Source organism: Hyperoodon ampullatus (genome assembly GCF_949752795.1).
Source record: "Hyperoodon ampullatus genome assembly, chromosome: 5".
Lineage (NCBI taxonomy): Eukaryota > Metazoa > Chordata > Mammalia > Artiodactyla > Ziphiidae > Hyperoodon > Hyperoodon ampullatus.
Window position 1 is genome coordinate 132,177,510 of NC_136918.1, and position 72,089 is coordinate 132,249,598.

General features: G+C 34.9%; 2 protein-coding genes across 2 annotated transcripts; both read right to left on the reverse strand.

The window, feature by feature from the left end:
* Positions 1-19,631: 19,631 nt before the first annotated feature.
* Positions 19,632-19,823, reverse strand: LOC307054056 (keratin-associated protein 19-7-like; the record flags this gene model as incomplete). Its single annotated transcript, XM_079705569.1, has 1 exon — positions 19,632-19,823. One exon carries the CDS (start codon positions 19,821-19,823, stop codon positions 19,632-19,634), a length of 192 nt encoding a protein of 63 aa, XP_079561695.1.
* Positions 19,824-34,631: 14,808 nt separating this feature from the next.
* LOC307053828 (uncharacterized protein) lies at positions 34,632-44,603 on the reverse strand (the record flags this gene model as incomplete). Its single annotated transcript, XM_079705288.1, has 3 exons — positions 34,632-34,878; positions 39,255-39,306; positions 44,459-44,603. 3 exons carry the CDS (start codon positions 44,601-44,603, stop codon positions 34,632-34,634), a joined length of 444 nt encoding a protein of 147 aa, XP_079561414.1.
* Positions 44,604-72,089: the final 27,486 nt, after the last annotated feature.

A 72,089-nucleotide genomic window follows, 5' to 3' on the forward strand; every position in this document is an offset into this window, starting at 1 on the left:
ATATATTGTTTCTGAAAGACTAAGTTGTTAATGATTTAATTAAATAAATGAATTTTCAGTAATTAGAAGCTAAGGGGGAAAGCAACATTTATATGAATTTTCTCTAGTTGTATACAGCTGCAATGAGCTTGACCTTACTTGATGACAATTATTCCCAACAAATTTTCAAAAAATATGGCAAGATAGTGAGGGCAGGACTCTTCATAAAATGATAAGACCAGTGAAAAATCTGTGTTAGTTAAAGTGACCAAAATGACAAATTATATAACAATGTTTTCTTAGCATAGTACTGGAGTCTGCAGTTCTGTGTAATTTATAGAAAGGAAGGAGAAATTATGAAGATCTAAGCCACAGTAGTGAAAGTCAAGGAAAGTAACTAAATTCAAGTTTTAAGGCATTTTCCAAGCCACATACCTAAAATTAGAATACCTGTCAAGGGTGTGAGGAGCACAAGCTCTCTTTCAAGAAAGTGTCTCAGCTAACTTATTCTGAGAACAACTTCTAAAGAATTCTTCCTAAGAAAATTAATCCTGGAGGAAAAGTAATTGCTCAATATGAAAATATGTTGCTTAGATATGCCAAAACTTACATAAAACATGTTCATCTTAATGCATGGACAAGAAACCAAATTTGCAATGGTAACAAAATAAGCTTATAGGAAATATGATCAGGATTATTATCATAAATAAGGAAGTTAGTACCATGTTAATGAGCCACAATAATGAGAGAAATCAGTCCTTTATATGGAAGCTATTTCCAAGGTAAGTGTTTTTTTGTTGAGTTTTTACCTTTTGTGGCCAAACGTGGGCTCCAAATAAAGTAGTTAAAATTAAATAATTCCAAAATGAAAATAACATTGAAAAGATTGAAGAACTCAGTAGAATAAATAATATTGTGCTAATGAAATAAAAGATCTGATCTTCTTAATATAAGCTTTTCAGCAGAATAGAAAGAAAAAAAATCTTTCAAAAAAAGAGGAACAGTGGAAGATGAAGCCATATCCACGATGGCCATCAATCCATAGTTAGGGGCAGAGACAGGGAGAGACAGGGCTCAGGCTATCATAGTAGATTTATAGAAGCTCATAATTCCACCATCTACAATGGTGTTTTTTATATTCTCTCATGAGTGGGAGTGGCCAACCCCATATCCAGAAATTCTTATTGAATTGGAATCAGGTCAAAGCATCAATATTTTTAAAAGCTCCCAGAAGATTCTAGAATGTAACAAGAGTTGAGAACTAACAACTTAGTGACATGACAGGATCCCAATTGGATTCCATCAGTTGTCCAATAATTATTTATTTAGAGCTCCCTTTATGCCAATGTTCTATGTTCAAAGGCAAAGCTTAAAAATAAATGTCTGTCCTCATTAGTATTACATTCCAGGGAGAAGGCAAAAAGTTACATTATGTAATAGAGATAATGTGTATAAAGAAAGTAATTATATACAGAGTGGCAGCATAGGTGGAAATGCCACTAACATAAGATGATCAAGAAAAGTCCCTTTGAAGAGATATTTGAACACAAAGATGAATTAAAGGAGATACATTTGTTAAGTGTATAAGTCAAAGAATAAGCTACGCAGAAGGAAATTTCCATCTAAATGTTCTAAGGTGGGAATTATTTTTGCATAATGAAGCAGTGAGAAAGTTATTGTGGCTAGATTACAGTTAATAAAGGAGAGAGTGTGGGGAGATAAAGTCAGAAAGTTAGGCAGGAGTTAGATTATCCAGGGTGTTCTGGGGCTTGATAATGATTTTTAATGGAATTGTAGGTGTAATGGAAAGCTATCGAAGATGTTTAATTAAGAGAAGAAGGTGATCTGATTGACATCTTGCTACTTACTGTGTGGTGCATGAATTGTAAGAGCTCAAGAGTAGAAGAGTCCAAGGTATTGCAGTAATTCAGGAAAGAGATAGTAGTGGACTCTATAAGGGCTTGCTGGTGGGTAGGATTTAGATGATGAGTAGAAATAAAAATGGAATAAAGGGTAACATTCTTGGTTTGAGACAAGAATTTGTTGAATGTCTGTGACATTATATTTAAAGGGAAGCCTAGATGGGGGCAGAATGTTAAAATATCAAGAGTTATGATGTGCATGCATGAGATGTCTTTAAAATGTTGAATAGATAGTAGGATATGTAACATCAAGCTACAAGGAAGAGGTTAGGAACGAAGATATAAACTGGAGAGACAATTATTAAAACGGTGTTTACAGCATGATACTGCATGGGATAATTGGAGAGAGAGTAGTTAAGAGTTCAGCCCTGGGGACTTACAGCATGTAAAGGTAGGAAACAGAAAAAGAATCCAGCAAAGGAGCCTTGGTATCCACTGCACAAGTGGAAGAATAGCTTTTAGACAGGTTAAGATTGTCCACGCACTGTAATATATAGAAGGTAGATTATATGTTGAGAAATGATTGTAGTGGAAAGAATTCTAAAGACATACCATAAGCATTTTCTCTCTACTGGTTATTTAATTGAAGATGAATCTATGTACTGCTGTGAAAGGACTTTGCAGATATAATTTTTGGGTTTTTGTTGTTTTTTTTTTTTGCCATACCGTGGCTTGTAGCATCTTAGTTCCCTGACCAGGGGTCAAACCCTGGCCCCGGCAGTGGAAGCGGAATCCTAACTACTGTATCACCAGGGAATTCCCTTTGCAGATATAATTAGTTATTATTCAGCTGACCTTAGAATACGGATATTATGCTGGATTATCTGGGTGAGCCCAAAGTAAACACATGAACTATTTTTTTTATGGAAACAAATATTTTTCAGCACTGAGACAGTATTTTTTTAATTGAAGTATAGTTGATTTATAATACTGTGTTAGTTTCAGATGTCACAGCAGAGTAATTCAGATTATTTTACCTTACAGGTTATTACAAAGTATTGAGTATAGTTCCCTGTGCTATACAGTGGGTCTTTGCTGGTTATCTATTTTATATAAAGTAGAGTGTATATGTTAATCCCAACCTCCTAATTTATCCCTCGTCAACCCTTTCTCCTTCTGTACCCATAAGTTTCTTTTTGATGTCTGTGAGTCTGTTTCTCTTTTGTAAATAAGTTCATTTGTATCATTTTTTTTTAGATTCCACATATGTGATATCATATGATATTTGTTTTTCTCTGTCTGGCTTACTTCACTTAGTATGATAATCTCTAGGTCCATCCATGTTGCTACAAATGGCATTATTTCATTCTTTGTTATGGCTGAGCAATACCCCAAGGTTCATTGCAGCACTATTTACAATAGCCAGGACATGGAAACAACATAAATGTCTATCAACAGATGAATGGATAAAGAAGGTGTGGTATATATATACAATGGAATATTACTCTGCCACATGAACTTTTAAAAGCAGGAGAGAAAGGCAGAGAAATCAGAGAGATATGTCAAAAGAGAAAGGCAGAAGAGGCAGGTCAGAAATGGAACTCAAGTATTAGACTTCTGAAGAGGATTCGATCTGCCATTTCTAGTTTTGCAGATGGAGGAATGGAATCTGTGAGCTAAGGAATACCTGCAGCTTCTAGAGGCTGAGAAATGAAATGGGGATTTAAACCCTATAACCACAGGGAACTGAATTCTGCCAACAACCAGGAGTTTTGAAGCAAATTTATCCTCAGAATTTCCAAAAATGAATGCATTTCTGCCTTGTAAGACTCTATACAGATAGACACCTGAGCTACTCTGTACATGTACCTTTGACTTACAGAAACTACAAGATAATAATTTGCATTGTTTTAAACCACTAAATTTGTGAGAATCTGTTACAGCCGAAATAAGAAACAAATGCAATGATGATGGATGGATGTTTAATTCTCTATTGTTCCTAATTTTTGTGACATTTGAAACAAACCATAATTGGATGAGGAGTAAGGCAGATTTTGTCAGAAGTTTGATAAAAAGATAAGGAATGAAATAATTATTTTAGAGAGTGGGAGAGTGAATTTAATAGGAAAATAGGGAAGAATTTCTGGGGAAGGCAGAATGCTTAAATAAGATTTAATATAATCAATTTAACATAAGACAATTCAACAAGGATGTATTTCTCTAGCCCAAATCCCCTGTATATGAGCAAGCAGAGTAGGCAAAGAGTTGGATTTCAGCAAGGGTTGTAGTTTCAAAAAACTGATACCACTGGGAAAGTAAGGCAAGGAATATAAGGATATAGGTAAGTGGATACTCTTGTGGTAAAGGTAGAAGAGAGAACAAGGATGATGTACAGTAGAAATTTGATGTGGTTCATAGTTTACGGTTGTAATAGGGAAAAAGAATTGTTTAAAAAATGAGGATAGCTACATAAATCCCTAAAGCGGGAAGTAGAAAACAAAAGCAATTGAAAGTTGAATATAGGGACCAGAGCATATCAGAAATCTGTCAAGGATATATTAAGAGGTAAATACCAGGGGTAAAAAATAAACAGAAAATTGATTCAGCATCTAAATCCAAATGTATGAATAAGAAAAAGTTTCAATAAAGACAAAATGCTCTCTACTTATTGTAGTGGCATAGAAATGGGACCTTAGGCAGGGTTCAACAAGTGAAACTACCTTCAACTCCTAGAAAGATGAATACCACTCAAAACCACAGAACACAAAGAAGATGTCTCCCTTTAGGAGATGTAGGTAAGTCAAGGAGAAAATGTTTCACAAAGGAAGACCCCTCTCCTATATAGCAATGAAGATTAATAGTCATACTATATTTATACTAAGACTGGGGAATGATAAATTAAACTTTATAGTTGTGGGATGAGAGGGCAAAATTTCAGAGGATATGAGGAATATTTGTTTGTTGATTCTCTTGGATGTCAAATCAGATAGAGAGCATCCTTCTGAGCAAGATATTATAGAATACATGTTCATTTTAAACACTTCTGTGAGCATAACTTTTAGAGAAGTATTAATAATAAAAATAATCATATCTATAGACATAAATATTAACATATAAATGTATGTTTCAGAAAATTATACTTAGGTTTTGCAAAGAAAACCCCATACTTGGGTGTATATAAAAATCTTTAACAGAAGCAAATAAAAATGAAAACAACATTGTAATGCCAATGAAGAAACTTTATTAGGAAACAGGCATAGAGCTGTCACACGGGGATCAATGAAGTAGCAACAGTTTCAAAGTGCAGCCATTCTGAAAGGAAATCCAGTTTCTTTGATGACATTCTTCTAAGAGGAGTGTCTTTTTGCTCTGCTTTCTTCAAATGGCCTTCTGTAAAGGTGTGTGACATTAGTAGCCTTTGCAGTTAATAAGGTTAAAAATGTGCCTGACTTTGAAGACAGGAAGAAAAAAAAAGAAGTTCCCCAGTTAGAGTGATAGAAAGTTTCTAATGTTTTAGTGATTGAAAGATTTTTTAGTGGACCCCAGAGGGCAAATATATTCTCTAAAAAGAGGGACCATAGCACTAGCTGAATCTACCATAGTCAATACAGCCAGAGTCATTGCCACAGCTACATCACAGGCTTCCAAAGACATTAAGGCTATATAGCCAAGGCCACCAGGGTAATTGACATGGCAGCTCATTGGTAATATGAACTTCAAATTAAATTTGTTTGTGTTTGTTTTTGTGTTTGTTGTTTTCCATGAGGTCCAGAAGCTTTTGGACAGAGTCTTGTATTACTCTGAGGTCCTCGGGGAATCTGGGGTTATTCTTTACTCTTACCTTGGGACATAATATCCTGCTCTTTTTGTACTTTTGCTGCTGTTGTACCATGCTGGCACAAGACTCTTCTCTATTGGAAATAGTAGAAAGTGAAGTAGCTAGTCCCCTACACTTCAATTGCCCTCACCTCACCTTCAAAATTTAGCCAATTAGAAAAAGGTAAGACAGTGGATCCATTTTCGTAGAGCCACTAAAGTATAAGCTCAGGCCACATCTCTAAAAATTTTCCTCATTCCTAGTTTAAGGTAGTTTATGAGTTAAGTAGATTTTTTGTTTTTTGGGTTTTTTTTTTAACAAATGCACTTCTTTGTATGTTAGTATCTTTTTAATTGGATGTACTGCACAATTGATGAAAAAGATCTGGGGAAATATGATATTTAATTTATTTATACGATAACTTATTTATAGTATAACTTGATTCTTTTATTTATTTGCTCATGTTTAACCATTGCAATTTATATGATCTTTCTACACTCGTTGAAATCTATGTGATCTTTCTACACTCACTTATTAATTCTGAAGTTGTTTTGTAGATACTTTAGGATTTTCAACATACACAATTATGAAATATATGAACAGTGACAGTTTTATTACTTTTTTCTAACACATATGACTTTTATTTCATCTGCCATATTTTACTGACTAAGTCTTCCTGTTTGATATCAAATATGGGTACTGAAACTGGACTTTTTTCCTTGTTCTTAATCTTAGGAAGAAAACATTCAGTCTTTCACCATCAAGTATGATTTTTTTTGTGTGTGTGTGTGTGGTACACAGGCCTCTCACTGTTGTGGCCTCTCCCGTCGCGGAGCACAGGCTCCGGATGCGCAGGCTCAGCGGCCATGGCTCACGGGCCCAGCCGCTCCACGGCATGTGGGATCTTCCCAGACCAGGGCACAAACCCGTGTCCCCTGCATCGGCAGGCAGACTCTCAACCACTGCACCACCAGGGAAGCCCTCAAGTATGATTTTAATCAGGATTTTTATAGATACATTTTTCAAGGTGAAACTGTCTCCTTCCTAATTCACTGAGTCTTTTTTATTAATGTATGCAGAATTTTGTCAAAATATTTTCTGTATCAATAAAAATGATCATGAGGGGTTTTCCCCCTTCTCTTGCCTGCTAATATTGCTTTCATTAACTTACAAATATTGAACTAGCTTTGCATTCCTGGGATTTGTCATGGGATATTATTATTATTTTTTTTTATTTTTAGTAATTTATTTATTTATTTTTGCTGTGTTGGGTCTTCGTTTCTGTGAGAAGGCTTTCTCTAGTTGTAACAAGCGGGGGCCACTCTTCATCGCGGTACATGGGCGTCTCACTCTCGCGGCCTCTCTTGTTGCAGAGCACAGGCTCCAGACGTGCAGGCTCAGTAGTTGTGGCTCACGTGCCTAGTTGCTCCGTGGCACGTGGGATCCTCCCAGACCAGGGCTCGAACCTGTGTCCCCTGCATTAGCAGGCAGATTCTCCACCACTGTGCCGCCAGGGAAGCCCCGGGATATTATTATTTTTATAGACTGATGGATTGCTAAAATTTGTTGAGGATTTTTTCATCTAGTTTCATGAGGTGAATTGTTATTTAGTTTTTTTGTATTGTACTCTCTCTTCAGTTTTGACATCAGGGAAATGTTGGCCTTATAAAATGAGTTGGAATGTGCTCTGTCCTCCTTCCCTTTTAATATCTGTGAGATCAGTAGTGATTTCTTATCTTTCATTTCTCATTTTTGTATTTGTGTCTTCTCCCTCTTTCTCCTCCCTTGTTTAGCATGCCTAGATATTCATCAGTTTACTTTATGTTTTCTGTGTACCAGATTTTTGTTTCATTGATTTTCTCTATTGTATTTCTGTTTTCAATTTCACTGATTCCTGCTCAGATTTTTATCACTTCCTTCCTTCTGCCTGTTTGGGGTAAATTTCCCATTTTTCTATAGTTTCCTAAAGTGAAAACTTGATTTCTCATTTTAGAGCTTTCTTCATTGGTAAAATATTCATTTAATGGTAAAAAATGCCCTCTAAGTATTATAATTGCTGTGTTCCAAAATTTTGGTATATTGTATTTCCACTATTGTTTATTTCAAAATATGTTTAATTTACTTTGAGACTTCCTCTCTAACCCATGGGTTATTTAGAAATGTGTTGTTTAATTTAAAAGTATTTGTTGGGCTTCCCTGGTGGCGCAGTGGTTGAGAGTCCGCCTGCTGATGCAGGGGACATGGGTTCGTTCCCCGGTCTGGGAAGATCCCATGTGCCGTGGAGCAGCTGGGTCCATGAGCCATGGCCACTGAGCCTGTGCATCTGGAGCCTGTGCTCTGCAACAGAAGAGGCCACAGCAGTGAGAGGCCTGCATACCGCAAAAGAAAAAAAAAGTATTTGTTGATTTTCTAGTTATTTCTTTGTTATTGGTTTCTACTTGATTCTGTTAGGGTTTGAGAACATATTTTATATGATTTATATTCTTTTAAATGTCTTAAGGTTTGTTTCATGGCCTAACACATATTTTTGTTGGTGAACATACCATGCACCCGTGAAGAAACTGGGTATAGTGCTATATAAATATTAGGTCAAGGTGGTTGGTAGTGGATATCTCTATATCCTTACTGATTTTCTGCTTATGTGATCTGTCAATTATGCAGACAGGAATGTTGAGGCCTCCACCTAAAATTATGCATTTGTCTGTTTCTAATTTTGAAGTGACCCATTCTTCATTATGTAATGTTCTTCTTCATATCTGATAAATTTGCTGTGATTTCTCCAAAACTTTATTTTTAACTTATGTAATTCTCCATATTTAAATTAGGCTCTTTGTTCTTGTAAGATCTTGCTTTTTTCATCTACTGTGACAATCTCTGTTTGTAAACTGGTATGATTAGACAATTCTTATTTAAAGAACTTTTAATATAGTTTGATCTCAATCTGCCAATTTTTTACCTATTTTATGGTGATTGCATTTTTTTTCTTTGTTACCTATTTCCTCTTATTCTATTCTCTCTGGGTTTTATTGAGTATTATTTTTGAGTACATTTTATCTCATCTATTGATTTGTAATTTGTGCTTTTTGAAAAGTCTACTTATTAATCTTTCTAGAGTTTACATTATTCATGTTTAAGTAATCTGAATCCACATTCAAATAATATATACTGCCTCACATATAATGTATAAGTCCCTACAACAGATACTCCCAATTCCTCCCTTCCATCTTCATGTCATTGTCATATATCTTACTTTTACAAAAGGTATATATATACAATGTATTGTTATCATCTTTGCTTTAGTCAGTTATCTTTAATAGAAAATAAAAATAAGAAAAAATATTTAAATATTTTTTTACCTTTATTTTTTACATTTTTTCACTGTTAGTTTTTTTGTGTGTGGATCCAAGTTTCTCACCTAACTCATATTCCTTCTGCATGGAAATCTTCTTTGAAAAATTCTTGACTTTCCTCAGTTTGTTTTTGTTGTTGTTGTTGTTTACATTTGTTTTTATTTGTCTTATTTTTAGAATGTCTTTATTTCTCCTTCATTTTTAAAGTATATTTTTGCTAGACATAAATTTCTGGATTGATAGTTTTATTTTACTTTCAACATTTTAAATATTTCAATCAATTTTCTTGCTTGTGTGGTTACTGATGAGAAATAAGCTGTAATTCTTATCCTATTGCTGTGTAAATAACCACCCCTCTACCGTGGTGCTTTCAAGGTATAGTCTGTCTCTCTTTCTGTCTCTGTCTCTGTCTCTCTCTTTCTCTCTCTACTTTTCATCTGTTTGAGTATGCTATGCCTTGATACACTGGGAGTTTTGTTTGGTTTAGTTTTTTTAGTATTTATTCTGCTTGGCATTCTATTCTCTAAGCATCTTGGATCTGAGGTTCGGAGTCTGTCACTAACTTTGAAAATGTCTCATACATTATTTTATCAAATATTTCTTCTGCCTCATTCCCTCTTCTTCTGGGTTTCCAGTTATGTGCACGTTACACAATTTAATATTTTCCCAAAGGTCTTAGAGGCTCTATTCTTTTTTCTTTTTTACCTTTTTTCTATTTGCAGTTCAGTATTTTTAGATTTGGTTACATTCTCTTCTAGCTCATTGTTTCTTTCCTCAGCTGTGTTGAGTCTGCTAACAAGTATGTCAAAGGTAATCTTCATTTCTGTTGTATATTTTTTATTTCTAGCATTTCCATTTGATTCTTATATTTTCTATTTCCATACTGAAAGTACCTATGTGATCTTGCATTTTGTCCACCTTTTCCATTACTGCCTTTTACATATTAATCATTACTTTATATTTCCTCTCTGATCATTTCAACACCTGTGTGATAACTGTGTCTTGTTCTGATGATTGATTTCTCTTTCAAGATTGTAATTTTTCTTTCCTTTTGGTATGCCTAGTAGCTTTTTACCAAAAGCTGGACATATTGCACAGATTGAAGATACTGTGGTAAATGTAGGATTTTCTTGGAGGTAAGATTGTTTCCTTTAAGGCCTTTAATGTGTAGATTTGTGTTAATATAGGCCGGTTTAGACCTGTGTTTGAACATATTTTTTTGTTGCTCTAGTAACCAGAGTGAAAATTTGTTATTGATAATGGCACCAGAGACTTCAAATTTCTCCTATTTGTGCCAATATTTGGACTTGTGTCTTACATTTGTGCTAGTCTTTAGAGTATCGGTTTCTTTCATTTCTTTCAGCTGTATTCCACTGTTATTTGTACTCAAGTTTCGTTAGTGTGGCTGTGGGAGTGATGAAAAAGAGTGAGACTGATGTTTTAATTACTGACAGATTTTGGAGTCTGGGTCTCAGGAGTGTGGCCTTCAGAAGAGCCTTACCCTTCTTTAGATGTGAAGCTTCTCTTTTTTTAATTGTTTCCATTCTTTTCTCCTGCATGCAGTGGTTATCCACCAATGTCCTTTAGCTATGGGTTTGAAGCACATCCCCTTGCAGATTGAGGGTTTTCTCTTTTACCTAGGGGTGATTAAAAAAAAAAGTTTTGTGGTAGGATTTTGTGATGTCTTCATGTTCTTCTGGTTACAATGATGTTCCACTAGTGTGCTCAGAGTATAAACCACCTTGTTCTTCTTCCTACAGGTTAAGCCTTTTATTCATCTGCTATTCCCCCTTCCCCAGGCAACACCATGGGGAGGGGGCAGGGGAGGGTTAGGGGGAGGAGGAAGGGAGAATCCTTTCTATGGATTCTCCAGAGTTCTCTGTAATTATCATGAAATTCCTGAAAGAAAAACAAGCAACATTGTTTGAACTCCCTATGAATGTGACATCCCAAACTTCATACCCTTAAACTAGCCCACACTTGGCCTTAGTCAAAACATCTGATTTAATCTTCTACTGACTTAAATGCATCTTGTGGCATCTTCCCAAGGGAAGAAAATGCTTGGAGCTTGTTTCTCTCCAAAGGCACCTATCTCCAAATTTCAGGATGGTCATTTGACTTACAACTTTAGTCTCTAATAGGGCAAGAAAATTTTGGTTTTCATAGTTTCCCACTTTCTAACCTTCTACATCTCTAAACTAAAATCAGGAGCCTAAAAAATTACTTATTTTTAATTTAATTTTCATTAAATTATCATATATTAAAAGTATTTTGTTTTATTTTGGTGTGTAGATCTGTGTTTCTGTACATGTACATATTTGTATAACCACAACCACAATAAAGATACAGAACAGCTCCATCACTCCCAAAACTCCCTTGTAGTATAGCTTTTTAGTGACATCATCTTCCTGACCATATTCCTTGTCAACAACTACTCTGTTTATTATCACTATAGCTTTTAGTTTTTGGGGATCTCAAATAAGAGGACTAATATGCTATGCAATTTCTTAAGATTGGCTTTTCTCATCCAAAATTATGACTTTGAGGCTTGTGCAATTTATTGAATTTATTGAATCTTTTCTTTTTACTGTAAGTAGAATTCCATTGTATGTATGTGTCACTGTTTATTCACCATTTGAAGGATATTTAGCTTGTTCCAGCATTGGGCAACCAAAAATAAAGCTGCTATGAATATTTGTGTACCTAAGTTACTTGTAAATATTTTTAAACACCAAATTTACCCTCACTAGAAAAACATAGCTTCATCACTGAAAGCATTCCAAAATTGTAGAAAAATTATGATTACAGAAAAAAATCAAACACACTAGCTACATATCTATTTAGTACCTCAAAGGAAAAACTTATGCAGAAGTATATAGATCAGTATGTATTTATAAAGCCACTATTAATATGACATTAGAGTCTAATATTGCATGCCAAATGGTACTCTTGGCTGCAACAAAAAAATGGTTCCACGTTGGTTCCATCAATGAGTTCTTACTTGGATTTTGTAAATTAAACATGTATTTTTTTCCTGATGGTTTCCAGTATTACTGCCTGATGCCAAAGTAGCCTCCTTTCCTTTAGTCCCATTACCAGAGGAGCCAGACTAAAATCAGGAGTCTCTTACCCATTAGAGTTAGTCCACAGATAAGAGTCAGACCTTTATCTATTGTGCACATAACTGAAGAAAAATAATATAGTGCATTATGAGTGGTTTTTAAATCCTGCTCATTCAAGTAAGGGAGAGAGAATACCCTATTTCTCTTCTGGAAGCGGACTCATAGGACACTAATATATTTCTTCCAAAATAAATAATCTGGGGCTTCCCTAGTGGTGTAGTGGTTAAGAATCCACCTGCCAATGCAGGGGACACAGGTTCGATCTTTGGTCTGGGAAGATCCCACATGCCAGAGATCAACTAAGCCCGTGCTCCACAACCACTGTACCTGCACTCTAGAGCCTGCAAGCCACAACTACTGAGCCCACGTGCCACAACTACTGAAGTCCACACGCCTAGAGCCCGTGCTCTGCAGCAAGAGAAGCCACCACAGTGAGAAAGCCTGCACACCGCAGTGAAGAGTAACCCCCTCTCACTGCAACTAGAGAAAGCCCGTGAGCAGCATCAAAGACCCAATCCAGCCAAAAATATATAAATTAAATAAATAAATTTATTAAAAATAAAAAAACAATCTTTGCAAAATTCACACTTTCAAACCATCTGTCTCTATTTTTTGTTGAGCCATTTGACTGATTCTTGGACACTAACTGAAGTTACTGATACTCACTTAAAATATCACATTTATTATATGGTAGTCCTTCAATAGAAGCTTTTAACCTAACAATTCTATCTTACAAGGTTGACAGCAGCAGTTATAGTCACAGTCACCCAGAGCTATAGCTGTAGCCAACACAGGAATGGTCCAGGTCTCTAAGCTTTCATATCCACAGCCATAGCCCAAGAGACCAGCAAAATTGCTCTTAGTAGCTCATTTTGGCAGGAGTAAAAAAAATGAAAATAATCTGTTGAAATAAATGAATGGAAGCAAAAGCCATGTTTCCTTACAATTTTTTAAAACTAAGTGCCTTTCTGATTAAAGAAATGAAACATAATGATCATTTATTGTTAAGTCCTATAAACGTCACATTTTTATTTAAAATAAAATAAACAACTCAGTTAAACATCACAATTCCATGATTAGGAGCCACCTCTAGTTAACTGTCAAAACCATATGAGACAGGCACTGAACACAATTTGCAGAGGGGAAAATGAAAGTATATAGAGATTAACTTGCTCAAGTTCACAGAGTTAGGGAGTAGTGGGCCAAAATTTGAATCTATCAGGCTAATGGTGACCTTGTAGTCTGCAGTTTACTTTGTCAAGTCCACTTCTGGTAAGCAGTTATCAGATAATCACGACAGTAATTCTGTAGAAGCCAGAGAACAAACAACAAATTGTATGATAGCCACCATACACAGAGGCACATCCATATACCAGTCTACGGAAGCTACCGCATCCATCTCTACACTCATAACCCAGAACTCCTTAGTAATTTCTATTGTAGCTCATGATGTTAGGAGCTAAGGATTTAGTTTGATAGGGCTGTCTACATAGGGTTGGTGAAGAAAGATGTAGAGAAAATCATACATAACCTAAAAAAAAGCTGAAATCTTTTTGGCAATGAAAATTTGGGGAAAGATCTTGATTTATATCATTAATTTGAACAACTAGTGAAAAATCACAAACCTGTTCTCTGAAATCAATTATAAGCTGCCTTGGGCTAATACCTCTGCTTTTGCCGATGAGGCTGTTTCACTGTTCATATTTATGAGAGGTTATAAATTAAATCACAAGCTTTCTTATGGGCAGTTATAAATGGCTGTCTAATTGTCAGTTTAAACACACTCTATTCTAAATCAAAGTCATCATTTTCTCTTCTTAAATCTAGGAAGAGATGCTTAGAATTGTGGAAAGAATTTTAAGACTGAAATCAAAAGTCTTATGTTGAATTACCTCTTTCTATTCAATCACCTATTAATTACATGATCTAAATAAAGTAATGTTAAACATAGAATATTGATCACTATTCTTGGTTAAACTTTGCCCCCCCAAAGATATATTCAAGATGTAACCTACCCCTTCATACCTGTGGATGTGACTTTATTTGAAGATTGGGTCTTTTGCAGACTTAACCATCTTGAGATGAAGTCAAGATCATTAGGGTGGGCCCTAATTCAATGCTATTATTTAATGACTATTGTCCCAATAAGAAGGGGAAATTTGGACACAGAGACAGACATTTATAGAAGAAGATGTAGAAACACAGAGGGAGAACAACATATGATGATACAGGGAGAGATTGGAGCTATACAGCTGCAAACAAGGGACGCCAACAGCTACCAGCACATCACCAGAAACTAGGAAGAGGCAAGAAATGATTCTCCTGCAGGTTTCAGAGAGAGTGTGGTCTGGCTGACACCTTGATTTTGGATTTCTAGCCTCCAAAACTGTGAAAAAATAATTTTCTCTTGTTTTAAGGCACCCAAGCACTGGTACTTTTTTACAGCAGTCCTAGGAAATTAATACAATCACCTACTGTGTCTTATGCACCATAATATACAAATTTGCTTGCATGCATGTGTGTGTAGTGTAGGGTAGGTTTATTTTAAAACAGTGTTTTAAAATAAAAATCGTTATCAGATTTGATTAATTAAAATATATCAAAAAGTTAAGAAACTTACCTTATATCATACAATTAGTCAGTAATAAAGAGAGGGTATAAATCCAAGTCTCTTTGCTCACAGACCCGTATTTTTCCCAATATTCTAACTACTTTTTAGAGCTGCTTGAAGATTTTTTATACTTTTAAAAAGAAACTTTTTATACTTCACTCCCTATGTTTTGAAGTATTATTAAAATCAAACAATAAAAAATATATAAAACACCTTGCAAAATATCTCACACATAGTAGGTCAGAAATTTTAATTACCTTCCCCTTTCTCACTAATCAGTTCTTTTATGCAACAGATATTTATCAAGCTCATGTTATGGTTCAGAGCATCTTAATCTCAAAAGCACCTGCAAAGGGCTTCCCTTCAGTCTTTGGTTTTCCTTTAGTTCAATCATCTTTCAACTAATTCTATATAAATCTTCAGGTAAATAAAGACCAATAATCTCTCTCACCGTTATCCTATTATGGCTTATGAGAAAGAAAAATAAAACACAGTCACATATTATAAACTGTCTAGGAAAATCTTTGTCAAATCAGTGTTCTCCCTTCTTGCTGAACTCTGAGTTACCTCAGGTGGTCAGAGCAGCATCTGAATTTTGATGGAAATAGAAAGACTTGAAAGAAGAACAAACAGTAGGGTTGTATTAGGATTCTAAATTCCCAAAGCACCGGTCTTTTTTCTTTTTCAATAGAAGCCAGAGAATTGATATCCTTCATAGCACAAGGGGTGGCAACAGCTGTATCTATAGCCTCCCTAACTAGAACCATAGTCATAGTCTCCAAGGCCATATCCTAAGCTCTAAACCTCTAAAGCCACCACAGGCACAGCCATAGCTCAGGCCACCATAGTAGTTGCTAGGGTGGGGGATATATATAGATAGATAGATAGATATAGATATGTAATATGAATGTTGCTTTTCAGGTATGAATTTTATTATCTGCCCAGACACTCTTCTATACCTCAGAAAAGGGTATGACAACAAAAAAAGACTTGCATAATTCTCATTCCATGGGTCAATGACATGAATAAAATCTCATTAATCTTTTGTCTTCTAAATTTAGGACTGTCGACACAGATTCCAATGAAATGCTCTGTGTCTATGCTGACAATGAATGTGGTATCATCAAAGACTACACATAAGATGACTGACATCTATAAAAACCTCTAGCCAAGTATCATATCTCATTGTTATTCAAAATAATGGGTACACTCTTCACTGAATGAAGTCAATATCATAGGAAACTATAGCAAATTTTCCAGTTTTTAAGATTGAAAAAATGTTGGTGATGCTTGTTCAAATCCCCAAGTATGCCACTTTTCCACTTCACTCTACTCCATTAAGAGTTTGAACAATTTATTTTTTTCCTACTAAAATTGAGTTGCTTAAAAGTTCGACCATAATCAAGTTTTTCCTCTTTTTATAAAAGAAACTGTGGTACTATTTTTGACAATACACTTAATAGCATTTTCCCAAAGCCCTGACAGTGAATTTTGCATTGGATGTCCATTCAATTTACTTGATTTGTTGGGGTCATATGAGAATTCATCACAAGTTCTTTGTTTTTTTACTTTATTTTTTTTAACATCTTCATCACAATTTCTTTTTTAACACTTGTTCTTCAGTTTACAGAATCATCAGCAAAGGAAACATGACAAAAAAAAATCATCCTAACACAACCCTCTTGTTTACATACTTTAGGAAAATGGAAATGGAATGGTGTGTCCATTTACCTTTATATGGTATTTGTCTGGGACTTGTTAGATATGTTTGTGTCAAAGGAAACACAAATCAGTGAAAAAAATCAGTGTCATTAAGGATAATTAGGTTTCCTCTGATAGTTGTCTACTTATTGGACCACAGCTCCAAATTTCATTTTATAATAAAAGCATCAAGGAGACAAGGATTTGAATTATTTAGTGGATATTAATTATTAGTACTAGAAAGTTAATACAAAACAACAGTTTTATTGCTGATGGGTCAACAGGAAACATTTTTATATTCAAATTACAAAATGTGAATTTAAATTATGCATCAGTTATTTCACAAATGAAATGAATGTCCTTTTTTCCTTAAATGGTAGACGTGTCAACATTATAAAGTTTCATCTATCTAAGACATCTGTAAGTAAGCCCTCAAATCTTTTACCTTTTGATTCTCTAATGTGAAATGTCCTAAAAAGACACAAATTATATCACTTCCTCCAGGAACTCTCAGACACAGGATTAACCCAATGTGAAACACATATGATAAAGAGCAAATCTCTTTGACCTACTAGGAAATCTAGAGATCAGAATTTTCATTTTTAAAGGTAACAGAATTTCATTTGAAAGTAGAAAAATTTTTTAAACATCTATGTATTTTTCTGAATAAACTTCACCAAAAAGCCTTTTGCAAAATAATTTATTTATAAAAATTAGTAATTTGAAAACACTTTCACATGCATATCTTCCTCTGATCCTATCAACAACTCTGATTTTTGCTGAGAAATATTATTTTCTTCTTTTTATAAATATACTTTGCTTTTGGAAGTAGAATTTTGCAACTTCATAATCATTTATGAAAGGCCTTAGCCTTAAGGTTTTCTTAAAGTTATATAAGCAAACAAAGAGGCTTTAGTTTGATTTGTATCACTTCACTCCTGATTCAAATTATCTGAAGGGAATATATCAAAAATCAACTTTTAAGAATCAAAATATTCAGTTAACAATACAATTTGGTTTCTAAACAGGATGTTGGAAATCAATTGTCAATGCCTTGCCCATTCTTCAGCTAGTACTTTCGTTCTGTCATTTGAGATCCTATTCAGTAACTTATTTGGATCACAAAATTTTATTATATATATATATTTTTAACAAATATTAATTAAGCACCTCTCTGTGTTGGGTAGTATATTAATACAAGGGTTTCAAACAGACCCTGACCTCAAAGCCTGCACTATAATAGAGATACTAATGGTCCATCCCACCAATCCACAATTACTATGAAAGGCACTAACAAAAATGTTCCATATTTCTCCAATCCAGGGAATAAACATGGAATAGCTTGTTTTCAGATCCAAATTCACTGTCTTAATAAAAAAGGTACAATTGTATTTCACAACAATTTGACACACTTAACTATTAATTTGAGAAACAGTATACATTTTTCAGCATCTAAAAGTTAAGAGAAAATGCTTGTTTATTTTATTAAAGATGATTTCCTTATCTTTGTACTTGAAAGTAAATGATCAGCAGTAACATGAATTCTGGTTGAATAATGAGAAATTATTTTGCCAGTTTTATTTCCAATTTTACTTTAGTAAAAGGTTAAAAGTAAATGGTTTGCAAATTCACCAGGAACCCAGTTTCCCCAATAAGCATGTGAATGTTAAAATTAAGTTTCAGACAAATGCCTCCAAAGGCTCATCAAATAACCATCTTGTAGAAAAAGGCACTTAAACAAGAAACCATGATATAAACTGAACAGTTTTATTTCCATCTTTATGAAGAACTTGTTAGAAATAAACACTTCATGAACTACCCAGGGCAACATGATGAGAAACTTCAGTTTATTATTTTATCTTTTAATATAATTGTCATATAAGATCTCCCCAGATCTTCTTCCAAGTGTACCAAGTCATTGTACTAGCTTTTAGAAGACATGCTCTTTGAGAGTGCAAAGCATCTGAAAGCTACCACAAAAATGTAGTTCATGGGAAGAGGATGAGGGTAGAAAGTGATATCAAGCATTGCTATAGCATAAGAAATTGAAAAGATCTTGGATACCATCTAAAACAGTGATTTGCCAAGAAAGTTTTGACTAAAAGAAAGTCTGAGGATCTAAACAAATCTATTAAAACAAATTATCTAAGAGTATACCCCAGGAAACTAAAATGGTAAATGCACTCCAGGAGTTTTAAATTTAGACAATCCTAATGCTTACCTTTGAGAAAAAATACCTTTTACGAAGTAAGACCCTCACTCTATAGATAGGGAAACAGGAAAGCCAATTAAATCAGTTAACTTTTCAAGGAAGCAGAGTAGACTTGTATACATATATATGTATATATATGAAATATAAAATGTATTTCTTTCAAGATAAAATTGACCTGATTATATATAAAGAACATTAGAAATTTGAAAATTCATTGTTGTGTACAGGAATGTTTTTAATTCACTCTTTGTACCTTTCATATCACTATAAATATTATTTTGTATCAGCTTAAGGTTTTAATTTTAAAACCTTTTTCTTTGATCACCATAGATTTACTGTGCCATAATAAACCTGAGGGTAAAAACCATGACTATTGGAATAAAGTTTTCAATGTTATCATTTTTTAAGTAATAGAAATAATAGTGTACAGATGATTTTATAAAAATGAAATCACACACAAAATACACTGGAAACAAAGGAAAGATGAGACACATGAAAGTATACAGGAGTTTAGTCCATCTTATTCTCCCATATCCTCAAGACTCAAAACAATGCTCAGAACATGGAGACATGAAGTGAACATTTGTTGAATCAAATTCTTTATTGAATCAAACATTGTTGAGTCAAAACACCAATTCAAAGAAAAGGAGGGGAACATCCTGATTGAAACCCCATACACCGGTTAGAAATGTACTAAAATGAATTGATACAGCCATGCTCCCTATGCCAGTTAAATATGTTCATTTAAAAATTTAAAATACAGGTTACGCTTGGTCACAGCAGATGTTAGTGACTAAATAAAAATGAATGAACCCTTGATTCAATGGAAAGATTCTTCCAGAGGAAGAAACTAGTTCCTTTGGAGCAGAAAGCCAAAAAATTATTAATATTTTCTAAACATCAAGAAAAATGTTCACATCACTGAAAGATATGAGTAACAGCATGGGAACAGAAAGAGTCTGAAGATCTACAAGTTTTTAGTATAAGCCAGAAAAGCCATATCCTCCATAGCATGATGGGCAGTAGCAGCCATATCTGTAGCCTCCATGGCTACGGCCATGGCCCAGTCTGCAGAAGCCACTGCATCTGCAGCCATGGCCATAACCCAGGCCACCAAAGCCTCCACAGCCGAAGCCCAGGCCTTTGCAATAGTTGGCATAGTAGTTCATGGAGTCAAGTATTAGAGATCTGATTTGGTGCTGAAGAGGAATTTCCTGAGTGTGACCATCTCTAACTTCCCCGAATGTTTTTATACCCTCAGTAGTGCAACTGGTAAACAATGACATGTGATATTATTTCCACATAACAGAATAATGTAAAGTCTTAAAATTACTTTAAATTGTTCTTTTCTTACTTACCAAAGGGTCCAAATTTTTGTTAAAGGAATTTTAATAATAATTATTATTTTTTAATGAGCTTGCATTGCTAAAAACAGAATGTTTCCAAGATGAAAAATGATTAGAGCCCCTTCAGAGGCCATACTGCACTGGTGTTCTAGTTAAAATTGCCTCATCTTGTTGATAGCTTCCAGGGGTCCTATAATTACATAACCTCAGATTTCTTCTCTTATTCCATTGTCTTAGCTACTGATCATTCCCAGAACCCAAGACCTTTTATCCATTGTGGTCAGGACATAGTCACAATGTCATTAGAGATTTCCAGATAGTCAAATTATAAAACACAAAAACAAAACCAAAAAAAACCGTCTTGGTTTTTTATTTTGTTTTTTGTTAGTTATTTGGTTTGTTTGAAACTTCCTTGGCATTTGCCCTCCTCACCCATTCATTCTTCTTTTAAAGCTTTCTTCCTTTATTTTCTATGGCAAATGTTCAATTAGCTTTCTCTCTCAATTTCTTATTAGTCTTCTTCCCAATATCTTATTCCTTTATTAACTCTAAAAGTGCCCCTTTTCCTCCATATTCAATGTATACACTTTTCCCATGGAATTTCAATAAATATTGTTTAATAACCGTGCTTATACTGATTACTTTCAAAAAGCTTCTCTAAATATCAGCTCCATCAATTTGACCATTTACTGGATATGTCCCATTTGAATTGCATTCAAATTTCATGTTTAGTACTAAATTCATTTTATTCTCACAAAACTGCCTCTTGTCTGTATATTAGTCATTCAAATCACATACCAGAGTATGATCTTGGAATTAATTCTCTTTCATATTTTATGAATATTTTCCCTATTCAGTGCATATTGCACCACAGCAACTCAACCACGTAAATGATAATTCATTAATATTCATGTCTGTTCATTGTTTTCACTTAATTCAGTCCTCCACTACTTTTTCCTGGATTAATGTAAGAGCCTCCCCACCAGTCACACTTCCCCAAGGCAGGGCCCTCATCTGATCTGTTCTCCACACTGAGTCCAAATGGACATTCTGAAACACCAATCTGATCATTTCATTTTTCAACCATTATACCTAAGTCATTAAGGAAAAGATTATACTCCTAAATTCACAAACAAGGTCTTTCATCACCAAACATTTTTCTCTATCCTGGTCTCTAACAATCTACCATATATTTCCCTTTATTCCATACATAAATAACAAAGACATTATTAATCCACTGCATGCTTTTGAGACTTTATAGGAGCTGCTCCTTCATTCTGGAATCTTCTTATATACTTATTTACCCATCTTATTCCAACCCACCCTTCAAAAGATAGGTCAAGTGGCACCTTCTCCAAGGACATCCCAAGCTACTTCTACCTCTGCCTGATTTAGAAAATCCTGCAGAGTGCTGCCAAATGCCCTGGATAAAAGTCTGTCTTTGCATTTCATCAGATTTTAGTATACCAATTTGTTTACTGCCTTTTCCATTACATTATTTACTCCTTCAGGGCAAGAACACTTATTATAATTATATTTTATACTTTTGTGAATGGAATGGAGTAGGCAATATATTGTTAGTTGAATGACTAAATTATTAAATGAACAGATCCATAGAAAACAAATAGCAAATGTCTCTAACAGTCTCATCCACAAATTCAGAGATGCAGGAAGTGTTCATGTATACAAAGTATATAACAAAAACAACAAAAATGATTATCAAAGCATTCAACTAATAGCTTGCCCCTCCAGAAGCAGAAGAAAACTTTAATGAAATACTTCATATTAAATTAAATATTAAAAAATTAAATGTAAAAGAGATAAGAAGCAATAAAATGAGCTGAAAAACAGGAAAGAAATTTTTTAAAAGGTAAAATCATATCAGAAGGAAGACCAAGTTCCAAGATGCATAAAGAAATTTGGATTCAGATGAAAACAAATGATTCCACTGAGGAAAAGCAGGAAAATAATAAGGTACTAAAAGTTATTTGATATTTGATTAAGTAAATGATACTAGTTGAGAGTCATTATTCAAAACTAAAAAAAATAGCAAAAGTTTAATAAAATAAAATGAGGAGCTAGTGACATTTTTACAAAAAAATACATAATTAATGATTGACAACCACTAAAAAAAGTATCAAAACATTTATAAATAGCTAAAGATATTTTTTAAAATATTGAGTAGATAAAATAAAATATATAGAGAAAGAAGCAAAGTAAATATAACAGTACAATAGTAATTATAACAAAAAAAATTAGTTTTTCAGAGCTGACACTAAACCTAATAGCAACTTAATAAATATGAACTAGTTTAACTTACCTCTTAAAATATTATTTGGACTCACAAAGAGTCAACTATTTTCAAGAGAAACATTTAAAACCATTATTAAGAAACTCTAATAATAGAAGTATCAAAATAATTCAATAATGAGATACCACTAGGCAATTATTGAAAAGGATAAAATCCCAGAAAAATGACAATACCAATTGCTCACAAGAATGAAAAGCAAAAAAAAAAAACACTCATTCATTGTTGGTGAGAAAGCAAAATGGTACAGCCACTATGTGAGGCAGTTTGGCAGTTTTTTAAAAAGCAAAATATCATATAAGCCAGCAACCTTTCTCTCTGATATATACCTAAATGATTTGAAAACTTTTGTCTATTCAGAAACCTGCATGTGAATATTTATTGTAGATTTGTCATAATTTCCAGCAACTGGAAGCAATATCCTTCAAGAAGTAAAAGGGTAAACAAATACAGTACATCCATACAATGAACCCAGCAATAAAAAGCATTGAGTTATCAAGATGAAAAGATATATATGAATCTTTTATTAAGTAAATTTCTGACAGTGGAGAAACTTGACAAACACTATCTCAGAGAGTTCAAAATCAACATCAACAGTGAAAACTTATCCTGATAACATTCCTGATATGATGGAATGAAAATAGCAATTTACCTCTGCCACAGGACTTCCGGGTAAGATGGCGGAAGAGTAAGACGCGGAGATCACCTTCCTCCTCACGGATACACCAGAAATACAGCTACACGTGGAACAACTCCTACAGAACACCTACTGAACGCTGGCAGAAGACCCCAGACCTCCCAAAAGGCTCGCCCCGCACTCCGTGCCCCTCCCTCCCGCCCGGCCTGAGTGAGCCAGAGTTCCCGAAGAGGCTGCTCCTTTAACCCTTTCCTGTCTGAGCGAAGAACAGACGCCCTCCGGCGACCTACACGCAGAGGCGGGGCCAAATCCAAAGCTGAGACCCGGGAGCTGTGAGAACAAAGAAGAGAAAGGGAAACCTCTCCCAGCAGCCTCAGAAGCAGCGGATTAAAGCTCCACAATCAACTTGATGTACCCTGCATCTGTGGAATACATGAATAGACAACAAATCATCCCAAATTGAGGAGCCAGGAGTCAGTACAGTGCCTCTGAGGTGGGAGAGCCAACTTCAGGACACTGGTCCACAAGAGACCTCCCAGCTCCACATAATATCAAACGGCGAAAATCTTCCAGAGATCTCCATCTCAACACCAGCACCCAGCTTCACTCAACGACCAGCAAGCTACAGTGCTGGACACCCTATGCCAAACAACTAGCAAGACAGGAACACAACGCCACCCATTAGCAGAGAGATGGCCTAAAATCATAAAAAGTCTGCAGACACCCCAAAACACACCACCAGACGTGGACCTGCCCACCAGAAAGACAAGATCCAGCCTCATCCACCAGAACACAGGCACTAGTCCCCTCGACCAGGAAACCTACACAACCCACTAAACCAACCTTAGCCACTGGGGACAGACACCAAAAACAACGGGAACTACGAACCTGCAGCCTGCAAAAAGGAGACCCCAAACACAGTAACAAGCAAAATGAGAAGACAGAAAAACACACAGCAGGAGAAGGAGCAAGATAAAAACCCACCAGACCTAACAAATGAAGAGGTAATAGGCAGTCTACCTGAAAAAGAATTCAGAATAATGATGGTAAAGATGATCCAATATTCTATTTCCAAGATCCAAAATCTTGGAAATAGAATAGACAAAATGCAAGAAACAGTTAACAAGGACCTAGAAGAACTAAAGATGAATCAAGCATCGATTAAAAACACAATACATGAAATAAAAAATACTCTAGATGGGATCAATAGCAGAATAACTGAGGCAGAAGAACGGATAAGTGAGGTGGAAGATAAAATAGTGGAAATAACTGCTGCAGAGCAAAAGAAAGAAAAAAGAATGAAAAGAACAGAGGACAGTCTCAGAGACCTCTGGGACAACATTAAACGCACCAACATTCGAATTATAGGGGTTCCAGAAGAAGAAGAGAAAAAGAAAGGGACTGAGAAAATATTTGAAGAGATTATAGTTGAAAACTTCCCTAATATGGGAAAGGAAATAGTTAATCAAGTCCAAGAAGCACAGAGAGTCCCATACAGAATAAATCCAAGGAGAAATACGCCAAGACACATATTAATCAAACTGTCAAAAATTAAACACAAAGAAATCATATTAAAAGCAGCAAGGCAAAAACAACAAATAACACACAAGGGAATCCCCATCAGGATAACAGCTGATCTCTCAGCAGAAACTCTACAAGCCAGAAGGGAGTGGCAGGACATAATTAAAGTGATGAAGGAGAGAAACCTGCAACCAAGATTACTCTACCCAGCAAGGATCTCATTCAGATTTGATGGAGAAATTAAAACGTTTACAGACAAGCAAAAGCTGAGAGAGTTCAGCACCACCAAACCAGCTTTACAACAAATGCTAAAGGAACTTCTCTAGGCAAGAAACACAACAGAAGGAAAAGACCTACAATAACGAACCCAAAACAATTAAGAAAATGGGAATAGGAACATACATATCGATAATTACCTTAAATGTAAATGGACTAAATGCTCCCACCAAAAGACACAGATTGGCTGAATGGATACAAAAACAAGACCCATATATATGCTGTCTACAAGAGACCCACTTCAGACCTAGAGACACATACAGACTGAAAGTAAGGGGATGGAAAAAGATATTCCATGCAAATGGAAACCAAAAGAAAGCTGGAGTAGCAATTCTCATATCAGACAAAATAGACTTTAAAATAAAGACTACTAGAAGAGACAAAGAAGGACACTACATAATGATCAAGGGATCGATCCAAGAAGAAGATATAACAATTGTAAATATTTATGCACCCAACATAGGAGCACCTCAATACATAAGGCAAACACTAACAGCCATAAAAGGAGAAATCGACAGTAACACAATCATAGTAGGGGACTTTAACACCCCACTTTCACCAATGGACAGATCATCCAAAATGAAAATAAATAAGGAAACACAAGCTTTAAATGATACATTAAACAAGATGGACTTAATTGATATTTATAGGACATTCCATCCAAAAACAACAGAATACACATTTTTCTCAAGTGCTCATGGAACATTCTCCAGGATAGATCATATCTTGGGTCACAAATCAAGCCTTGGTAAATTTAAGAAAATTGAAATTGTATCAAGTATCTTTTCTGACCACAATGCTATGAGACTAGATATCAATTACAGGAAAAGAGCTATAAAAAATACAAACACATGGAGGCTAAACAATACATTACTTAATAACGAAGTGATCACTGAAGAAATCAAAGAGGAAATAAAAAAATACCTAGAAACAAATGACAATGGAGACACGACGACCCAAAACCTATGGGATGCAGCAAAAGCAGTTCTAAGAGGGAAGTTTATAGCAATACAATCCCACCTTAAGAAACAGGAAATATCTCGACTAAACAACCTAACCTTGCACCTAAAGCAATTAGAGAAAGAAGAACAAAAACATCCCAAAGTTAGCAGAAGGAAAGAAATCATAAAAATCAGATCAGAAATAAATGAAAAAGAAATGAAGGAAACAATAGCAAAGATCAATAAAACTAAAAGCTGGTTCTTTGAGAAGATAAACAAAATTGATAAACCATTAGCCAGACTCATCAAGAAAAAAAGGGAGAAGACTCAAATCAATAGAATTAGAAATGAAAAAGGAGAAGTAACAACTGACACTGCAGAAATACAAAAGATCGTGAGAGATTACTATAAGCAACTCTATGCCAATAAAATGGACAACCTGGAAGAAATGGACAAATTCTTAGAAATGCACAACCTGCCAAGACTGAATCAGGAAGAAATAGAACATATGAACAGACCAATCACAAGCACTGAAATTGAAACTGTGATAAAAAATCTTCCAACAAACAAAAGCCCAGGACCAGATGGCTTCACAGGCGAATTCTATCAAGCATTTAGAGAAGAGCTAACGCCTATCCTTCTCAAACTCTTCCAAAATATAGCAGAGGGAGGAACACTCCCAAACTCATTCTACGAGGCCACCATCACCTTGATACCAAAACCAGACAAGGATGTCACAAAGAAAGAAAACTACAGGCCAATATCACTGATGAACATAGATGCAAAAATCCTCAACAAAATACTAGCAAACAGAATCCAACAGCACATTAAAAGGATCATACACCATGATCAAGTGGGGTTTATCCCAGGAATGCAAGGATTCTTCAATATACGCAAATCAATCAACGTGATACACCATATTAACAAATTGAAGGAGAAAAACCATATGATCATCTCAATAGATGCAGAGAAAGCTTTCGACAAAATTCAACACCCATTCATGATAAAAACCCTGCAGAAAGTAGGCATAGAGGGAACTTTCCTCAACATAATAAAGGCCATATATGACAAACCCACAGCCAGCATCGTCCTCAATGGTGAAAAACTGAAACCATTTCCACTAAGATCAGGAACAAGACAAGGTTGCCCACTCTCACCACTCTTATTCAACATAGTTTTGGAAGTTTTAGCCACAGCAATCAGAGAAGAAAAGCAAATAAAAGGAATCCAAATTGGAAAAGAAGAAGTAAAGCTGTCACTGTTTGCAGATGACATGATACTATACATAGAGAATCCTAAAGATGCTACCAGAAAACTACTAGAGCTAATCAATGAATTTGGTAAAGTTGCAGGATACAAAATTAATGCACAGAAATCTCTGGCATTCCTATATACTAATGATGAAAAATCTGAAAGTGAAATCAAGGAAACACTCCCATTTACCATTGCAACAAAAAGAATAAAATATCTAGGAATAAACCTACCTAAGGAGACAAAAGACCTGTATGCAGAAAATTATAAGACACTGATGAAAGAAATTAAAGATGATACAAATAGATGGAGAGATGTACCATGTTCTTGGATTGGAAGAATCAACATTGTGAAAATGACTCTACTACCCAAAGCAATCTACAGATTCAATGCAATCCCTATCAAACTACCACTGGCATTTTTCACAGAACTAGAACAAAAAATTTCACAATTTGTATGGAAACACAAAAGACCCCGAATAGCCAAAGCAATCTTGAGAACGAAAAATGGAGCTGGAGGAATCAGGCTCCCTGACTTCAGACTATACTACAAAGCTGCAGTAATCAAGACAGTATGGTACTGGCACAGAAACAGAAAGATAGATCAATGGAACAGGATAGAAAGCCCAGAGATAAACCCACGGACATATGGTCACCTTATCTTTGATAAAGGAGGCAGGAATGTACAGTGGAGAAAGGACAGTCTCTTCAATAAGTGGTGTTGGGAAAACTGGACAGGGACATGTAAAAGTATGAGATTCGATCACTCCCTAACACCATACACAAAAATAAGCTCAAAATGGATTAAAGACCTAAATGTAAGGCCAGACACTATCAAACTCTTAGAGGAAAACATAGGCAGAACACTCTATGACATAAATCACAGCAAGATCCTTTTTGACCCACCTCCTAGAGAAATGGAAATAAAGACAAAAATAAACACATGGGACCTAATGAAACTTAAAAGCTTTTGCACAGCAAAGGAAACCATAAACAAGACCAAAAGACAACCCTCAGAATGGGAGAAAATATTTGCAAATGAAGCAACTGACAAAGGATTAATCTCCAAAATTTATAAGCAGCTCATGCAGCTCAATAACAAAAAAACAAACAACCCAATCCAAAAATGGGCAGAAGACCTAAATAGACATTTCTCCACAGAAGATATACAGACTGCCAACAAACACATGAAAGGATGCTCAACATCTCTACTAATTAGAGAAATGCAAATCAAAACTACAATGAGATATCATCTCACGCCAGTCAGAATGGCCATCATCAAAAAATCTAGAAACAATAAATGCTGGAGAGGGTGTGGAAAAAAGGGAACACTCTTGCACTGCTGGTGGGAATGTGAATTGGTACAGCCACTATGGAGAACGGTATGGAGGTTCCTTAAAAAACTACAAATAGAACTACCATATGACCCTGCAATCCCACTACTGGGCATATACCCTGAGAAAACCATAATTCAAAAAGAGACATGTACCAAAATGTTCATAGCAGCCCTATTTACAATAGCCCGGAGATGGAAACAACCTAAGTGTCCATCATCGGATGAATGGGTAAAGAAGATGTGGCACATACATACAATGGAATATTACTCAGCCATAAAAAGAAATGAAATTGAACTATTTGTAATGAGGTGGATGGACCTAGAGTCTGTCATACAGAGTGAAGTAAGTCAGAAAGAGAAAGACAAATACTGTATGCTGACACATATATATGGAATTTAAGAAAAAAAAAAGGTCATGAAGAACATAGGGGTAAGACAGGAATAAAGACACAGACCTACTAGAGAATGGACTTGAGGATATGGGGAGGGGGAAGGGTAAGCTGTGACAAAGTGAAAGAGCGGCATGGACATATATACACTACCAAACGTAAGGTAGATAGCTAGTGGGAAGCAGCCGCATAGCACAGGGAGATCAGCTCGGTGCTTTGTGACCGCCTGGAGGGGTGGGATAGGGAGGGTGGGAGGGAGACGCAAAAGGGAGGGGATATGGGAACATATGTATACATATAACTGATTAAATTTGTGATAAAGCAAAAAATAAAAATAAAAAAATAAAAAAATAAAAAAAAAAAAAAAAAGAAAGAAGGTAAATGTCCTTACACATTTTCAACATAGAAACAGAATTTTTCAAAAATGAGTTACAAAACAGCAAAATTAAAAAAAATAGTTATAGATAAAGTTTGCAGATAATGTTGTCATCCCTCTTAAAAGAAGAGGGATAAGGCACAGAAGAAATGTAGTGTTGAGGACAATGAAAATCAGCAGTTATTGCAATCTATTTATGCTGCATTCAATGGATTTAGAAGACAGAGGCTTGAGTGCTGTCGTTATTGCTTGTTTGCCATTTGATGGTGGGCAAAATATTTAATTTCATTGGGTTTCTCTTTCTATGCCTCTAAAATGTGGATTCCCAGGCCAGGAAAATATTTCAAATCTTTTCTAGGTCTAAAAGTCACAGACCTTAGTGTACCCTTTATAAAGGCCACATTTTCACAAAAGATAGCATTCTTGTAAAACACCTTTATACAAAGAAAAAGCTATATTTAGAAAGTCCACTCAGTATCCAGGGTTTTCTGAAGTCGTACTGCTGTTTATAACCAGGTGTAGGCCAGTAGGACAACACATTTGCTTTAATAACTGTCCAGATTTCTTGGAGTTAAAGATAAGTTTTTCATTATTCTAAGTGTTGACCTAAGAAATTATTGAAAATAAGAATTGTTCTAATTTACTTCTTGAATTGCCCAGTTCTTACATGGCCTGACATGAAAGGTGATTTAAAAGATTGCATTTAAGTTTGGACATATAGCCTTCATCCTGCTGTTTCATCACAGGCCTCTTACAGGATAAACACGTGCAACCATTTTGAGTTTCTGAATGGGAAATAGTATAGTATTTTCCCCCTATAAATTTCTTGCCAACTTACTCCAATTTGAATGCAGGTAGAAATTTATAAATTTCTCCAAGAACTTATTTTTATTTTTATGAATCTTACTGATTTTGTGTTAATACCGAGGACTTTATCAAATTCATAGACATTTGATAGAATAAAAAGCAAAAGCATAATAAAAAAAAAAAAAAAAAAAAAAAAAAAAAAAAAAACTAAAGAACTCTGAATAAAGTATGGACTTTAGTTGGCAATTATGTATCAATATAGATTTATTATTAGTTGTAACAGGTGCACATACTAATGTAAAATGTTAATAATAGGGCAAATTGGGTGTGGGATTTATGGGAACTCTCTGTGCTATCTGCATAACGTTTTCTGCAAATCTACAACTGTTCTACAAAATTATCTTTTTAAAAATGTATAGGCAGATGTACATCAGTCAAAGGAGAATGAAAAAGCAGTTGTTTGTAACTCTGTTATCAAAGTAGAATCTAACCAGATGATAAAACACAACAATGGAAGACATCTTATAAAGTTAAAGACACTTTAAAATAAAGAAATAACGGCTACGATTGTATATGAAAAAACAACATGCCAACCACCTTTATAGAGCAAAATATACTAGAGTTGCATGGAGACATAAACAACACAGCAATGCCAGAACAAGATAGATAAAATGGAACAGCATAAGTAGTAATATGGAGGACCAAAATAATATAAACAATAGTGACTGACTTTAAAATTATATATAACTTTACATTTTGATAATAGAAAATAGAAATTATTCTCAAGCACGTATGAAACATTACAAAAATGTATTATATCACAAAGAAAGCATTAAGAAGTCCCATGAAGGAAATATTCTAAAAATATTCTCTAATAATAATGTAATACAAGTAGAAATTAATAAATATAAATCAATAAAAACCCAGAAATTAAACACAAAACTATGAAATCTTGAGTGAAAAAAATACAAACAAATCGCATAATTTTTAAATGGTGATAATGATAGTGAAAATGCTACATATTATAATATGGTGTATACATTACAAAGATAGAAGAAAAAAATTTAGTTTTAAGCACATATATAAGTAAAATACAAGTATGCAATAAAAGTACAAACAAATAAATTAAAGAAAGCAGAAGGAAGGTATAATAAAAATCAAAACATCTATTGATCAGATAAAGCACAGAAATTTGTAGGAAAACAATAGAATAATTAATTACACAAAATTATGGTCATTGGAAACAAATGAAAAATAGAAAAACTACCAGCTAAATTAATTTTTTAAAGGAAGAAGAAAAATATAAATAAATTGAACTAATATATGTATATAATATAATATAAATGTAAATAAACATATATAATTACATAGAAAAAGAGAGAGAGACAGCAAAAGAGAGGGGGAAATCTCTTTGTAGACTTTTACTCAAATAAATTGGAAAATCCCCTCAATACTCTGTAATGACCTATATGGGAAAAGAATCCTAAAGAGAGTGGATATATGTACATGTATAAATGATTCACTTTGCTGTACTGCAAAACTAACACAGCATTGTAAACCAGCTGTACTCTAACAAAAATTAATTTAATGTTTAAAAAAAATTTTAATTGAAAACTGAATTGAAAATTGAATAAGATACACAATTTTCTAGGGGAAAAGTTTTACTAGAATTGAACCCATTAGAGATAGAAATATTAAAGACTAAATTTTTTTTTTTTTTTTTTTTTTTTGCGGTATGTGGGCCTCTCACTGTTGTGGCCTCTCCCATTGCGGAGCAAAGGCTCCAGAAGCGCAGGCTCAGCAGCTATGTCTCACGGGTCCAGCCGCTCCGCGGCATGTGGGATCCTCCCAGACCGGGGCATGAACCCGCGTCCCCTGCATCGGCAGGTGGACTCTCAACCACTGCGCCACCAGGGAAGCCCTAAAGACTAATTTTTGAGAAGAAAAAGAAAGAACGGCTCCACACACAAAAAGCTGGAGGTTCCATTAGTTTCAAAGGCTAGTTTACCACAAATTCTAAGACATAATCCTTATGCAACATAAATTGTTCAAGAGCATTGAAAATGAATGAAGTCTCCAAATATGTTTTTTGAATCACTTATCTAACATTTATCTAAATTCAATGAAGGAAAAGTCAGACATGAAAGAAAATTACAGACTAATATTACTTCTGACTACATATGCATAAATTCGGCATAAAATATTGGCAAATAGAATCTAATACCATCATAAAAACAATACATCATAAGGAAATGGAATTTACTTGAAGAATATGTGATGTCAATATAAGGACACTCATTAATATAATGCATCACATTAATTGATTCAAGGAGAAAAATCATATTACTATTTCCATAAATGCTGAATAACTTTTGGCAACTTTCAACATTAATTCCTTATAAAAGCATTCAAGAAAATAAGAATTGATGCTTAATTTTCTAACATAATAAAATTGACAAAGTTAGCATTTTAGGTAACTGTGAAACCCTAGAGGCATTTCCACAAAATTTAGGAGAAAGGCAAAAATGCCTACACTATGCACTAGTATTAAACTTTGTCCTGGAGATATTAGCAAATGCAGTTGGGCAAAAAATATCGATAGATGAGTAAGAACTAGAAAAAGATTTTTAAAAGTATCTCTAAAAACTATCTCTACTTGCAGACTACACAGTAGCAAATCTGGAAAAGCCCTTGCGAATCAATGATGAAACTAACTCAAAAACTAAAATGATTCATCAGTAACACAATATAAAATTGTCAAAGAGAATGAATAGTTTTCATATACACAAGGAAGTAAAAGATATCATGATAGAGAAATACCTATTAATAAAAGTAAAAAATATATAAAATATTTCAGAATACACTCAACAAAAAATTGCAAAACCTATATTCAGTGTTTTAATTCCTGAAAGATTTAAAAGTAGACTAGAATATATATTTTTTAATTCTCTGTTTGTTGAATGGATGATTCAGTATCATAAGGATGTAATGTTAATGTAGTAGATCAACTGCTTATAAGGCTAGTAAGAAGGTTAAAAGACAAAAGTATTAAAAAATAATTCTGTTCGGATATTTTTATTATAATTGCACTGAATCTATAAATCAAATTTGGCAGATAATAATGATTCTTCAGATCCACAGTCATGATATATTTCCCTTATATTTAGACCTTATTTAACCTTTATAAGTATGTTTTAATAGTTACTATTAAGAAGAATTGCACACTTCTGTTAGATTTATTAATAGGTGTGCAACCACAAAGGTTTGACTTGTCATATTCTCATGGTACACAAGTCTGACACAGCATCAACATTACTAATGGAGAGCAAAGGACTCAAAAAAGGAGCAACAGTATTCTCTGCATCAACATATGACAGACCTCAAACTATCAGATATGTTTTTCAGAATCCACTTTTCCACAAAAGACACATTTTTTATTTCCAAGTGAGGAAAGCTAGTAGGCAAGAGAAGGTTTCAGATATATCAGCATCTAAAGTTTGATATTCACATAGCCTTCATCTGGCTACATTACTAATTTCCAATCTTCAACAGAACTGTGGTCCATGAATTTCAGATTCATTTACAGTGAACAATCTAGATAAACCATATCTAGCATTCTAGGAATGCTAAAAACATTTACACTTTTAGCATTCCTAGAATAGTCAACTGTTGGATAGAATAACCCATTCAAAATCCTCATGATTCATTTTCACTTGTAGTCAGTAAATTCCATCACTCACTGAAGGACAAACTTGCCTCAGATACCTCTGGCCTTAAATTAGTCTTTTGGGAAGAGTTTTAATCATAGATTTAATTTTTATATGAGAGAACTATTCAGGTTTTTTTCCTCTTGGGTCAGTTTTCATAAATTTAATTTATTACAATAATATACATTTGATTTCAAGATAAATGGTTTTTGCTTCTATTTTAGATTTTTTATTTTATAAAATATTTTAAATATACCAAAAAGAAGAAAGAATAAATATTACAACAAATATTATCTACTTAACAATTAATATTTTGATATAATTCTTTCATGTTTATTTTCTCAAGAGTTCTAAAATAATTTACTGCAAGCTAAAGTTTTTCCTTATCATTTTGTTTTGAAATTAACAAGATAATTTCCAAGGAATAATGAATTTTTAAAAACACACTAAAATTTGATTATCATCATAGAGCCTCTTCAACCTTTAGACATAGAATTCATATGTTTGGCCAGCAAAGAAAAAGATAGATATTGATAATGAGGAGGAAGAGGAGAATGATAAAAATAAAGGAGAAGAAGATGAGGAAAAGGAGAAGGAAGAGGTAAGGTGAAGAAGAAAGGAAAAAGAAGAAGGAGGAAGAGATAATTATGAAATAAGACATATTGGTAAATTTCTTAGCTATAAGAAGAAAACGTAAGAAGGAAACGTTGCCATGGTTGATGATTGTATCAATACACCACAGCAAGTTTAATGTGATTAAAAACTTGAAGCTTAAAACACATTTGCTATGTCAGAAAAAGTTTATTATTAGACATCGGATGCTAAAAGGCAAAGACTTGCTAGAGTATAATGACTCTTCGTCCTATATAGAAAGAGAATCCCTGAGAGTATCACTAATCAAACACCAACATTTAGTTCATCAAGTTGTCTTCATATTAATGTCAGAAACCAGGTGGTCCAAATAACAGTTTCATTATCAAGACAAGATAAATGAAGCAAGCAGGTTATGGAATAAAGTTTTCTAGATGAATCAGAGTCTCACAGAAGACGAAGTCCACAAATTGTAAATCTTCATATAATTATTCAGTAGAAGCCAGAAAGCCAGTATCTTCTATAGTAACTTGGATGGTGGCAGCCATATCCATAGCCTCCATAACCACAGCCATAGCCCAGCCTGTGGAAGCTGCCACATCCACAGCCGTAGCCATGGCCCAGGCCACCAAAGCCTCCGCATCTGTAGCCCAGGCCTTGGCAGTAGTTGCCGTAGTAGCTCATGGTGTCAGGAGTGGTGAGTCTGACTTCGTATTGTAGGTCAGCTTTGTGACTGTGACTGCACAAGAGCATTTATATATGCTGGTGGGTGTGGAAAGCCACACCTCTAAATGTCACCCAATAGAACACATTATTTGAAAACTATGTCAACTATCTTGTTTCCTAACTTCAAACCACGCCTTCCACTTGTTTTGTGACTCCTTATTTAAAAGTTATGTGACACATTTTACTTTCTGTTTTATTTGAATTCCTAGAAAATGATTTTACTGCTAATAAGACACTATTGTGTTTATAATCCCCAAACTTGTTTGGGTTTCTGAGTTTCAAGCTCCATGAATAAATTTCTATAAGCTTCCATTCTTCAAATTGCACTGCATGAGATTGCATTTACCCTCTAATTATACCCTTCCCTTTGCTGTTCCATGATTGTTGACTCTTTTCTAAATTATGGGTGTTATCTTTCTTCTCCAAAGAATTCACATAAATTGAACCATAATTTTCTCCAAAATACTAATCCTATGAAAAATGACAATCAACTATGATGTATGTCTTAAAACAAAGTGCTTTTAAAGTCAGCAGAGAACCCCATTTAGTAGTGCAGTGATGTCATTTAATTTTTAAAAGAGCCACAAACTGAAGGCAAAGGAATTTCTCAGTCATCACATTTCAGGTACAGTAAGCATGTTTGGTATATACCATTGAAGATTGCAAAAAAAGAGTTCCTCATAATCACTATAAGTAGCTTAGCTCCCTACCCCCAACTATATTCTTATTCCAGATACTAAATTCCATATTATGATAAGATCATAAAATTGCAGGATTCAGAGAAACTTGGGGTACCGTTTATTTGTGTCCTTTATTATTTTATAAACAAGTGAGAAACCTGCAACTCAGACAAACAATTATACAACAATGATCTTTAGTGACAGTTGAGGACTAAAACTTTAGTTCACCAGGTAAATTTGAAATTTCCGCACTGCATGTTAGGGAGTTTATTTTCACATAGTGCACAGCTGCTTTATATTTTTGTTTATTCCCCTGTTTATTCCCACTATCATTAGATATAGATGCAAGTGACCTGAAACCAGTATATTCAGCTTGTCCCACTTTAAAAAAAGAAAGCTCAAAATAATTGAATATCAAAAAGAATATTGATGATTTTTGAACTTCCTTTACACTTACTACACTGGTTTCCCCTACTAGTTAATTAAGAGTACAGTGTGATTAGGTGTTTATATATTTCTATATTGATGGAACTTTCAAACTACAAATTGAAGGGAATTATTAGTGGTAAAGTACTGCTCTATTTGAATCTACTTTAGCTGGAAGAATTTAGTTTCAATAAAATTTAAGGTAAATTTTTTAAAAGACTATTGTCTTTGGTCCTGGTCATAACCCGATAAGACCAGTCATTTTGCTTTATCCTCAATTATAGAGGTTCTCATGCAATTTAACCTAGGAATTACTTCCTATGTTCTTCTGCTTCAACTCCTAAAAGAGAAGCAAACCTCCAGCCCTAAATTTTGTCTGTACATGAAACACCAAGTTATCTGCCTCCTCTTTTCATTCTCAGCCCGCACTGCCTCCTACCCAGCACAGAAGGGACCAAACTCTCCCCCATTCACTCTATGACTCACACTGGTTCCTGTAGAAAGACACTCTTTCCAGTCTTTTGTTTTTGTGAGATACTACTGCCCTCGCGTCTTAAGATTTTGACAAATATCCATGTTAAGGAATCATTTTATTTCTTATAACAGTGATTTATTTTGTCTTTAATCCATATATGCTTTTTAACTGTATTCATATAAAAGTCAGTCTTATTCTGTGGTTTTGAAACAACTATGGAAAAAGTGAACAAACTGTAATGGGTAAGGAGAAAATCCAGTTCCCTCAAAATGTCTTTCAACTCAGTAGACTCTGGACATCAGCCAATTTGTCAAGGTAATAATACATAAGCTTTCTTTTTGCCATCGTTGTACCTCCAATAGCTGCAAAGTAAGTGCAAGAACTTGTAAGCAATTTAAAAATTGCCACAGATCTTTGGTGATCCAGAAAAATGAATTTTTTTGGATGGTTCTCGATGGAGAGTACACATATAAATGACACATTGATTGGAAAACAACCAGATAGAATACTTCTAGACCTCGTGTGTCATGTATACTTTCATTTTTAAAGTAAACTATGATAATAGATAATATTTAATAAGCAATTAATAAGAGCCAGGAACTATCTGAAGTTTTTTTTGTAAGATTGTTTTTTGATGTGGACCATTTTAAAGTCTTTTTATTGAATTCTTTACAATATTGTTTCTGTTTTATGTTTTCTTTTTTTGGCCCTGAGGCATGTGGGATCTTAGCTCCCTGACCAGGGATCGAACCCACACCCCCGGAATTGGAAGGCAAAGTCTTAACCACTGGACTGCCAGGGAAGTCCCCTACTATCTGAAGCTCTTTACATGTATTGAACTCAAACTCAAAACAATCCTTTGTAGTACTATTACTATCCTGCTTAAGTATCTGCACAAGGTCACACAGCTAATCAGTGTCTGAGAGGAGTTTCAAAACCAGTTTTCTGGCTCAAGAACCTGTGTTTTTTGAGCTCACTATGTTGTTCATACAAGATACTGTCTCTACTGTCAGGTGAGGGTAAAGTTGTTTGACCTTCAGAAGGAGAACAACTTCAGAGAAAACTCTTAAACATTTAAACAAGAAATACTTAAACTATTTAAGCAAAATATAATTGCTTTTAAAAAGAAATAAAAAAATAAATGTTTTAAATATTTTGTTCTAAATCTACTTTGGTTGACTTAATAAAACAAAACATTCTACTCATAACTCAGTTTTTCTTAATTCTATACAAACCCCATCATGAGTATTGATTAATGTAATATTGGCATTTAGAAATATCTAAGGGAGTTGTTAGCCTGCTGAAGGCAGCCTGCGCAACCCTTTGGGGTTAATCCATTCAACAAATATTTACCTAATGATCACTATTTCTCAGGCATTAATATACTCAGGGTAAAAAAGGAAAACTAGTCCATGAACTTCTTGGAGGCTACATTCTAGCATAGAATGAGATATTAAAGCATTGATATACAAGTATTATATAACTAGTGGACTTTGTGCAAAAAATAAATGAATGGAAAATGAAATAAGCAAGGAGCTCTCTTTGGAGGTCTGGGCAGTTGTCTTGCCTGTGGTATAGTCTGGAACATAATCATGGGATATTGACTTGTTAGAAGACTGGGTTATTGTTCTTTAGCTAAATGTCTACAGAGCACTGTGTGATTCCAGATTTGTGGTTCTACCTCTCTACATCAAGACCATCTTGCTTTTTCATTGTTAGCTCTTGATATTTTCAAGTGATTTGACACAAACCAAATGATTTGTTTCTGTTAATCAGAAACTTCTTCTGCTACTTCATCCTTCTGCACTTGAAAACTGTGTTTTCTCTTTTATATATGTGTTCTATTTTAATATGATATTTTTAATAGTTTTCATTATTTTCCTATTTCTTTATTGATCTTTCTTTTCAAAATGTCAGTGGGACTTATATTAAAAACACACTTCTCTCCTCAGGTTTGTGTTGCATCTCATGAAATTGTAAATTGTCCCTCTAGAAACATTTACTGAGTACCCAGTATGGTTCAGACACAGTCTATACCTTGAGTATACATCACTGAATAATGCACCCTCTTACTCCCTGCTTCAAAGAATACTAGTAGTATAACTTTCCAAATATCACCTCTTTGATTATCCTTTTTTCCCTTCATACAATCCACAGTATTTTTAGGAACTTCTATGTCTATGACTAGAATAATAGTACAGGGAGTTTCACGCCTTAGTACTGGCTGAAAATTATCATTTATCACATACATGCACACCTTATATTTAAATTTTAAAAATTATATTAATAAACATAAGTAATGAAATATATTAGCAAAAAATACTTTGCATTTACTCTGCATAGTTGAAAAAAATCATCTCATAAAACTCTGAAGATTAGCTACATCATGAATATGTTTCCTCTCATCCCAACTGAATACTCAACTCTGCCCATAAACCTGTTTATTGGACCTTCCCCCATACCCACAGTCATGCCAAGATCTGTCTGTCTTTTAGAACACCTTCTCACTCTCCTATTCTCTCACTCTTGCCTACCACCTCTTCATTTCCCAGAGCAGTCACCATCAGACAGTAACTGGCAACTCCCCACCTTCTCTCTCTCATCAGCACACTTACTCTCTTTGAAACTTACCTCAAATTCAATATGTGAAAAAAATTTTAAAGACAAAAAACACCAATCTCCTTCCCTTTCACCCACCATGTGGTCAATGGTTTTGTTTTGTTTTGTTTCTCTCTTCCTTAGTGTTTCTATGTTGGCTCACAACTTCAAAAATCGCCAGCTATCAAAGCCAGGAACCTGGATTTATACCTGAGTCCAGCTTCTTTTTTTGCTTCCTCCAAATTCAAATTAATTGTCACTCCTTCAACAAATAATAGAGAACATTTGCCTACTTATCTTGGAAACAAAATAGTAAAAAGAAAAACAAATCCCCCATCCCTAGGGGACTAACATTTTACTGGGGGAGATGGACATCAACAAATACAGACTTAATTTAGTCATTCACCGAAAATTTACTGAATGGCTACTTTGTGCTCAATATTTTTTTTAGGCACTGGAAAAGATATTTCACAGTAGTAAACAAAGCTGACAAGAGCCCTGTATTCCAGAAGCTTACATTCTAGTGGGGAGTAGGGCAAATGACCCAGCAATCAGGCAATCAATCAAAAGAGAATGTTACATTGTGATAGTGGTAACTGCTAAGGACAAATTATAAAGCAGAGGTGGGAGATAGGCAATGACCAATGGGGGAACTGAAGTTGTAGATAGATTGTTAGGGAAGGCCCATCCTAAATACGTGTCTTCTAAGTGAAGACTGGAAAGGTGAGAACATGAGCCATGTAGGGCTACCTGAGGGAAGAGTATGGCAGGCAGATGGTACTGAAAGCACTCTTAGGAGCACCATTTAAGAAATAATTTTACACAGATACCTAAGGAGGTCATAGCAGGGCTTTGGGGTTGCTCTGAATCGGGTGGGAGGTGGTTGTTCAGGGTAGTATGAGAACATGTCTCTTGGTTAGGCAGCATGTTAAGCTAGCTCCCAAAACCATCCCCTTTCATGGTGTACACACCTCGCACTGCTCCCAGCACTGTGAATATAATGAGTTTTACTCCTGTGATCAGGCTATTTCATATGACACAGTTAAGAAAGGGAGATAATCTGGTTGGGCGTAACCTAATCATAAGATCCCTATAAGAGTAGAGTTTGCTCTGGCTGGTAGCAGAATAAGAAATCATAGGCTCAGAGCATGAGGATTTGACATGTCTTTGCTGGCTTGAAGGTGGAGGAGCCCATGTGGTCAGGCATGTAATTGACCTCTACTTATTCAGAGTAGCCTTTACCTGATAGTCAGTATAGAAATGGGGACCCAATCCTACAAATATAGGAACTGGATTCTGTCCACATCAGTATGAGCTTGGGAACAGACTCTTCCCCAGAGCCTCCAGACAAGAACTCAGCCCAGTTGATCCGTTATTTCAGCTTTAGGATACTCTGTGCAGAGAACCCAGGGACACCTTGACCAAGTTCCCATCCACAGAAGTGAGAGCAAAGAAATGGATGCTGTTTTAACTTGATAAATGTATGGTTATTGTTAAGCAGCCATAGAAAACTAATATAGTATCTTAACCTTTGTATCCTGCACATTTTTAACACTCAAATTCCTAAAATTAAGTCATAGCAATAGTCCTAAACTTCATTATCTAAGTTTTGTCACACATTTACAATTCAGAAGGCGTTCAAGAAGAATTGAGAAAATAATATCATGGTAAATTTGGAATATTATGCACATTGTTATTAATTTCAAAAGTAAATGTATTAGAGGTTGAGCTTCTAAGGACCTGCTTTCTGACTTTTAGCATAGCAACAAAATCAGTACTGCTTTAATGCCACATTCCATCTGTCAAACTTCAAATGAGTACACTGTTCTTTACCCAAAGAAAGTTTTCTCCTCTGTACAGGTCAATAAACCAAAGTTAAACAATTTAGCTTTTGGTCTGGTTATGTCATTTAATGTGATATTGGATAGTTTGTTAAAATTTATTTTGAAAACTGGGATCAAAATGGCTGTGTAAATCAAAAAGCTGTTGTAAATATTACTGAAGAAAACATAGGAAAGTGCTTTGAAAATACAATATCCTTTTTTTTAATGTATATTTTTATTTTTTTGGCTGTGTTGGGTCTTCGTTTCTGTGCGAGGGCTTTCTCTAGTTGTGGCAAGTGGGGGCCACTCTTCATCATGGTGCACGGGCCTCTCACTATCATGGCCTCTCTTGTTGTGGAGCACAGGCTCCAGATGCGCAGGCTCAGTAGTTGTGGTGCACGGGCTTAGCTGCTCTGTGGCATGTGGGATCTTCCCAGACCAGGGCTTGAACCCGTGTCCCCTGCATTGGCAGACAGATTCTCAACCTCTGTGCCACCAGGGAAGCCCGGAAAATACAATATTCTTTACTAAGTAAGAATATCCTTAAGTGATATTTCACTTAAAGAGAATCCAATGAAAGCCTAAAGCAGTATATTCCTGATTAAAATCTATGACCATCAAACTAATGCCTTTCTGATACAATTGGTTCTAGAACTTTAATCTTCTTTAGACTTATAATAGTTACAAACCAGGGCACTGATTCTTCTAAGTTATCTCTCTTCAATTTCATATTCCCACTTGCAGCAATTCCTAGATAACTGCTACCATTATTTTTGATGATGGTTATCACCTATGAAGTTGGAAGAGCTTCCCAGGCAATCTAACCCCACCTTCTAATTTCTAGTTTCTAAACGAAACTCTCCTGAAAATGTCGAATAAGTACATGTCTACTAGAGAAAACTGCATCTAGTTATTGATTATGGGGAAACAAACTGCTGAAAGAATCAGGCTAACACAAACACTATGCCCAACACATTCTAAATCCTCCCTTCTGGTATATTTCTTTCTTTCTTTTTTTTTTTTTTAATTGCAGTACGCTGGCCTCTCACTGTTGGGGCCTCTCACTGTTGTGTCCTCTCCCGTTGTGGAGCACAGGCTCCGGACGCGCAGGCTCAGCCACCATGGCTCACGGGCTCAGCCGCTCCACAACATGTGGGATCTTCCCGGACCGGGGCACGAACCCATGTCCCCTGCATCGGCAGGTGGACTCTCAACCACTGTGCCACCAGGGAAGCCCTGGTATATTTCTTTAATACTAAGCTCGGGCAGTATCTTTTTGGGGGGAACTTTCACTGACAACACAGACTTGATTGAATGCCCCACCTATGGGGTCCAATTGCTCCCAATACATAAATCTTTCCTAAAAGTCACTACAGAGAATTGTAATCATATATTTATTATCTGAATTTCCCTCTGACCAGTAAGTTCATCAATATCCCTGGAAACTTTTTTATGTCTTTCTACCACTTATACTTAGTACAGATTGGGCACAATGTGATGATAATTACTCTTGTGTGGATGGTTGAATAAATGCATGATTACATCTGTCATGGGAGGTGCCAGCATAGCATCACCAAGCACAGCAAAAATTAATAAGTTAAAGCTCTTGTTGACAATTAGCAGCCTTTTTCTTAGATGTCCAACACTAGTTCATCTAATAATACTTTGAAATGTGGGTTAATGTATAATTATTTTGTACAGTTCATAAAAACTTTGGTATTGGCCCTTGAACTTGTACTGCATGTGACATGCTCTATCTCATGTCTAAAATGTGTTACCAATGTCTGTTCCTACTATTTTATGAGTCAACAGCTGAAGGCATGCATTATCAATATTTTTTCGTAAGCAGAGACACAGCTTCATTTGTCATGATCATCCTGTGTTCTTGAAAGAAATTAAATATAGCGTCTTTCAGGATTTCTCCCCCTTTTTTCTGGATTTCATGTATTCTGTCTTTGATCAGTTTGGTTTATAGACTCCAAAGCTAAGGATGTCACTGTCATATATGAATATACAAGTAGGTCAATGGTTGACCGATTTTGTGGTTATAGCTTGAATGTAGCTGTCTTTCAAAAGCTGTCATTCATTCAAAGACACCTTAAAAGAACTTTCTTCCTTATAACTGAAAAAAAAAAAGTACTTCAGAGAGGCAATAGAGTTCCATACAATCTCCATTTTTGCAGGGTTTTATTACCAATGAAGCAAGTTGAATAAAAGGTGAAGTACCATCTGGAGATACAAATAATAGGTAAACAGAACAGCCAAGGACAATGCAAGCAGTTCTAGAAGCCTAGAAACAGAAATGATTATTAACACACCCACACACCATACACTGGGACTTCTGGACCTTTAAATAGAATCACAAACCGAATTACCTAAGTATAATTAGTTTGATTATCGAGGGAGTAAACTTAATCAAGTTAGGACATTTTGAGGAGCAAAGTTCTACGGTATGACAAGTGTCTCATTGGGCACTCCATGCAAGGACTTACTGAGACATGTATCCAAATATAACTTACAGCCCTGTGTACCTGAAAGCAAGGATGGCAACTTAGCAAACCAATTACTCTGTGATTCTGAAGGTTGTTTGATCTCCTTCAATTGTTGTTTAAGCGAAGACGAAAAAACAGCCTCAGTAGAAGAAATTCATTACGAACCCAGCTTCCAACAATACAACAGAATTAGGTCCTGCTTGAAAACAGCAAAAGACAGCAGGATGTAGAATACAACACTGGCAAATGATGCAGTAATGTTGCATAACGATCCCACTGTGAAGATATGAGGCTGGTTAAGAGCAGCTTCAGCTGCTTCGTTGATATACTTTTAACAAAATGTGAAAAGAGGGCTTCCCTGGTGGCACAGTGGTTGAGCGTCTGCCTACCGATGCAGGGGACACGGGTTCGTGCCCTGGTCCGGGAAGATCCCACGTGCCGCGGAGCGGCTGGGCCCGTGAGCCATGGCTGCTGAGCCTGCGCGTCCGGAGCCTGTGCTCAGCAAAGGGAGAGGCCACAGCAGTGAGAGGCCCGCGTACCGCAAAAAGAAAAAAAAAATGTGAAAAGAATTGCTGGACAGTCTCTCTACCCTCATGGTTACATAGAATTACAGGTACAACACTACTGTCGGAGCTTTCATGAAGAACACACACACAGATTGCAGACAGACATGCATAAACTCATGCTCAATGCCCATATGTATAGAAATCTTATTTATGAAGGACAGACAACTAGGACACATTTAAAATGCCAACCAAAGTAAGTTTAATGAAAGTAAATTTTCACAGATCTCACATGAACAATTTGGAATGAGAGTTCTGCCAAAGTATGTATCCAAAAGGAGAATTATTATCCAAACTGTAAATCCACCCCACTGCCCCAAATTAGAATTGCAAGTTCAGATGATTTTTATCAAGTCAGTCCTGGTATGCTGAAATCTGATCGTCTATCAAAGTGACCTAGGATTGGCTCATGATAATTTCATCTGAGAGAGGCACCAATGGAATGAAGTGTCCAGACGGTTGAATCAAGAAGAGGAAACTTGGCTGAAAGTTCTCAGGCATGTGTGAGGTTGAATGCAAGGTTTCTCAGTAAAAGCCAGAGGAGCAATATCTTCCACAGTAACACGGGCGGTAGCCGACGTATCCATAGCCACCATAGCCACAGCCATAGCCACAGCCACAGCCCAAGCCATCAAGGCCATAGCCCAGACCGCCATAGTAGTTGCCGTAGTAATATCTCATCTTGTCAATAGTTGAAGATTTAGGTGAGAGCAAAGCTTTTGCTTGCAGAATATGAACTTCTCTGCTTCCTTGGGGCCTTTTATACACCCTTGTAGTAGGTGTGACAAACCACAATCCGCCATGCCCTGCATTTCACCAGCTAATTTGCATGAAGACCATGTCATTAACATTGTGTTCATTTAGAGGAGAGGCCCACACCCATTAATGCTGGAATTCCTTTGCTGCTGCCTCATAATGGTATATGGTATACTTTTAGCAATAAAAAAAAATTGCCATACTTCATCTCTGTAACCAAGCATCATGAGTTTCCATAGCTTGAAAAGCACACATATTACTTAAGCTTACCTTGAAATAAGAACACCATCCCTCTGCAGACTTGAAGCACAGATGCACAGAGACTCCAGATCGCCATGAGATCCTATCATTTAATCACCAACATTTTCGTGATGTTTGTTTTGGCAGAGAAACAAAATGTTTAGATAAATACTGCTTTTGCTTTGTTTTACTTTTTTGACAGGATTGATTTTGACATTTGATTGTAAATAATGTTTTTAGGCTATTTTATAGCACTGTCATTCTTACTGGTTTGTATGTTTTTATGTGGTTATATGGTGTTCACTTTTATGAGCATCAACATTTCTTAAACATGAGATATCTACAACATGTTTTCCAGTAAAAAGTAAGTATGTATATAATTTTTGTGTGTGTACAGCACCTCTGTGTGTTATAGTTAGTGTAACACATGCATTATTTGAGGTCTATAGTATAAAATGTGTATATTGAGTGGTATTTTTAGTATAGTGATATCTAAAATACACTTCTCCTTTGTTAATTAATCACTTATACTGATTTAATTGATTTCCTCAATAGCTCTTAGTCAAATCCTATGTTCAGGAAAAGACACATTAAGAAGTATTTATCCAATACTGTGAATATAACATAAAACATCAATAATACAATGTGAAGAGTCAATGATATTTTAAGTTCTAGACAAGGGATTGTAAATGTATAAAAATAATAAATAATGCTATATTCTTATTGAGTTCTGCCTGCAAAATAGTCCAATAGTTTTTTGGGTTTTTTTTTTTTTTTTGGTTTGTTTGTTCCTTTATTGCCATATACAATATCCAATTACTGTACTATTTTTGTTAATAAAATGTTTACTTCTATCTAGTTGTTGCTGATGGTATAAAGAATGGTGATGGTATAAACACTAATGGTATAAATATGGCGGGAAAGCTCTATTTACCATGGAAAGGATCAGGGTCTTTATGAGACAGAATTATTAGAGGCAAAACACATTAATTTTCTATGGATTGATATTTTTAAAAACATCTGATATTAAAAATCTAGATCTTTTTCTTGACACAATTCCAATAGTGATAATAATTGAAAAAGGTAAAGATATATCTTTTTTATTAAGTAACTCTATGAACGTATTGCTAAAGGAGAGCTAATCCTTCTTTATTTTTTTGTTGTCCAAGAAGATTGCTTCAATTTAATGTACTATTAAATTGCATTATCAGTATTAAAACCATGTTTATACATTGTGAATGAACACTGGAATAAGGCAAGGATTTCCACAATTACCACTGTTATTGATCATCTTTATGTATAGGATGTCAATGCACCTGGAAAAGAAAATAAACTGAGAGATGATATAGTGGAATGTCAATATCATTATAAAATTTATCATATGGACACATTTGGAAAACACAAGAAAATCAAATCAACTACTTTTGAGAGTATAAATTATATGGAAAGTCACAAAATAAACATTACTCAAAGAGTTTCATGCATATGAAAAAAGCCTTTTAAAAAGTATAATTGGATGATAGCTTATTCCAATTTCAATAACAATGTCAAATAGAGAAAAGGATTCTTCATGAAATGTGCATAACACTGGTGAAAAACTTTATGGAAAGATATAGAAGACTTGAATGAATGAAGATTTATGCCATCCACTGTAAGAGAGTATAAAATACAGAAATGAGCACTATCTTTCCAGTTTAATTCATAAAAATAATAGGATCCTAATCAATATCACAGAGTGATAGTTGGTGACCTTTCCAAAATTATATTAATATTTATCTGAATAAAGAAGACAGTTTTCCACATTAGAACTTTTTCAGTAGATATAAAAATATGGAAAAGAAAACAACATGGCACCATCATTAGAATTAATAGTTTATGAGAATTCAATAAAAGGTCCAATTTATCATTATGCTTATTTCTTAGTGTTTTATTTAGGAATTTTACAAATACAAAGTATTATTCATATGATTGAATTTTGGTCACCTTTTGTGGTATACCTTTTAAGTACAAAAATAATATTAACTTTACAAAATGTATTTTCATGTTGGTCTATCTGATCTTTGAACATCTAGAAAAAAATACTCTGGAAAGATTTATTGGGAATATATTTACTTGCTTTCATAATTATTGATCAAATTAAATTGTCCATTCCTTTTTGAAGTATTTATGGAATAAAACATGACTGTTATTCAGATATTTTAAATTTCTTAGCATGCAACCTGAATGCTGTTGTACTATTATTTGAAGGGAAAAAAACCCTTCTGTTGCTATGTTATATCTTCTTGCTCATGTTTAATTTCATTACACAAGAAACACACACACACACAACATTTACATCACGAGGTTTTTTCCTATTTTCTTGATTTTTCTAAACTACTGATCAACTTATTACCCCTACAAATCTTCTATACTCTAATTTTTTAGCATTTGCTTTGATTTTTATTATTTCTTCTTACATATTTTGTAATTGCCATTTTAGCCTTTTCCTAACTTTTGAACTATACAAATATGTCTTGCTAAATCCTAAACATTTAAAGCTCTGCATATGTTTCATTTTATATGTTGAGATACAAATTTAGATTTTCATATGCAGGTCTCATTTTCTAAATGTTTTATTCTCTTATTATTTTAACACATTATTTAATTAAAGTACATATTTCAGTAAAGTTTTTGTTAAGTTAATCTCTAGTTTTCTAGTATCATGAGTTGACAATACAAGCACAATTTATTATTTTTTTAAACTATTGAGCTTTTCCTGAAACATAGAATATGCTTACTGTTTTTCTAAATATTCAACAAATATGTTAAAAAGAACCTATATTTAAGAACTTTACTATTTTTCTATAACATTAATTGTAATTTTTGCTTCATTTATGTAAATTATTTTTCTATACATAATCTCTCCTAAATTTATAATTTTATGATAAATTGTCTAACACCAGTTATGTTTCTCTTAAATTTGCTTATTTCTAATATTTCTCTTCCTATTATTTCAAGCTCTATTATTTGGCTCACTGTTGACTATAGCTGTAGTAACTTTATTACCATTTGCAATCTTATCAATGTGTAGTAATACATTTGGACTATGTAATACGCTTCATTTATACTTTATTTCGTAAGACTTTTGCCGCACTTGTTTTCATTCTGTTTTGCCTTTTATAGTTCTGGCTATTTTTTCTTTAATATATAGTTACCTGTTTTGTGTTCAAAGCAGATGATCACTACTGCCACCTAGTGGCAGTATACTCCAAATTTGCTAGAAATATTACCGATTTGATAAATACTATGTTTGGAACAATAAAGTAATAATACCTTAGATAGTGTCATAAAGTTCTGGAGGTTATGTATCCTTCAATGTACCAAACCACTGAAAATTGTGAATATTATTGTCACACAAAAAAGTATGTGAACACAGCATTTTAAATATAGTTGCAAGAGATGAATGGACAGACAGCCAGTAACCAGCTCAAGGCACATGAATTTAATAAAAGCTGAGTTAGATGATTTCATAGGCCACACATCTTATGGCCTAGTGTGGGACAGTAAAATTTCTAAATTATTGATATATTGAAGAATTTCTTTAATTAGTAAAAACATTAATCTTACTATTTCCAATTTCTCTTCACCCACAGAAAAAAAGGAAGATAGAAATTCTCCTACAGATTGTAGCAGTCAATTTTTTGAGTTACATAATTACTTACAGAAAGGGGTAAGTAGATCAACCAATTGAAAACCAAAGTCATGATCTCATTTTTTATCTCAAATTTATCTCATTTTTTGACAAGCTTCGTACTGGAGTCTTATAATAATAAAGGAAAGTCTTGACTAGTTTCCTAGGCATACAGTGCAAACAGTTCACCTAGCAGAGTCAAAGTATTCACTTTGATATGATTTGATAGGGGCTATCAAAGCTTTAGTGAGGTTCTCTGGTATGTCAGAGTTACACTGAGGGACACAAGTATTCTTCAAGGCAAAAGTGACCTTAATATGGGACTTCAAGTACTTCTAGTCACATTAGGATGATTAAATACACTGTATAATGAACTTATTAAGTTATCTTAGTTTTATGTCATTAAACATTCAGTTTATGTAACTCCCTGTGTTATGATTCTTGACCCAGAAAACAACTTTTTGATTATGTTCATTCTTACTATTCCTTACAGGAAAAGAGTAAGCTGATTATTTGGGTTTAAGTCTTTTGGCCATTCTAACAGTGATTTCTCAGGGTAAATTAACAAATTGGCTTCTCATTATGATTCCATTCACCATGTAAAATAGAGGTGATGTGGAGATAAAATGGGCTTTTGGTATTTCCATTTCCCTGTAACAGTAATTGGTCTCTGTAAATTAATAAAATGATCAGATTATAATTCAGATTTCCATGTAGGTTAAGTATGAGGAGAATTCTCAAATCAAGCACACTTAAGTATTACATTTCCAGCAACAATTATTTCTTTCCGTATATGAATGAGTTGGCTATAGGTTTTATAGATGACCCACCTGAACTTGTTAATGTTCATCGTACCCTGAGAAAAGGATTTATTATCAATATAGTAACTGCACCAAACCATCTAACTGAGCCTATAAGCTGAAGAGCTAGACTTTGAAGAGGGATAAATTTATCAGGACAATTAATGTTTTCCTAGGAGATTTCTGGTGATTTAACTTTTTTTTCTTTAGGAGATTCTAGATACTTCTCTCTGTCCTCTGTGAGCTAAGAAGAATCAATTACATAATGAAATTATTTTTGTTAACATATAACTGGGGATAGACCCCTTACCTCTTGTACTCTGGAAACATATTGACGCAGCCCATTTTTAATGAATTTATTAAGCAATATTCTGGGCTGCCCTAGAAAGATGAGCATGAAGACATGTATGATCCATTACTGCAATGGCCCTTATGCATGCCTCAGGGAGGCAGCCCACTACCTCATCTTCTTGATAACTACAGATTGTTTCTGCTCTTATTATTACGGGTTTTTCCTTTGATGTATTATTAGGTAAATATTGTATTTAGCTTTGCAACTGCTGTTTTCATTTAATTGATGAAGTTTATTTTGTCTCTCTTTACCATTTTTTAACCCCATAAACTATCTTTCAGGACTACATCACCTTTTATTTTAAATGTTTGAAATTTCTCCTTATATTCTATTACTTAGATGATGTTTACACTGTAACCAAGACAATTTCTCCCAAGTCAGTATCCTGGCAGCCTGGGGTGGTTCTCATATAAACAGTAATATAAAAGTAAAATATAAACTGAATTGGCAACATGGGTGCAGTTGTCAATCTTGATTTTCCTTTAGATCTTTCCTAAAAAATCAAAAAACAGATTGATCCAAAGTCTACAGTATTGAAGTATCATGAATGCAATCCTCATATTCTTAAATAAAGGGAAAAAAACCTATAACAGGTGACAGTGACTTTCATAAAATTCTACCGGTAACATAGCTAACTGTTGAACCACATGGCTTTCCACTCAACCAGAGCATAAATAGAATTCCTGAATTCCTGGTACTCTTCCAGAAATTTCACCTAGAATCAGTGGGATAAAATAGTTGTCTGAACTTAGTGAGAGAAACAAAATTCATACAGGATCATTCAGTGTTATGCTCATTTTTTTATGTAGAACTCTCTAACATATATCCTGGGATAAATTCAAAGTAGCAGCCTTAAAATATCTGGACTATGACATTTTCTCCAACCACAATAGGATTAACTTACTGATGTGTTCTTTGTAGTTATGCCATCTGCCATTGTTGAGAATTCTTGTAAGAACCAGTTTTCTGAAGTTTATTCTTATAATTACAGAAAAAAATAAAACCTGACTTCAAGGACTTTGAATTCTCACATGACATTCTCTTTATTGTGTAGATATCATTTACTTCATTGTACTGTATATTACGAACTCTCATGGAAGTATGTTTTCTCAGATCTCAGGACCAGACACAATATCATTTAAGAAGCAGATTTACTTTTATCCTATAGACACGAAATCATATGATTAATTTCTATGACAGCTACCAGAAAACATAGAACCAAAGTCATGGATCATTCCTAGAAAACAAAGCAATGAAAAGACTCCAAAAGCTGTACAGTACATGTAATAATCATAAGATTTCATCCTAAGGATAAGATACAAAACAGTGATAACAGCATATGCAAAAAGACTTTTATCACAGATGTATTTATAATGAGAAAAAAAACAGAAACCACTTAAATGTTCAATAATAGAGAAATAGTAAGATAGAGGAAATTTACAATAAGGGAAAAGTATATTAATGTTATGGACCACAATGCCATAATTAAAAACAATATTTATAAGGCATTTTAATGCCAAAAGAAATCCCTAGTGGTAAAATGCTAATTAACCAAAGGAGTATAAAAAATCACTATATGATTTCAATGATCTAAATTATGTAAAATACCATAAATTAAAAAATGGGACAAGGGTTAATAATAGTACCTACCTTACAGGATTGTTATGAGAACAAAAAGAAAGTGTAAGGAAATTAGTACGGTAGTTCTTACCACATAAGCACTCATTAAGTGTTGGCTTATATTGTGCAAAATGTAAGGGAATGCTCCTCTTAAAACATACAAAACATACATATCATTAGTAAGGTTGGTGCATATAGAAAGTATTCACCTAAAAGTCTTAATTGACAGAAGAAAAAAAGATATTCATTTACCAAGGTAAAGGTAATGTTCTCCCCGATAATTCTCTCAGCTGGATGTATGCACAGCATGTGAGGATGCTATTTAAGAAGCTGGCATATGATGAGTTCAGATGGAATATTTGCTTAGAGAACAAACTACTTGTTACCAGGGAGGAGGAGAATGGGGGAGGGACAAGATAGGGGTAGGAAGATTAAGAGATAAAATCAACTGTGCATAAAGTAAATAAGCTACAACAATACATTGTACAGCACAGGAAATATAGCCAATAATTTATAATAACTTTAAATGGAGTATAATCTATAAAACTATTGAAGTACTATTTTATACACATGAAACTAATATAATATTGTAAGTCAACTATGCTTTAAAAAATTTTCATTAAATAGATCGAATCAGGCTCCCTGACTTCAGACTACACTACAAAGCTACAGTAATTAAGACAGTATGGTACTGGCACAAAACCAGAAAGATAGATCAATGGAACAGGATAGAAAACCCAGAGATAAATTCATGCACATATGGTCACTTTATCTTTGATAAAGGAGGCAGGAATGTACAGTGGAGAAAGGACAGCCTCTTCAATAAGTGGTGCTGGGAAAACAGGACCGGTACATGTAAAAGTATGAGATTAGATCACTCCCTAACACCATACACAAAAATAAGCTCAAAATGGATTAAAGACCTAAATGTAAGGCCAGGAACTATCAAACTCTTAGAGGAAAACATAGGCAGAACTCTCTATGACATAAATCACAGCAAGATCCTTTTGGACCCACCTCCTAGAGAAATGAAAATAAAAACAAAAATAAACAAATGGGACCTAATGAAACTTAAAACTTTTGCACAGCAAAGGAAACCATAAACAAGACCAAAAGACAACCTTCAAAATAGGAGAAAATATTTGCAAATGAAGCAACTGACAAAGGACTAATCTCCAAAATTTATAAGCAGCTCATGGAGCTCAATAGCAAAAAAACAAACAACCCAATCCAAAAATGGGCAGAAGACCTAAATAGACATTTCTCCAAAGAAGATATACAGATTGCCAATAAACACATGAAAGAATGCTCAACATCATTAATCATTAGAGAAATGCAAATCAAAACTACAATGAGATGTCATCTCATACTGGTTAGAATGCCCATCATCAAAAAATCTAGAAACAATAAATGCTGGAGAGGGTGTGGAGAAAAGGGAACCCTCCTGCACTGCTGGTGGGAATGAGAATTGGTACAGCCACTATGGAGAACAGCATGGAGGTTCCTTAAAAAACTACAAATAGAAAAACCATATGACCCAGCAATCCCATTACTGGGCATATACCCTGAGAAAACCATAATTCAAAAATAATCATGTACCACAATGTTCATTGCAGCTCTATTTACAATAACCAGGACATGGAAGCAACCTAAGTGTCCATCAACAGATGAATGGATAAAGAAGATGCGGCACATATATACAATGGAATATTACTCAGCCATAAAAAGAAACAAAATTGAGTTATTTGTAGTGAGGTGGATGGACTTAGAGTCTTTCATACAGAGTGAAGTAAGTCAGAAAGAGAAAAACAAATACTGTATGCTAACACATATATATGGAATCTAGAAAAAAAAAAGAAAAGAAAAAATGGTCATGAAGAACCTAGGGGAAAGATGGGAATAAAGACGCAGACCTACTAGAGAATGGAATTGAGGACACTGGGAGGGGGAAGGGTAAGCTGGGACAAAGTGAGAGAGTGGCATGGATATATATACACTACCAAATGTAAAATAGATAGCTAGTGGGAAGAAGACCCATAGCACAGGGAGATCAGCTTGGTGCTTTGTGACCACCTAGAGGGGTAAGATAGGGAGGGCTGGAGGGAGAGAGATGCAAGAGGGAAGAGATATGGGGATATATGTATATGTATAACTGATTCATTTTGTTATAAAGCAGAAACTAACACACCATTGTAAAGGAATTATACTCCAATAAAGATGTTTTAAAAATAATAATAAATAAGTATCACAATAAATAAAAATAAAATAAAAATAAATAAATAGATTGAGAGCACACAACTAAAAGACAGACCCTACCAGGGTCCTGGGCTACCCAGATATGTAAATGTGAACAGACCAAAGAGTTGTAGTAGATAGATGAAGATGTCAAAATTCTTCCAATGAGAACTGAGGTCAGTTCTCCAACATGAAATAATACAAAATTAGTAAATTATGGTAGCCTTAAATTCATTCATTCTCACATTTATTCATTCAACAAATATATATTGTACATAAACTATAAGGTCTTGCTTGAAGCTTGGGGGATGATTTTATGGAAAAGAAATCAGGAGACAAAAGTCCCTGTCCTCAAGGAGCATACATTCTTCTAGGTGAGAACAAATATACCAGATGATGATGAATTATATTAGGAAAAAGTTGTACAGAAGGGGCTTAGAGAGTGCAGCAAGGAAGTTGAAGTTTTCAGTAGAGTAGTCAGGGAAGTCTCACAGAGAAGGAAATTTTGAGACAACTGTCGGAGAAGGTGAGGAAGCAAACTGTGCTGATATTTGAGAAAAGAGCACTCCAGTTAGAAGGCACAGCAAGCACTAAGGCACTGATGGGGAAAGATTCAGAGAAGTACCACAGAGGAGAAGAGTGTTGAGAGGCAAAAAATGAAGGTGTTTTAGAGGCCATTGGAGGAATCTGGCTTTTACCCTGAATGAGATGAGTAGTTAGTTGAGTATTTAGAACCAAGGACTGCATGATCTTGCATGATTTATATCTCTTTCATCACCAGTAATTAGTCAAGGTTTCCTGTAGGGGTTAAGAAGAGTGCATAAATTCCCAGGCAGGTCTAGCTCTCCATGTGAGTAGGGAGCCATAGATTTCAACAGCCTCCAACAAATAAACAGGAGTTGACTGTTGAGGAGTGAAAGCATTCAAGGGAGCTTTTTGCATGGTAATTGTCAAAGAGATCCAAGGAAATAAGGGCGGAACACTAAAAACATCTACTACGTGTGACTTAAACAGAGACTCAGGTTATAGTGGAGAGGTGTCAAGAAATGGTTAGATTCTTGGTATGCACTGAAAGTAGAGTCAACATAGGTTTTTGATAGATTGGATGCAGGCTTTGAGAGAGAGAGAGAGAGAGTCAAGGAACTCAAAAGTCTTTGCCCTGAAAATATGGGAATGTCATTAATTGATATGGGAAAAGTTGTGAGTAGATCAATTTTTTTCTGAGGCAGAGGAAGGTGAGAAGATTAATGTTAGACATATTCCGATGACTATAAGACATGCAAGATTTATATAGATAATTGGACATATGAGTCTGAGTCTGGGTTTCAAGTGAGAGATCTGGGCTGGGAAGAAAAAACAAATTCAAGGGCATGAAGATGGTATTTAGTATAGTTAGGATGAATGAGATCACTGAGATGTGGGGTGCTTTGTTATATCAGATTACTCAGATTAAGAAATTACCCAGGGCTTCCCTGGTGGCGCAGTGGTTGAGAGTCCGCCTGCCGATGCAGGGGACATGGGTTCGTGCCCCGGTCTGGGAAGATCCCACATGCCGCGGAGCGGCTGGGCCCATGAGCCATGGCCGCTGAGCCTGCACGTCCGGAGCACAGAAAAGAAAAAAAAAAAAAAAAAACAAGAAATTACCCAAAGGAAGGGAAGTTAATACCCTGTTTGATAAGATTCAGGAACAGTTGTTCTGATTGGTTCATAGCAATTAGAAAGTGCTGGCTCTTGAATTCCCTCTTGGGCCTGCTTCTGCTCAGGCACTTGGAGCACTTAACCTAGTATCTGCTGTGACATGATGGGCCATGATCTTTTCTTTCTACTTCCATTGCTTCAAATTAGTACAGAATAAGAATATTGAAAGTCCCCAGTATTTGGTGAAGGAAGAAAGGGAAGAAGGAATCCTTAGTTTTCTCTTTAAACCATCTTTCTCACTGGTAAACTTAGAGTTTATTATTATATTAACTTCCTTGCATCTATTTACCAATCAATCAATAACCATACTTGACATTCTGAGGTGAGTGATTATATGCTCCAAAGTCTCCAATAAACAACAATTGAACAACTTATGGTAAAGACCAAGTACCTAAGTACTAGGCACAAAAGAAAAAAAAAGTCAGATACAGATTCCTTGTTTAGGCTATCCTCATCATTTATAAAATTTACTATTAAGAGAAAACATTTTTCACCCAATCACAAAGCCACAGACGTAAATATCAATGAAAGAGACTAGTCTTGATGTCAAACTCAGATTATATTTGATGAAAAATAAGATCGAACATTTTCTACCTTGGCTATTAATATAAAATTACTTCAATATATGAAGGTTACATAAGAGTAAAATGCTAAATTCTAAATATAATGGAAGTTATCCATTGAGTTTGTCCAATCTAGTGGATGAAGTTGACATTCTGGAGTTTTGCTTGTTGTAGATGAGAATAAATTTGCCATTGTTTAAACTGAACATAAATCAGAAGGTATAAAATAACTTACAAGTAAAATCATAGGTTCAGTGATGAGTCCAAAGGTATAAGCTACACTATAAGACGTTAAGTAGAATTCATAGGACAAATATGTTCCAAAGTTGCATGACCTAGAGCAGCTGTATCTATACCCACTGTAGCCATAGTCACATCCACATACATAGCCACAGCTCAGGGCACCATGGTAGTTGCTATAGTAGCTCATGGTTTCAAGAGTATAAGGTTCCTATAAGAACTACCTACACAAGACCTGTTATATCCATTCATAAAGGGGATATAAAGCAAGAACACTTTTATATTCTACAGACAATGAATGGGAAAAATATCATTAATATATTTCTTTCGGCAAGATGAGGTCTGCATGCTCATTAAAATTAAGATTACTTTGCTCTTATATTATGTACCTTTACTGAAAAATGTTTATGTTGGTTACAAAGCTTTTGCTTACTTTCCACCACAGTTTATATTAAGACATCTTTCTTTTCTTATTGATTTTTATAGGCATATAGTTGCTTTACAATGCTGTGTTAGTTTCTGCTGTACAACAAAGTGAATCAGTTATACATATACATATATCCCTTCATTTTTTAGATTTCCTTCCTTTAAGGAGTTCAGCATGTCCACATTGTATCATCCTGACATCCTAAGATGACAATACCCTATTATGACTATTTACTTAGTTTCTTGTCTCACATGAGAAACTATGAGCTACTTCCGGGCACAGCCCCTGTATTACCCATCCCTCTACCCCATTGTCTCACAGGTTGTCTGACACATAGTAGATACTTAAATATTTGTTGAATGAATTAATGGAAGAATGGATGGATGAATGAATAGATTCTTTTTTAATAGATCTTTATTGGAGTATAATTGCTTCATAATACTGTGTTAGTTTCTGTTGTACAACAAAGTGAATCAGCCATATGTATACATATATCCCCATACCCCCTCCCTCTTGAGCCTCCCTCCCACCCTCCCTACCCCACCTCTCTATGCCATCATAAAGCAATCTCCCTGTGCTATGCTGCTGCTTCCCACTAGCTATCTATTTTGCATTCGATAATGTATATATGTTGATACTACTTTCACTTCGCCCTAGCTTCCCTCTCCCCACCCCATGTCCTTAAGTCCATTCTCTATGTCTGCGTCTTTATTCTTGCCCCACCATTAGGTTCATCAGTACCATATTGTTTTTTAAGATTCCAGATATATGTGCTAGCATACGGTATTTGTTTTTCTCTTTCTGACTTACTTCACTCTGTATGACCTACTCTAGATCCATCCACCTCACTACAAAAACTCAATTTCATTTCTTTTTATGGCTGAGTAATATTCCATTGTATATATGTGCCATGTCTTCTTTATCCATTCATCTGTTAGCAGACAATTAGGTTGGTTCCATGCCCTGGCTATTGTAAATAGAGGTGCAATGAACATTGTGGTACATGACTCTTTTTGAATTATGGTTTTCTCATGGTATATGCCCAGTAGTGGGATTGCTGGGTCATATGGTAGTTCCATTTTTAGTTTTTTAAGGAACCTCTATACTGTTCTCCATATTGGTTGTGTCAATTTTCATTCCCACCAACAGTGCAGGAGGGTTCCCTTTTCACCACACCCTTTTCAGCATTTATTGTTTCTAGATTTTTTGATGATGGCCATTCTGACTGATGTGAGGTGATACCTCATTGTAGTTTTGATTTGCATTTCTCTAATAATTTGTGATGTTGAGCATCTTTTCATGTGCCTCTTGGTCATCTATATATCTTCTTTGGTAAAATGTCTACTTAGTCTTCCACTCATTTTTTAATTGAATTGCTTGTTTTTCTGATATTGAGCTCCATGAGCTGTTTGTATATTTTGGAGATTAATCCTTTGTCTGTTGTTTCATTTGCAAACATTTTTTTCCCATTCTGAGGGTTTTCTTTTCGTCTTGTTTATGGTTTCCTTTGCTGGGCAAAGGCTTTGAAGTTTAATTAGGTGCTATTTGTTTATTTTTCTTTTTATTTCCATTACTCTCGGAGGTGGGTCAAAAAAGATCTTGCTGTGGTTTATGTTAAAGAGTGTTTTTCCTATGTTTTCCTCTAGGAGTTTTATTTTGTCTGGTCTTATATTTAGGTCTTTAATCTATTTGGAGTTTATTTTTGTATATGGTGTTAGGTGGTGTTCTAATTTCATTTTTTACATGTAGCTTAAATATTTGATGAATGAATGAATGAATTGATGGATGTATGAATGAGTAAACTTTCATAAAATTTATTAATTTCTCAGAATGTTTTTAGGCAAAGAGAATTTATATGTGATAACTCATATTAACTAATTTCTATGGTAAAGTTCTGCCAGTCCAATAACATGCCTACAATGAGATTATTTTCCTTAGTTAAAGGTCATAGTCACTTAGATTCCAAATTTTAATCCATCACCAATTTTCATAGCATTACATGTAAACTACTAACCCCATTCTGAGCACTTTGTTAATAATATATAAGAATCAGTTTACAGCTTAGAGTACATGTTTTGCTGGAGGTATAAGGGGAGACATTCAAAGGATAATCTGACAAACAGTTTTGTTCTCTCAGGACAAAAATTGTTCCACAATAAATAGATTAATCTCCCCTCTTATACATTTTAACAAGTATTGATTAGTTGGCATGAATTCTATCCATGTGAGCTAATCTTTCCAGACATTTAATAATTGATTGAAGACCAAAATGGCCAATATCTTTTACGTAGTAGTGATATACACATAATTTATATTTAGGAATCCAGTAATGCTGACAAAGACCATGTCAGTCAGAGGCATCATTGTTATTGATGTGAGTGTGTTATGGTAATTTTTCATCTGGATAATAACACGTTTAGATAAAAGTATTACCTCTTGCTGCTAGATCTTACTACCAGGAGGAAAACAAGAAGCAGGTATTTGGGTAGCAGTGTTTGAACAGCTTAGATACTTCAGTAAGCTTTAAGTATATTTAAATAAAAATAACCAGAGAAATATTGTTTTATGTTTTTTATAAAAATAAGACAATTTTCTTTGAAAATAAAAATCATTTTTAGTATTTGAAAGTGACTAATAATTGACCAAAAAAATGTCCAGGATCAAGATAAATATAATTAGCATCACATATTTGTTCAGTCATTATACTCTAGTCATTTTCTGTTAACTTCTTAAAGAAATATTTCTTCTGATTCTAATATTCTAGTCAGAGAACAGATTTATTTTCAACCTAGTTACCTAATTTACTATATTTAAGTATAGTTCTGTCCTGAAAACAACTTTCCCTCCAGAGACATCCACGCTATAAGGCTTTGATGGAATTTATCATTGAGCACTTTCAGCCTGTCATCGTCTTCAGCAACCTCAATGACAAGGCAGCTAATTCTGTCAAAAAAAGAAAAACAATCTTTTGATTTAAGAAGTAGGACATGTGAGACAGCAGACATATATGTGCACTATGTTGTTTACAAATATAGAATCTGTAGCATAGCTTTTTGTACATCCCACAAAACTGTAGCTCTATGGTATTCTCCCACTGGTGATGTATCAAATCCAAACTGATCTATCAATTGGCACAGAAGCGATGCTGGTAGAGCTGACACATCAGGTACAATGAATCTCACTATTCCACTGGCTTTGAACTTATTAACAACCTTTATTGATATGCAGAATTATTGGGGAACTAACATTTTTGGGCACTAATTTGTATCTTATCTCATTAAAATGTCACAAAATCCAAAGAGACAGACATATCCTAATGTAGCACATCAAATAACTGAGGCAGAAAATATTGATTAATTGGTCAGAAATCACATAAGCAGTAAATAGAAGAGTGATGGTTCAACTTCACATCTGCCCAGGTGTATGATTCCGACTTTGCTTTCTTTTGTTTATTTTGCTTTGTATTTTTATTACAGATGATATCACTTCCTCCTCTCCGAAGAAATTAAGAATTGAAATACTTAGGTTTTTCCCCCAACACACTTCTTTGGACCAGACATTATTGTAACATGTCTGGAAGTTTACTCTACTAACCACTTATGAAGATGGAAATTGGAGCAACTGCCAGATATTTTTCCGAAGTCATCATGTAAAGGTACACTAAAAATCACCTTTATGTAAGGGAGTACCACTCTAGGTGTGAGAAGACAAGCAAGCTGACCAGGTATAAAACCATGAGACACATCGCATTTTTTTAAATCCTCTTATGAGTTGAAGAACAATAGCCAAAAGAATATGAAGTAACAAATATAAATTATGGCTATGGAGAAGCTCAATATTAAATTATGTAGCAGAACCATAGGCTGACAGAAAAAGATTCAAAGGCCAAGAGTCAGTGTGTGAGAGAAAATGGAGCTATTATTTTGGACAGCTGCATTGGTTTTGCTAAGACTAAGTGAGATTTAAAGTCTGTAATGATTAGGGATAATTAATGTCAATTACTGCAGTACAATGAGGAACACAGTTCTTAACAATGCATGCTCTGTGGAAAACAACTTTTGTCCATGCATTGGTATTTCTGCATCATCATCATCATCATCGTCATCATCATCATATCCACATAAACATAATACATATATAACTTTTTCTTGTTTTGTTAACTCATTTATTTCGGAGCCAGATCTCTGTTATAGAAACTCTGCTAAGTGCTGACAACATAGAAATAAACAAGACAAGGCAAGACACTTAAAGAATTCATAATCACTATATATATTTCTTGAAGCACCATGTAGTTTTGTATATATATACCCTTTTATTGGGTTGACCCAGAGCAACTAACCCAAACCTGTAAGGTGAGAGAGAAATTATGATTTGTTTTTGTAATGTGCTGTGTTGTTGAAATCGTCACCTCAGGAAAGCTGACTAATAACATAAATTGTTACAAGAAATAGTATGTTAGTGTATTTAAAAAAAAACTCAACTGTGTCATTGGATTCAAGTGTAGGTTGTGGACAAAAGGGAAAGCTGTCAGTGGAGGATGGAAATATGGAGACCTGTGCTACATAGTGCAAAATATTGGGTAAATTTATTGTTTGCAATCATTTTGAAAACAGAAAATAAACTTGTGGCTTCAGATGAAGAGGCTATGGAGCAGAAATCATTACTGTGTCATATTTTTTCATATTAATCAACTTCTTTGCAATGTTTCAGAAATACAAGGTAAAAAGGCTATAACTGACTTTCTAGAAATGTCATGAATTAAGAATTAAATTAGAAAAATATATATAATTAACTTTATTTTTATGTCATCAAATAAAATTCTTTATTTGCTCACCTATTATTTCTTATGAAATAAGGGAGGGAAAGAGAATATATGGAACATATACATTTTATTATCTAAATACTTTTGAACTTAAAACTCCCAAGGAACATAATTATAAGAAAAATAAATAAATGAGTAAAAGCTGACATCCATCTTGCTGAACTCAGATTATATAGACTGAGAAACTGGTATGGTATTAGTAGGAAGGACCTCATTGAGGTGAATGAGACCATAGTTCTTCTTCCTGGTGTGGTATGTGTTTTAATTTTAATTCAAATAAACATTTAAGACTGATTTACAAGTACTTTGACTTAAATGATATAATTTAAAATTAGTAAAATACTAGAGATTTATTTTACAAAAATGGAAAATAAAAAAGAATTAAAAGCTTTAGACATTGACATCACCTTACAATATTCAATGTTGGTAGTATGATGTATATCCTTGCTGTACTTATTTTTTTTTAATTTTTACATATTTGAAATTATTTAACTTCTTTGAAAATTATTACACAGTTTTTATCAATATTTATTTATTTTTATTTATATTTATTTATCATTAAATCTTTTCTAGATTGTTTTAATGACTGTATAGAGTTTCCAAACTAATTCATAATTTTTAAATCAATTTAAAAACATCATTATATCTCAGGCCATAAGGAATATCCCTCTGGGAATAAAGACCTACTGTAATCATATTGAGCTATGTTTTTCTGCTTCGTTTAAACAGATGAACATCTGTGTCAATTTTCTGTTGTTGATTAGCATGCTGCTCCAAGATATGTAAGTCCTTCTCCCAGGAGATAGAAGACATTGGGAGAGGAGGAAATGTAACACCTGCAAACTAACTTTTTTTTTTTCTATTAGGGAATTTTTAAAATGCCTCTTAGAATACCAAATGAAGCAAGAGTGTTGAAATTGGATGTTAGCAAGGGTGCACAGCATCTGTTCTAAGAGAAGGTAATGAGGAGGGTCTGACGAATGTGAATGCCCGTTTTTAAGGATATTCACTCACTGAACTTGCAGAGACTCAGCTGCACAGCGGGAAATTCTTTCTGATGACTACCTTAACTAGTGGATGATACATCCTGCTACTGCTCTAGACACATTTGGAAAAACCAATCTTCATGCATAGCTCTGCAGGTAAAGACCAAACAGGCTGAATATTGATGAGAAATCATGTATTAAAGAAAAAAAAAAAGCTTTTTTGACTACCCCTCTTATTCTAGGAATCATGTCTCATTATCATTGAAGAAAGCAATCATATCATATTAACATCTCAATAAGTACCAAATATTACCTAATTTTTCTTTATAAAAATGAGATCATTGTATACATTAATATATATTTTTTGGGAGAGTAGTAAATATTTTATTAAGCAGCATTAACAAGATGGGCACATTTTCCCCTTAAGTCCTTTAGTTTTGATAGTATGGTTCAGAAAGCTCTTAGAAACTTTTTTTTATTTTTAACGTTTTAATTTTATTTATTTTTTATACAGCAGGTTCTTATTAGTTATCAGTTTTATACACATCAGTGTATACATGGCAATCCCAATTGCCTGATTCATCACATCACCACCACCACCCCACCACGGCTTTCCCCCCTTGGTGTCCACACGTTTGTTCTCTACATCTGTGCCTCAATTTCTGTCCTGCAAACCAGTTCATCTGTACCATTTTTCTAGGTTCCACATATATGTGTTAATACACGATATTGTTTTCCTCTTTCTGACTTACTTCACTCTGCATGACAGTCTCTAGATCCATCCACGTCTCAACAAATGACCCAATTTCATTTTTTTATGGCTGAGTAATATTCTATTGTATACATGTACCACATCTTCTTTATCCATTCATCTGTCGATGGGCATTTAGGTTGCTTCCATGAGCTGGCTATTGTAAAGAGTGGTGCAATGAACATTGTGGGGCATGTGTCTTTTTGAATTATGGGTTTCTCTGGGTATATGACCAGTAGTGGGATTGCTGGATAATATGGTAATTCTATTTTCTTTTTAGTTTTTTAAGGAACCCCCTTACTCTTCTCCAGAGTGGCTGTATCAATTTACATTCCTACCAACAGTGCAAGAGGTTTCCTTTTTCTCCACACCCTCTCCAGCATTTGTTGTTTGCAGATTTTCTGATGATGCACATTCTAATTTGTATGAGGTGATCCCTCATTGTAGTTTTGATTTGCATTTCTCTAATAATTAGTGATGTTGAGCAGTTTTTCATGTGCTACTTGGCCATCTGTATGTCTTCTTTGGAGAAATGTGTATTTAGGTCTTCTGCCCATTTTTGATTGGGTTGTTTGTTTTTTTATTATTGAGCTGCATGAGCTGTTAATATATTTTAAAGATTAATCTTTTGTCCGTTGATTCATTTGCAAATATTTTCTCCCATTCTGAGGGTTGTCTTTTCATCTTGTTTATGGTTTCCTTTGCTATGCAAAAGCTTTGAAGTTTCATTAGGTCCCATTTGTTTATTTTTGTTTTTATTTCCATTACTCTAAGAGGTGGATCAAAAAAGATCTTGCTGTGATTTATGTCAAAGAGTGTTCTTCCTATATTTTCCTCTAAGAATTTTACAGTGTCCCACTTTACATTTAGGTCTCAAATCCATTTTGAGTTTATTTTTGTGTATGGTGTTAGGGAGTGTTCTAATTTCATTCTTTTACATGGAGCTGTCTGGTTTTCCCAGCACCACTTATTGAAGAGACTGTGTTTCTCCATTGTATATCCTTGCCTCCTTTGTCATAGATAAGTTGATCATAGGTGCGTGGGTTTATCTCTGGACTTTCTATCTTGTTCCATTGATCTCTGTTTCTGTTTTTGTGCCAGTAATATATTGTCTTGATTACTGTAGCTTTGTAGTATAGTCTGAAGTCAAGGAGTCTGATTCCTCCAGCTCCGTTTTTTTCCCTCAAGACTGCTTTGGCTATTCAGGGTCTTTTGTGTCTCCATACAAATTTTAAGATTTTTTGTTCTAGTTCCGTAAAAAATGCCATTGGTAATTTGATAGGGATTTCATTGAATCTGTAGATTGCTTTGGGTAGTATGGCCATTTTCACAATATTGATTCTTCCAATCCAAGGACATGGTATATCTCTCCATCTGTTGGTATCATCTTTAATTTCTTACATTAGTGTCATAGTTTTCTGCATACAGGTCTTTTGTCTCCTTAGATAGGTTTATTCCTAAGTATTTTATTATTTTTGTTGAAATGGTAAACGGGAGTGTTTCCTTAATTTGTCTTTCAGATTTTTCATCATTAGTGTATAGGAATGTAAGAGATTTCTGTGCATTAATTTTGTGTCCAGCAAATTTACCAGATTCATTGATTAGCTCTAGTAGTTTTCTGGTGGCATCTTTAGGATTCTCTATGTATAGTATCATGTCGTCTGCAAACAGTGACAGTATTACTTCTTCTTTTCCGATTTGGATTTCTTTTATTTCTTTTACTTCTCTGATTACCATGGCTAGGACTTCCAAACTATGTTGAATAACAGTGCTGAGAGTGGACATCCTCGTCTTGTTACTGACCTTAGAGGAAATGGTTTCAGTTTTTCACCATTGAGAATGATGTTTGCTGTGGGTTTGTCATATATGGCCTTTATTATGTTGAGTAGGTTCCCTCTATGTGCACTTTCTGGAAAGTTTTTATCATAAATGGGTGCTGAATTTTGTCAAAAGCATTTTCTGCATCTATTGAGATGATCATATGGTTTTTATTTTTCAATTTGTTAATATGGTGTATCACATTGATTGATTTGTGTATATTGAACAATCCTTGCATCCCTGGGATAAATCCCGCATGATCATCATGTATGATCCTTTTAATGTGTTGTTGGATTCTGTTTGCTAGTATTTTGTTGAGGATTTTTGCATCTATATTCATGAGTGGTATTGGTCTGTAATTTTCTTTTTTTGTAGTATCTTTGTCTGGTTTGGGTATCAGGGTTATGGTAGCCTCATAGAATGAGTTTGGGAGTGTTCCTTCCTCTGCAATTTTTTGGAAGAATTTGAGAAGAATGGGTGTTAGCTCTTCTCTAAATGTTTGATAAAATTCGCCTGTGAAGCCATCTGGTCCTGGACTTTGGTTTGTTGGAAGATGTTTAATCACAGTTTCAATTTCATTACTTGTGATTGGTCTGTTCATATTTTCTATTTCTTTCTGGTTCAGTCTTGGAAGGTTATACCTTTTTAAGAATTTGTCCATTTCTTCCAGGTTGTCCATTTTATTGGCATAGAGTTGCTTGTAGTAGTCTCTTAGGATGCTTTGTATTTCTGCGGTGTCTGTTGTAACATCTCCTTTTTCATTTCTAATTGTATTGATTTGAGACCTCTCCCTCTTTTTCTTGATGAGTCTGGCTAATGGTTTGTCAATTTTGTTTATCTTCTCCAAGAACCAGCTTTTCATTTTATTGATGCTTGCTATTGTTTCCTTTGTTTCTATTTCATTTATTTGTGCTCTGATCTTTATGATTTCTTTCCTTCTGCTAACTTTGGGTTTTGTTTGTTCTTCTTTCTCTAGTTCTTTTAGGTGTAAGGTTAGATTCTTTATTTGAGATTTTTCTTGTTTCTTGAGGTAGGCTTGTATAGCTATAAATTTCCCTTTTAGAACTGCTTTTGCTGTGTCCCATAGGTTTTGGATCATCATGTTTGCATTGTCATTTGTGTCTAGGTATTTTTTGATTTCCTCTTTGATTCGTTCAGTGACCTCTTGGTTATTAAGTAGTGTGTTGTTTAGTCTCCATGAGTTTGTATTTCTTACAGATTTTTCCCTGTAATTCATTTCTAATCTCATAGCATTGTGGTCAGAAAAGATGCTTGATATGATTTCAATTTTCTTAAATTTACTGAGGCTTGATTTGTGACCCAAGATATGATCTATCCTGGGGAATGTTCCATGTGTACTTGAGAAGAGAGTGTAATCTGCTGTTTTTGGATGGAATGTCCTATAAATAGCAATTAAATCTATCTGGTCTATTGTGTCATTTAAAGCTTCTGTTTCCTTATTTATTTTCATTTTGGATGATCTGTCCATTGGTGTAAGTGAGGTGTTAAAGTTCCCCACTATTACTGTGTTACTGTCAATTTCCTCTTTTGTAGCTGTTAGCAGTTGCCTTATGTATTGAGGTGCTCCTATGTTGGGTGCATATATATTTATAATTGTTATATCTTCTTCTTGGATTGATCCCTTGATCATTATGTAGTGTCCTTTCTTTTCTCTTGTAACATTCTTTATTTTAAAGTCTATTTTATCTGATATGAGTATTGCTACTCCAGCTTTCCTTTGATTTCCATTTGCATGGAATATCTTTTTCCATCCCCTCACTTTCAGTCTGAAAGGTCTGAAGTGGTTCTCTTGTTGACAGTATATATATGGGTCTTGTTTTGTATCCACTCAGCAAGCCTGTGTCTTTTGGCTGGAGCACTTAATCAATTCACGTTTAAAATAATTATCGATATGTATGTTCCTATGACCATTTTCTTAATTGTTTTGTGTTTGTTTTTGTAGGTCATTTTCTTCTCTTGTGTCTCCCACTTAGAGAAGGTCCTTTACCATTTGTTGTGGAGCTGGTTTGGTGGTGTTGAATTCTCTTAGCTTGTCTTTTGCTTTTCTTAAATCTTTTTATTTCTCCATCGAATCTAAATGTGATCCTTGCCAGGTCGATTAATCTTGCTTATAGTTTCTTCCCTTTCATCACTTTAAGTATATCATGCCACTCCCTTCTGGCTTGTAGAGTTTCTGCTGAGAAATCAGCTGTTAACCTTATGAGAGTTCCCTTGTATATTAATTGTCATTTTTCCCTTGCTGCTTTCAATAATTTTTCTTTGTCTTTAATTTTTGCCAATTTGATTGCTATGTGTCTTGGCATGTTTCTCCTTGTGTTTATCCTGTACTGGACTTGCTGCACTTCCTGGACTTGGGTGGCTATTTCCTTTCCCATGTGAGGGAAATTTTTGGCTATAATCTCTTCAAATATTTTCTCTGGTCGTTTTTCTCTCTCTTCTCTTTCTGGGACCACTATAATGCAAATGTTTTTGCACTTAATGTTGTCCCAGAGGTCTCTAGGCTGTCTTCATTTCTCCTCATTCTTTTTTCTTTATTCTGTTTTGCAGCAGTGAATTCCACCATTCTGTCTTCCAGGTCACTTATCTGTTCTTCTGCCTCAGTTACTCTGCTATTGATTCCTTCTAGTGTAGTTTTCATTTTATTTATTGTATTGTTCATCTCTGTTTGTTTGTTCTTTAATTCTTCTAGGTCTTTGTTAAACATTTCTTACATCTTCTCGATATTTGCCTCCATTCTCTTTCCGAGGTCCTGGGTCATCTTCACTATCATTATTCTGAATTCTTTTTCTGGAAGGTTACCTATCTCCTCTTCATTTAGTTGTTTTTCTGGGCTTTTATCTTGTTCCTTCATCTGGTACATAGCCCTCTGCCTTTTCATCTTGTCTATCTCTCTGTGAATATGGTTTTTGTTCCACTGGCTGCAGGATTGTAGTTCTTCTTGCTTCTGCTGTCTGCCCTCTGGTGAATGAGGCTATCTAAGAGGCTTGTGCAAGTTTCCTGATGGGAGGGGCTGGTGGTGGGTAGAGCTGACTGTTGCTCTGTTGGGCAGAGCTCAGTAAAACTTTAATCCACTTGACTGCTGATGGGTGGGGCTAGGTTCCCCCTCCCCTTTTGGTTGTTTGGCCTGAGGTAACCCAAAACTGGAGCTTACCTGGGCTCTTTGGTTGTGAAAATGGCAGACTCTGGGAGGGCTCACGCCAAGGTGTATTTCCCAGAACTTCTGCTGCCAATGTCCTTATCCCCATGGTGAGCCACAGCCCTTCCCCTCCTCTGCAGGAGACCCTCCAACACCAGCAGGTAGCTCTGGTTCAGTCTCCCCTGGGACCACTGCTCCTTCCACTGGGTCCTGAAGTGCACACTACTTTGTGTGTGGCCTTCAAGAGTGGAGTCTCTGTTTCCCCCAGTCCTGTCAAAGTCCTGTAATCAAACCCCACTAGCCTTCAAAGTCTGATTCTCTAGGAATTCCTCCTCCCGTTGCTGGACCCCCAGGTTGGGAAGCCTGATGTTGGGCTCAGAATCTTCACTCCAGTGGTTAGACTACTGGTTGGACTAGTGGTATAAGTGTTCTCCAGTCTGTGAGTCACCCACCCAGCTGTTATGGCATTTGATTTTACTGTGATTGTGCCCCTCCTACCATCTCATTGTGGCTTCTCCTTTGTCCTTGGATGTGGGGTATCTGGTTTGGTGGGTTCCAGTGTCTCTCTGCCATTGATTGCTAGTTGTTATTCTGGTGTCTCACAAGAGAGATTGAGAGCACATCCTTCTACTCTGCCATCTCGGTTCAGGGCTGGGCAAAAGAAAAAAAAATAGACATTGTTATTCAACTTGCTTTTTCACTTAAAATGTAATGTGATTTTAAAAAAATAGAAGTCTATCTTTTTATTTTAAAATGTGCATAGAAGAGAAACTTTATCTTCCATCTACATCAGAGTAACTAGTATTGGTTTTGCCTTCCTATTATATTAAACTGGACAAAATATCTGAAAAAAATGTTTTCAGAAATCGTTCATTGTACAAGAGGTAGTTCAGGACCGTACCTTATACTAGAAGGAAACAAACTATTTAAGCCCTACTCCCACTTTAGCTTTCTGCCTATAATTCTCTCAGGCCTACAGTTCAGGGAAGAGAACTCCAGGAGAGCATGAGCTTAATAGTGTTTGAGCAAAAAAAAAAGATCAGATTTCAAAGAGTGTTTGTAATTTTTGAGTCAGAGTAATAAAGAACGGTGAGCTATGCAGGAAAAGAACTCTAGATATTTACACAGGTGTACTCTTGTCTCTGCTTTATGGAACCCTAAGACACTCAAGTGTATAATGAAATTCCATGAGGAGGGACCAAGAACAACTGTACACCTGTAGCTAAGTAATCCCCAGAAATCACACAAGACTGTGAGATACATGAGTGATACCAGTCAGCCTGAAGAGACTTCACTGAACCTGGAGATTAACATACTAATTGAAGTAAGTCAGACAAAGAGTGGGCTCCACCCACTTTCTTGCACATATAACTTGAGAATGCCTTACGCCCCTGCAATTGTGCCTCTCGCCTCCAGCCCAGATGCTTTCCTGTCAATATTGAGATATGAGATGGTGGAGCATCTCCCAATACGTATGTATGTGTATCTGAAAGAACAGAAGAGTTAATACCTCCCTCTGGAGTGAAAATCTAAATTAGATTTGATCACACTCTATAAGACAGATTTGTTCAATTTGTGGGTTGCATCTGATTTTTACAATTCTCTTGATTAGCTAAGACCAAACCCTGGACAGAACTACTGAAAAATTTGTTGGCTTTGAGAATCATGAGCTATATAAAAATGAGAATTGCTGTGGCAATAAAGCCACAGAGTCTGGGTTGTGTGCTTCATCCATTTTTGTTAGTATATAAATGTTCAGAGCAGCAGATAACATTCAGACTTCAGGAGCCTCCTCTTGCTTCTCTACTGAACTACTGAATCGCCACCTCTAGACACCATGTGTTGCAACTACTACAGAAATTCATGTGGTAGCTGTAGCTATGGCTGTGGCTACTGTTCTGGATGTGGCTGTCTCATTGTCTGTGGATAGAGATCTGGTTATGGCTCTGCCTACTGTGGATAATTGTCATTTTATATGGATGTCATTCTTCTTGCAGCTAGAATATAATTCTAATGCACCTTTTCTTCTAAAATCATCATTCCAAGATCATTTCTATCTCAATGTCTCATAATCACACCAGATCCCACTGAATTGAGAAGAGTAAGAGGCTTTCGGAAACTGATTGTCTTCTTGAAAGTTCTATTTGTAATTGAGGGGCCCTGAGTTACTCCATAATGTTCTTAGAAGTTTGAAGATCTCATTTAGGTCATATTCCAAGTGTAAACTCACTGCTCTCTTAGTCTATGTTTCTATATTGTGATTATTTCCAAATAAATATATTTTATTGGTCTTAGCAAGTTTGTGTATCTTTTATGTCAGACATGCTACTGATTTATATTTTTGTCTCCTATTTCTGTGTCTTCTTCAGAGGCTGGCAGGACAAATGCTCAGCTGTTCATTATAATTGTGTATGTCTGGCTTCCACTCTGACTTGTCAGTACCCATGACATATTGAAAGTTACATATCTTGAATTTCACCCCCAGAATAATGGCTCTTTATTAGCCGAGACTGGTGGTCTTAATTCATTTTACTTAAGGGTCTGTTTGGAAGCATTTGTGTGTCATGATCCTGGGTCTATCCATTTCTTTCTTTTAATATTAATCAGCACTCATGTACTCATCAACACATGCACACACATACAAACACACACAGACAATTGCCTCAGAAAAAAAATTTTGGAAAAATGTTGATGATGAAAAAAGTAAGTTGGAAGAGAAGGAACAGAAGGCTCAATATTTAGGTGTATAAATAACCTGGAGACTGGTTAAATGGTCCTGGATATAGGTGGTGGCATAGATAATTAAAAAGAGTAGATGAGCAGGAGGAACTTTGTGAAGGTAAAACCTATAAGATCTTAGACATCAGTAGTGAAGGAGAAGGGGGAAAATATAGAGAAGATAATTTCTAAAAAAGTATTTCTTCTTGGCACATAGAATGTTGGGGTATTCAGAGTGGTATACACAATTATATATCTGAAAGACTGGTATTGCAAAATTAGTAAGACTAGGATTGCAGATGTGTTCTGTGTCTTTCTAGAGACACTAAATAAGTTGGGTGAAAGTGTGATAATGACACAAAAAATTCTGAACACAAGAGCTCTTTCAAATATGTGACACCATCTGAAATATGCATGACTCCCTTGTTCAGTGCTTTATCGCTGGGTGTATCTAAATCCAGGCAAGATCACCCACTACTAGAATTATTTTGGGGGGAAATTACCAACTCAGGGAGAAGGGTGAAATTAACTCATCTTACATATCCAATCCTGTCCCACCCTGTTCTAGGATACTACAAGTTAGAAATGAATTTGAGTTTTGAAGCCTGAGTAAAGATGATGATGCTGATACCAGGAAAATACAGAACTGAAAACATTTATGTTTCTATATCTGGGAGAAGAGGCCAGTTACAATAGGTTTTGGCTTTAGAAATCCCGTCTTCATGTGGGCTATAAAAGACTACAAGAACTGAAGTCAACATTCAACCACCTGTGGTTAAATAAATTGATTGTTCCTAGAATCCCTTGAAACTTGAAAGAAATATCAGTCTTGAGAAGAAGAAGGGCGAAAGAGGTTGGATGGATAGATTGATTGTTACTCTTGAAGGAATAGAATCATTTCTTATGAATTAGATAACTAGTAATCTCATTCGTCAAACACTTACCTCTTAATAGAGGACATTTCATTATATACTCAGAATGAGAACAAAAGCATTCATCCCTGCTTTCTAAAAGTGTGGGAAAGACAAAAAAAAAAAACAAAACCCACAAGCTACAAAGATCAAAATATTACTATAATATAATTATACATAAAGTTATTTGGGAAATACAGAGAAAAGAATCAGAAGAGAGACCAGTACTAAGAAGAAGTAGAGAGAAGGGCGAGGAATCTTTCTGAAAAGAGACCAACTTGTAGCTGAAACAGGGAGGATGAATAAGAGTTGGTCAATCATACAAAGGACAGAAATAGCTTTGGGGGCAGGGGAGAAGGAGGAAATACATTTCAGAAAATATCCATATGCTGGAATCTTATTG